General features: G+C 35.2%; 3 protein-coding genes across 4 annotated transcripts; 2 read left to right on the plus strand and 1 right to left on the minus strand.

The window, feature by feature from the left end:
• The first annotated feature begins 6685 nt into the window (after positions 1 to 6685).
• On the plus strand, positions 6686 to 12127 carry LOC110101682 (caffeic acid 3-O-methyltransferase). Its single transcript, XM_020829677.2, has 4 exons — positions 6686 to 7130; positions 9315 to 9628; positions 10033 to 10097; positions 11412 to 12127. Exons 1-4 carry the CDS (start codon positions 6721 to 6723, stop codon positions 11706 to 11708), a joined length of 1086 nt encoding a protein of 361 aa, XP_020685336.1. The 5' UTR covers positions 6686 to 6720; the 3' UTR covers positions 11709 to 12127.
• Positions 12128 to 25042: 12915 nt separating this feature from the next.
• On the plus strand, positions 25043 to 27205 carry LOC110101663 (tricetin 3',4',5'-O-trimethyltransferase). The gene is made up of 4 exons (XM_020829656.2): positions 25043 to 25510; positions 25594 to 25907; positions 26613 to 26677; positions 26781 to 27205. Exons 1-4 carry the CDS (start codon positions 25101 to 25103, stop codon positions 27075 to 27077), a joined length of 1086 nt encoding a protein of 361 aa, XP_020685315.1. The 5' UTR covers positions 25043 to 25100; the 3' UTR covers positions 27078 to 27205.
• Positions 27206 to 29154: 1949 nt separating this feature from the next.
• LOC110101756 (truncated transcription factor CAULIFLOWER A) lies at positions 29155 to 59049 on the minus strand. 2 transcript variants are annotated; one of them, XM_028696583.1, is made up of 8 exons: positions 58868 to 59049; positions 45065 to 45146; positions 40489 to 40491; positions 37355 to 37416; positions 37131 to 37230; positions 36137 to 36178; positions 33596 to 33729; positions 29155 to 29430 (listed from the first exon to the last, which is right to left on the minus strand). In XM_028696583.1, the coding sequence occupies exons 1-8, from the start codon at positions 59047 to 59049 to the stop codon at positions 29346 to 29348; spliced, it is 690 nt and encodes a 229-aa protein (XP_028552416.1). In that variant the 3' UTR covers positions 29155 to 29345. The 2 variants fall into 2 exon arrangements, with proteins under 2 accessions (XP_028552416.1, XP_028552417.1); XM_028696584.1 differs by lacking the exons at positions 40489 to 40491; positions 45065 to 45146; positions 58868 to 59049 and adding an exon at positions 43966 to 44196.
• Between the last annotated feature and the right edge of the window lie 13040 nt (positions 59050 to 72089).

Raw genomic sequence — 72089 nt, forward strand, 5'->3', positions numbered from 1 at the left:
ATATGCCTATAGAATAATAAAAAATTCCTTGCAATATTTATGTCAGGCAGGCTTACCTTTTATAAATTAGTTCTTTGGGTATTTTATATTATTTTTTTGGAGTTTTTTTTTTCTTTATATGACAATGATTGATTTCCACAGCCAATACCTAACTTATGATAATTTTATATCAAAAAAATTTTTTTTTTAATTAGTTGATTGTGATTTCAAAAGATATGAGTATTATATTTCAACACCTATTAAATTAAAAAAAAAAAGGATAGGTAGGTTTTGTGGAATTGATGTATCTCCTAATATTCTTTATTTTATACAAATATTTTTTATGATTATTTTTATTTTCATATGATACGTTAATGGTCATACTGATTGACGTACGTCTAATAAGATTAGAGGTTCCTCCTCTCAATTCTATTTAGGATTTCTCCTTGTTTTTTCATTTATGATTTTTTTCTCCACCCTTGTAGGCCTCTATGGCTTAGATTCTTTGGCTGATCTCAACATGGACCCACTTGAGTTTCCATCGCTTAATGCGTGGAATCCTGACAAAATATGAATTGAAAGGAACTTCTTACTTTGCATGTTCCACAAGCTAAATATCCTTTAACTATATCCATTGTTTGGAAGGGAAATTTTCTTTCTCCAACATTGAAATTTTCTCTATGCGCTAAATTTCTTTTAATTACATCCATTGTTTGAAAGAGAAAATTTCTTTCTCCACAAGTTAAATTTCCTTTAATCAATCTTCATTTACTTTTCCTCGTATTTGTATTAAGACTGACAACTTTGCATCCTTTCCAAATGAAATCATAATCAATGTTAGAGAGAATATATTAAATTATTGGTTATCTATGAATAGAAGCATTTGGCCTGTTCTTCTTGTCACACATTCACGCATGATAATGCCTCATGCCCCAAATCTAGTATTCCTTTTAAAAAACCTACACCCACCCAACCCAGCATATAACATCCTTGTGAAAGGAGTCGCAATCGTTCCCCTTTCCCTCAATAAGTGATGAACCAACCTAAATTAACCTCGTTTAATCCAATCCCTCCACCTACATCCATTGATACTACCAAAAATCACTAGCATGATACAACCCTCCTACTTTCTAAGACCTCAACACCACTATTGATCCATCACCAAAAAATAGCTATTCCTCAACTTTTGATAATCAAGATTTCTACCACAGTCACTAATAATAATTTCTATCACCTTTAGTAGTATCAACTCACATACATATCCAGCATCCTCATCCAACACTAGTGAGAGCAATGCTAATGTATTGTGAGATCTCGTTCCCTTACTGTTCCTCTATGAATTGGATTTTCCTCCCAGGATCGGCTGGGACGATGTTGAGATCGGCCAGGCCGATTAGTGCATTGAAAACGGCTGATTTCTGGAATGATTTATGGAGTGATTTCTGGACTGGATCGTCCAGGATGATTTTGGATCATCCTGGGACGATCAGATACGACAAGAATCCCGAGAGCATCGTCCTGAGAAATCGTCCAGAGCCGATTGGTTTTTTGTTCTGATCGGCCAGGACGATGTGGCGATCGGCCGGGCTGATCAGACTAAGCATATAAGGAAATCAGCTCGTTTTGAGGAGAGATAAAATCATTTTAAATATATCAGATATTTTGAAGAGAGAGAAAGAGAGGAAAAGTAGAGGAAAAGCTGGATTTCGGAGGCCGCGGAGCGCTTTTTGTCCGACGCCGCTGTTGGGAAAAGTGAAGATCTCGTGGTAAGGACTCCGAATCCTATTTCTGTTTTCAGATATCTTGATTTTTGATCGAGTTGTGCACTGTTTTGTGTTTTCGTAGTCGAATTTTGGACCCGGTTTTGTATTGACACAACTTTCACCGCACAACTTTTAGAATGTTATAGATATGAATATTGTACACGATTTGAGTATTTTCTACGATGATTTTACCGGTCGGAATTGATTCTACGCGATTTTAATCGAATAGAAAAATATCAGGACTTGATTTGATATGGATTCAGTAGAGCAATAGTCTTGTATTGATGTCGTGAATATTCTATTGTAATTTGGAGAAATTTGGAATTTGTGATTTTTGCAGGATTTTTGTGTAAATTTGATAGACTGCCGTTACTCTGCCCGATTTTTGTATGATTTCTGATTTTTCTGAATTTGATAGATTGCATTATTATGAATGTGAATATTGATATGATTGCTTTAATATTGATTATTGATTGATTATTGATACTGAAACACAAGTGGAACCTAGTTGAACATTGGTTGGAGATTGAATTGACCTGTACAGGATGGTGGGCCGACGGGCTTTTCTTTAAACATCGATTATGGATAGATGGATGAGAGTCATAAGGATTTCTTATAGATATGCCGACGGGCGGCCGACGGGCAATAGAGTGACGACTCTTTTTATTGAAACCAACGTATGGATATCTACAACAGCAATATGGATTCTACAACAGCAACATAGCCAGTTGATTGTACTTGTTCAGTATTATTGTATTGAATGCATGTTTACTGTATTGGCATACGGATTTACTGCTTTATCGATTTCTGCTTTATTGATTTGATCAGATTTACTGTATTGTGTGATTTCGTACGATTTCATCGATTTCTTTGTTGATCATTGAGCATGGATACTATTGATTATTGACCTTGATATGGTTCTAATGGATATAGATATGGTTAAATTCATTGATGCTTTGGATATGGATATTGATATTGCTTATAGATTTATTGATACTATTGATTCTGCATTGTATTGACTTGCTACATTTGATTTATTGATAGGATAGATTGAGATTTATCGTATTGCCTTTCCGATTGATTTTATTGACCAGATAGCATAGATTTGATTTGATTTGATTGATTGATTCGATACGACTGATTTGACGGATTGATTGATTTTCTTCTGTGTACGGATTTCTTCGAGATTGACGTGTATTGATTGAGCTTGATTTATCGATTTGCCTGCTGCTGCATTGACTGGTTTCATTGACTATGGATTTTCGTATTGCATAGACTCATTGACCATTGACTGATATGGATTTGATTGACTGACATGCATATTGATAGCATCATCGTGCTTTGATTTCAGTTATAGGTATTAGGTGACCTGCTGGGCTTTGTAAAGCTCATTATATGTGGTTGACATTTTCAGGTCAGGGCAAGGGAGCAGAAGATAGAAATTGATCCGGATCTACAGGTTTTAGTTCTTTTGATGATTTTGATTCTTTTGTACTCAGGACAGGATAGATTTCTTTACTTGTGATGGTAGTGTAGTTCCTGAGTTTTGTACATGAACTTTTGAGATATGGATCGACTTATATATTGATGTTTTAAATACTATATATGTTTATAGACTGTTTAATGGTTGTTTAGATAACTCTGGTAAATTGTTTGAGAAATTAATTGAGATTCTTTCCAAGTTAGATCTTGGGGCATGATATGTATTACATGGTATTCTTCTCTTCATTTGTGAGGGTTGAAAACTTAGACAAAAGGGGATATCCCCTCCACCCTCAAACAACAATCAACAACCTTACATAAAATGTTATCTTAGAATGTTAGGGCTTGAATGATGATGGTCATATCACCTAATACAAAAAATTTGTGACTGATCATAAGATCAATGTTCTTTGCCTTCTCAAGACTAAGATGAATCAGATTTCTCTTGATGAAGTGATGAGTAGAAGGAATTTTGATGTTTCCTATAATGAAGTTAACTGCAATAATTCGTGGCCAAATTAGGATCAAATGAATGTAGCTTATGTAACATTTACTTATGTCTCTACTCATTTGTAATTTATTTATGGTAGAATTAACTTTTACTCTTCAATCCACTTCTCGATCACCTTCATTTATGCTGATAATAATGCTAAAGAAAGGAAATTCTTTGGCAAACAATCTTTGATATTTCTTGATTAATTTATGACTTATGGATTATTCTTAATGCTTTTGACTGTGTGACAACTTTGGATGAAAAAACCTGTGAAAATTCCCCTCATTCTTACAAAATGGTGGACTTTGACAATTGCATCTTCAATGTAGGTATGTTGGAATTGCCTCACTCATGTCTCTCTTTTAGTTGGTATCATGAGCAATTGCAAAATCCAATTAGATGGTTATTGAACTATGCTATTAATAACAAGCATTAGCTCATCTCCTACCCCCTCTCCCATTTTAAAATTGTCAGTATATTGTCATTTGATTATTCACCTCTTATATTACATATGGACTCCCATTCCTCTCCTCAAAAAAAATTCATGTACAATAACTTTTGGATGGAATCTTATCCCTAATTTCATGAAGCTTGTTCAAAATGCTCGGTCTATAAATATGACGTTGTCCCACAATTTGAGTTATGCAACAAGCTTAATAATATCAAAGCCGGCGTAAAAACAGAAAACCAAAAATCAAATTTCCATATTTCCAACAAAGTATCTATTATGAAGTAACCTTGAAACTCTATTGTATAGAATCTTAAGACTCAACCTTTGGATCAATTTCTTATTAGGCATGTTTTTAACATCCAAGATTAATTTTGCAAGACACTCTTAGTGTATTGAGATTTGTCTAACTAAACATTCAATTATACCATTAAGTTTGCTAAAAATTCAGTTTGGGTAAATCAAAAACTGGTCCTAAAATTTTCTAATTCAAATAATTAGACCAAGAATTCTTATTTTCTTGAATGAATTAATTTTCATATGATATTTTAATTCTACTTTAAAATGAAATGATAGATCAACTCTAATTTCAACACCCAACAAATTTTAAAAGCAAACATGCAACATTTCTCATGAAAATGATCTACCCATATTAGTCACCTATCATGCATGGAATCTTTCTTTTCAAAAATAGAAATAAGATAAAGTAATTAACTTTAATAATATAAAATGATTGTTTTTTTAAACATAATTTTTTTTGCTTTATATACATAAAATTTATGATTATAATTTTTAATGGTTGGATATAAATTTTAAGATAAGTGCTTTAAAATCATAAGTGCTTTAAAATCATAATTTTGTATAATGATGTGAACCTAATTGTAATAGCTTATAAGCTTATAGTTGAGGACAAGGTCATTATGAGTGGTGGAGTAATGATGTGAACATAATTATGATTACTAACTAATTAAATAAACCTACTAATTAATTGCCTAAGTGTGCCTTGTAAGTCTATAAACACCTTAAATAGGGAGTATGAGGGCCGGGCTTCTTTATACATTTCCTTTGTTCTCTTAGAAATATTGAATGGCTCTAAATATTCAAGATCTCTTCTAGATAAGATTAGGTTACTTTCACCTACCATTAATCCTTTCACTCATGATTGTTTTAATTAATGGTGTCTTATAAAATGATAAAAAAAAATTATCTTTCTATATTATGTCTTACTTTTGGAAAATAAGCACCTTTGTTGATCTAATTATAGCTTTAAATATTATTATCTAACTTTTTTTCTATGAAAATGGCTGAATGTGTCAACCTAACTCATTCAAGAACATCATAAAATAAATAAAATCATCTCATTTATCAAATAGCTCTTAATATAGAGGCACCGATAGAACAAAATCTTATGGATCCTTTACGTTCTCCTCAAATTGATAATGTTATTCGTTCATCCGCTAGCTAGATATTACTCTCAATGACACTGATCGATAATAATTTGAATAATTTCTTAGATCAAATTTCGTTAGTGAGAATATTTTAGATTTGATGATAATACATTCTTTCATTAATAATAACATAAGCAATAGAGATAATAATGTTATTATGTAATTTATAATTGTGTAATAATTATATACATTATACAATTTAATTATTTATTCATTTACACACTTATTTGTTAGAAGTTTAATGTTTTTTTAAATAAACTTAATTATGTGATAAGTTACAAGAAATGATATATTATACTTTTCTTATAATTTTCATTTATATATGCTTCATAAACAATTATTTGTCATATATATATTTTCTAGAATAATATTCAAATTCCTTCTAGTAGGGATACTTATGGAGCTCCAAAGTCCAAGGTAGATTTTCTTCCTGATTGTCTTATAGTTTGAAACTTCAAAATTGACTGATGAAAAAACATACATAACCTTTCATACTAATCTACTTAACATTCAACATATAGAACTATGACAAGAAGATAAAGAAACACTCAATAGCAAAGAAGAATTAGTGACAAAATCTACGATGCACTGCTTTTTGCCGTATTGTCTTTAATTCTTGTGTTGTTCCAATGATGACTCCGTCATCCCACTTTAGGCCTTCGATAACGCCCTTCGTTGGAGAAATTATTACGTGCGAAGTCCGAATAAGCCAGGATGCAAGTTAGGTTCAGACTCCACACATAATAAATTTCCCTTCCTAGTCTTCTTTCCTTCACTAAATCCTGTAGTTGCCGCTGATGACCTCTTCCTTGCCCAAAAATCCTTGTTTATTTTTAAAGGTTATAAATTTTAGATATTAAATTTGAAAAATGATACATTTAAGTGAAAATAAATAATAAATATAATCCAACTTAGTCCATATCTACGGTAATCACGTTGTTCTCAATTGTCTTTGCTTCTCCTTCTCACTTTTGACTCTTGGAATCCAAAATTTTCCCTGTAGCATACCATTTCACCTATAAATACCAGACTGCAACAGAGAAGAAGCTCACATCATAAACAAATCAATTTCCTCAGCTCAGTTCTGATCAGTTCTCAGATCCTTCAATGGATTCAGAATCTCATCAGATTCAAGAAGAAATAGAAGCATGCAATCATGCCTTAAAAATAGGTAGCATGGCTGTTCTTCCCATGACTCTCACTACAGCTATAGAACTCGGCTTGTTCAAGCTTCTCTCTGCTGCTGGGCCTGGAGCACAGCTTTCAGCAGAAGAGTTTGCAGCTAAGCTGATTAATGATTCTACAAGCGATTATACTGCTTTGAAGCTTGAGAGGATTCTTCGTCTTCTTGCTAGCTATTCTGTTTTAACTTGGTCGACTGAGACTGATTCCCATGGCCGCACTGTTCATCGCTTTGGTGCTTCTCCAGTATGCAAGTTTTTAGCTCCTAATGAAGATGGAGTTTCTTTAGCTGCACTCGGTCTTATGAGCACTGATAGGGTCGCCATCGAAAGCTGGTGAGTAATTTTCAGTCCAGTAATTTGGCTGCTCATTTGTTAAATGAGAAATTGTTTCTCTGAACTAGTCAGACTCTTTTTGAAGTAATTATTATTACGTCCGGACACCGAACGCGTTCAAAGATTATTAACCACGCGCCACGTCATCTGGAGCTCAGCACCGAGCACTCGGTATTGCTCGGTATACGTCCGGATTTCCGGTTTTTTGACCGGACATGATAATTTTCCCTCTTTTTGAGGGTGCATGAACATAAGAGGGTTGGAGTGCACATAAGTTTATGGGTGAAATAGAGAAGGATTTGGATTAAATTTCAAAATAGTCCCCTGACTATTTATATATAGTTATTTTAGCCTCATAGTATAATATTGCTTCATTTTAATTCTTGATTATATAAAATTGATTCAAAATGATCTTTCTAGGAGTAAATTCAGCTCAATTTTATATTACAATTATAACACGAGGAATTATTTTGGAACGATTTTGTATAGCGGAATGACTAAATTTGGGCAACGTGATAGTCTAGGATTAAATTAGTCATACGCAAATAATCTGGGACTATTTTGAGTTTTTAATGAGAAGAATATATATCTAAATAGAAGTGTGGTAATTGTGTTAAAATATAATTATAAATAAGCTAAGGATCATAAGAATGTTTTGGGGTTTTAAACCCATCATTAATTTGCTAGATTTGGCCATTTGTAGGATTTGCTATATTTACAAAATTCTTCTCTCATAAATTTTAAATTTTGAAATAAACAATCAAATGGCTAGCTTATTAGGATTTAATAAAATTTAAAAGTTGTTATGAAAATAATTTTTCAAATTTTATTTCTCTTAATATTTAATAAATCTATAATAATAGAATTTACTAAGGATCCATTTGTGGAAGTTGCAATTGTCTATAAAAGATGTTGTTGAAGAATTGTGTGGAAAATATATTTTCTCAAATTTGTGTGTGCATCATAATTTTTTTTTCTTTTGCAAAAACCATTAACTTTCTCATAGCATCTCACTTTAGTAGATCTATTATAAGAAGTTAATCCTCATCATATAAATAGGAGTGTCAATTCGGGTTGACGGGGGTCGGGTTTGGGTTATTTCCGAGTTGACCCAGATCTAAATGGGTCAATCCAAACCTGACTCATTTTTGCAAATGGGTAAGACATTTCAACTCGGACCTAATTCGTGCGGGTTGCCAGGTTGACTCGACCCGACTCGGATTTAGTAGATTTGGTTGAAGAAGCACGAGTTGAGCGCCTGAGCCAGTCTGCGAGTGCGGGCAGTGGAGTCCGAGTCACGAGCCGAGGGAGTTCGCTGGATCGCGAGTGCGGGCAGAGTCTGAGTCTTGAGCATGTGGTAGCTAGCAGATAGAGCCAGCGGGTCCACGAGTGCCGGCAGAGTCGTCCGTGGGAATGTTAGTGTGGGCGGAGTCGCGACTCGCGAGCACGCTGCAGCGACAAAGTCTGCCGGACTATGCAGTGCGGGCGGAAATCAGGAGTTGTCTCTGACTTTCGGGCATTGTCGTGTTGATTTCGGGTTTTCAGGTCAACCCGAATCTGACCTATTTTTGAAACGAGTAAAAAATTTGAACCCAAACCCTACCTGTTTGCTAACCGGGTCAACCCGAACACAGATTTTTCCTGGTCGGGCCCGAATTGAGTTTCGGGTCTTGTCAAAAATTACACTCCTACATATAAATTATAAAGAAACATCTTTTTAGTACAAAAAATATTTAAACTAGAAATTTTTATACTAGAAAGCTATTTTAAAAAGCAGAAAGAAAGTTGTTCTAAACAAAAACTGCATTTGGATTCAAAATATTTACTAAGGCTTCGTGTTGGACAGCTTTCTTACTGCTTCTTAAAACAGTTTTTTAGTATAAAATTTTTTAAACCAGTAAGAAAGTCGTCCCAAAGGAAGCCTAAATCACACTAGTAGCCAAACAATGAATGCCAATACACAAACTTAGGCTTCGTTTTTCTGACTGTTTTTTAAAACAGCTTTCTAATACAAATTTTTTTTGAATCAAGACTTTTTGCACTAAAAAGTTGTTTTAGAAAGCAGTAAGAAAGTTGTCCAAAACGAAGCCTTAATCTATATGAGATTCAAATACAAAATCTTTTCAATAATTTCTAAGATCTTTAATTACCAACTAAACTAATCTCCCTACTTTTCATTTAAAGGTATCACCTAAAGGATGCAATATTGCATGGAGGAGTGGCCTTCAACAGAGCTCATGGTGGACTGAATGAATTTGAATACCATGCTACAGATCCAAGATTCAGCAAAGTTTTCAATGAGGGAATGAGAAGCCATTCTATCATAATCATGAAGAACATTCTGAAAATTTATAAGGGATTTGAGGATATCAATGTGCTTGTTGATGTAGGTGGTGGAACAGGAGGAACACTCAGTATGATCACTGCAAAGCATTCTCATATCAAAGGGATTAACTTTGATCTTCCTCATGTTATTGCTCAAGCACCTTCTTTGCCAGGTGATTAGTTTGCTTGTCTATTATTCATTTTTCTTCTTGATTGAGCTCTTGTAATTGAGCATTTAGCTTAATTATCTTCATTGACATGATGTGTTCTATTACTAAGCCTTCGTTTGGGACATTTTTCGTACTGCTTCCTAAAATAGTTTTCTAGTATAAAATTTTCTTATTCAAGAAATTTTTGTACTAGAAAGCAACAAAAAGCTGTCCCAAACGAAGCCTAAGACTTCTTTTAGAATAACTTTCTTACTTCTTTTTAAAGTAGATTTTTAGTATTTTTCTTTTTTTTTGTGTTAGAAAGCTGCTTTTTGCTGTCCCAAATGAAGCTTAAGTGCATTGAAAATTAATGTTTTTATGGCTTTTTTTTTTTAAAAAAAAAATTGAGTTATATTTTATTGATGTAGGAGTGGAGCATGTTGGTGGAGATGTGTTTGAAAGCATTCCAAGTGGAGAGGCTTTGTTGTTGAAGGTGACATAGAGCTAATATTAACATAATTATAATATAAATTGTGAAATTAATTTTGGTGAATATTTTTCATAAATTTTAGTTTTAAAATTATTATTATTTGTTGAGATTAATATAATTTACTCAAATGAGGTTGTGGTGTAGTAAGGTCACTTGATGCTCAAATTATTGCAAAAGATTATTATAATATGCAAAAATTAATTAAATTTTATATTATATTATGTCAAAATAAACTTAATAATTTTAAGAATGATTTTGATATAAATTTTGATTATTTTTCAATTTAAAGGAAAAAAAGTTAGGGGTTTATTTCCTTCAAAAAACACTTATAATTAGCAATCGAAGTATTATTTATAGATCTAAATTTTCAATATAAATATATACTAAAAGCATTCAAAAATATATTTTTCAAAATATAAAATTTCTTATATAAAATATCAATAGGAATTAGTAATCATTATAGTAATATTTTTGGCTTAGTGTTTGTTTGTGATAGCTTTCTAGCTATTTCTCTTTCAGCACAGCAATCAAAATTTTGTTTGGCCATTGTTGTATTGCTACTTTCTCATTGCATTTTAGAAATTTGTGTGGTGGAAAGTAATATTTTTGCAACTAAAGCTTCGTTTGCGATGACTTTTTTACTGTTTCTTAAAGCAGTTTTTTAATACAAAAATTTTAATTTTTATACTAGAAAGCTGCTTTAAGAAGCAATAAGAAAGCCATCTCAAACGAAACCTAAAGTAATGACTTTTCCCACAACAACTTCACAACTAACTTTATAAAACGCTACAATCATCCCAAACAAACCCTTAGGCTTCGTTTGGGACGGCTTCCTTACTGCTTCTAAAAGCAACTTTTTAGTATAAAAATTAAAATCTTTGTACTAGGAAGCTGCTTTAAGAAGCAGAAAGAAAGCCGTCCCAAACGAAGCCTTAATCTATCTAACTAATAATTAGGTTGGTTCAATATATTGACATAATTAATTAATTTGAGTTAATAGAATGACCCAATTAACCAACTTGGTCCAACTTAAATAACATATAGCTCTTTTTTTCACTAATATTGGTAATATTGAGATAAAAAAGAAATTAGTTAGGAGCATTCTTATACAAACAATATAAGCCGTCAGATTTGCTTTGAGATTAGTACAATTCAAAATATCATATAAATACTAATCTCAATGCAAATCAAACGGCTCAGGACCCCATACTAATGTATTTCACACTTTTTTTTTTCTTTTCAACGGTTCTGTTCATTTTAATCAGATTTATAAAGAAAAACAAGCCTGATAAATGATTTTTCTGATTAATTACCAAGTGGGTTCTTCATGACTGGGGCGACGAGGATAGCCTGAAGATTCTGAAGAACTGCTGGAAATCAGTTCCAGAAAATGGCAAAGTGATAGTTATAGATTCCTTTCTGCCTGAAGCTCCAGACTACACAGATCTGACACATTGCGTCCTGAACACTGACGTGATAATGCTTCTGGAGAGTCCCAGTGGCAAGGAGAGAACAGAGAAAGAGTTCAGAGAGTTGGCCAAACTCTCTGGATTTTCAGGTTTCAATGTTATCTGCAACTTCTCCAATGCTTGGATAATGGAGTTGAGCAAATAGTTCACCGCAGCTTATTATTTTTGTTTGGGACAACTTTTTTATTGCTTCTTAAAATTGTTTTTAGTATAAAAAGTTAATTTTTTTGTACTAAAAAACTGTTTTAAGAAGCAGGAAGAAAGCCGTCCCTTGCGGGAGTCTCTTTTATGTGCTTTCTGTAGCTATCTATATATGTTATGGAATGATAGAATTCTAAATGATTTGTAACAGAAGATTTCTATGAGATTATGGAAGCTAAATAAATGTTTCAGGAAACAGGTTCTGCTTTCTGAATCAGAGAGATTTGAGAAGATGAAGTGATGTTCAGAATGTCTGCAGCATAATTGATTCTGTTAGGTGGTTAGCAGAGCTGGGAAAAGTGATTAATGGAAAGTTGGAAACCAACAATGCTTTGTTTTTTAGTATGAATAAGCAACTTTTTACTATGAGAATGGGAATTGGATCATTGAATCTCATATTTCTCTTTTTCCTCCTTTTTAAGATCTATCCAAAATGAAGACATTAAAGCATGAATGAAGGTTTCGTTTGAGACAGTTTTTACTTCTTTCTAAAAAAAAATTTTAAGTTCAAAATTTGTTTAACTGAAAAAATTTGGTAATAGGAAGCTGCTTTAGAAAAATAAAAAATCATCCCAAATGAAGCCTTAAGACCATCTCCAACCGTTCGGCAAACAGCCGAATGGAGGCCCTAAAAACATCACAAACCGGATGCTTTTCCTCCACCATTTTGATGCGGTAGCGTAATATAGGGATACAATGAAAAGTGCGACGCCAATATTGACGTCGCACTGTTCATCTGCTTGGCGTCGGCACGTTCATCCACCGCTACCCATTTTTTGTCCTGCCGCGAAAGAAGAGAGTGATGGTTATGGGACAAAATGCGTTCGATTGGAGGAGAGAATCATGGCACTTTTTTTTTTGTTTCACTGAACATGTTGGAGTTGAAAATGAGGAGATTTTCGTGCGGTTGGAGATGCCCTAAGTGTATGATGGATGAATGAAGTGAAGAAGTTCAGAATCATTGCAGCAGCAGAACGGTGAAATCAATATTGTATTGAATAAAAGGATGGATTATAATATTACATGTAGCAGAGAATAGAAAGGAAGAAGCTGCGTACAATTGAAGAAATTATTATGTGCGGTCACCGGAAGGTCTGGAGGCGAATCAGAATGCGCCATGTCACCTGGTAGACACTGGTACACAACTCTCATACACAGCTAAAAAGTGATGTGATGCATTCTGATTCCCCTTCGGACGGCGTCTGGTGACCGCACAGAATAATTGTTACTGAAACAGCATGTATCACATAAATTATTTATTAAACTTATTTTTTAATTTTGATTTATATACCTTATCTTCTTTTTTTTGTTATTTATTTTCATAAAGAAATAGTATTTTTTAAATTTGGATTTTTTTGTTTTTTTTTTTATTTTTATTTTTTATTTTTGTATTTTTTAAATTTGGATACATTTATAGTAGTTTTAATTGTTGCAAGAAAAAAAAAAAAAAACTTTGAAAGCCCACAAGAAACACAATCTTGAAAGGCCCATAAACCTTTTTGTTTGTATATAATTTTAGTTAAATACACATGTAGTTAATCTAATCATAATTATTGTAAGAAATTATAATAATAATATATATTTTTTTAATTTATGTTATGTTGTAATTCAACCCAATCATAATTTGTAAAGCATTTGCTTACTTCTCAAAGTGGGATTACATTAATTATATTTTTGTATATTTGTGTTATATGAAACAAAGAGAGTTATATTAATGAATCATAAGTATTTGATTAGAGAGTTTAGATAATTAACATCTTAATTGAATTTTCAATCAATCTTCTTTTGATTTGTTTTGTTAGGTGATGTGTGTTAGCATTTTGACTATATTAAATTAGAAGATAGGGCAACTTAGGACCACTTATGATGCATTAAGAAAGGCGTATAGTTTATAATGTCAATTTATGCTTTATTAAGTGGTCATTACCTTGGCTTAAGCTAAAAATGTTAGAATCTAATTGTGTTGATTAATTGGATTATTTATGTTGCCTCGGACCTCAAGTTTGTCTTGCTTTCTGGGGGGGTGCAGGAGGTTTACCCCTTACTTGGGTTAAGGTGCTTTGCTTCAGGAATTTCTTTTTTTCTATACAATACCCCGAAGTTATGTACATGAGCGCCCTGGCGTTTTTCCTGAGTGCCAACGCGCTAATCAAAAGAGAACAAAGAGTCATAGAGCACTAGATTCGACAAAGTGGCGCTGCAAGTTTGAGCGTCGCATCGTCAGCAGATAGAAGCTTGAGCACCGCTTTGGGGTTATAACTGGCTTTCTCAAAGGATTGCATCCCTTGGTGGTTATAACTGGCTTTCTCTTGTATTTTCTATTATTATAGACATAGAGAATGGTTCATAGTAGATTTCTTGGTGTGATGTGGCTCCGTGTTTTTTTTTCCTAATTTAAAATTTTTCACGTTAAATTCTGATGTCCTTTATTTTTCCGCTGCCTTTACTTTCTTGCTTGTTTCATCACTGCAGTGTTTACTCCTCATCCCCAACAACAAATATTAGTGCGAAGTGAACTAGAGTTTGCATTCAAAGGATTGTGATTCCAATTTTTTCTCTATCATATAAAGACTAATATGAAGTGCCCAAATATTTTACATGATGAAATGTATATTAATATCATTATTTATAAAGCGCATTATTTATAAAATATAGAATTTGTTTGGGAAGGCTATAGCATTTTATAAAGTTGCCTATTTCCTTCACGACTCAGGAGCTCCTCATAGTATTAGTGTAAAAATATTTAATTTTTAATTTCCGTCCGAAATCCGTCGGAACTCCGCCGGAAATTTCTTCTGGAAAAATTCGTCGGAAAACCAATAAAAAATTATGTCAGAAATTCGTTGAAAAAAATCCGCCGGAAGTCCGCCGGAAATTTGTGACGAATTTACTTCCGCCGGAAATTCTGTCGGAAATGAGTTGTTTTCCTGTAGTGTATGCATTTCATTTTCATATCAAACTAATCAAATAATATAAATATGACATCAATGAAGTTTATAACAAATAAGCAAATAAGTAAATAACATACATTTTGTTGAGCTCTATTGTGTGTTGGAAGTTGATGAATGCAAACATCTTCAATTCTTCTTCTCTATCATGTGAAATTGTTAAAAAATGAAATGAGCAAAAGAAAATGAAGTAAAATATATAACAAAATAGACATTAAAAAATATTAAATTGGCAACATATAATATACATCTTCATATCTTATAGCAAAATTATGACACTTTATTGATAAGACAAACTCAAAATTCATAAATATAAAAAAGCTTTAACTTAATACCATAGAGACAAAAAAAGTAATCAGTTTATATCAATTTACATATAAAAAATGCAAAACACTCATAGTAAATCTACTAATCATCCACTAAATTTGTGTGATTGAATGATGGATTCTCAAACTCTCATTCACCAAAATCTTGCATCTCAAATACTTCTGCATCCTCACATGATATGTCATCTTCATCACATATATTAGATAAGTTGTCTTCATCTGCAAATTATTAATATGAAATAATAAGTTTATATTTAATATTATACTCAAAAGATATAAGTTAATCAACAATCTTACTTGGGGTTGGTGTAGATGATGTTAAGTTTGATTCTATATTTATAGGAATTGCATCATCTTTGTAAATTTTCGACTCCAAGTCTTCTAAATGCAATTCTGGAGTTGGTTCATCTTCAAGGATCCAGAAATCAACAAGTTCAAAACTTGTATAGTCCAAAGGATCATAACTTCTTTTTCTAAGCTACAACCTACATAATTGTTATAAAAAATTAATAATAAAATGTGCATCATTATTTAAAAAATATTTAAAGAAGTTTCAAATAGTACATATTTCTTAAATTGAGATTGTAACGAACATAGACAAGATCATTTAGCCTTTGGTGCTCAAGATGATTCCTTCTTTTTGTATGAATCTACTCAAACACACTCCAGTTCCTCTCACAACCTAATGAAGGTGATGTCTGACTAAGAATTCTAATAGCCATTTTCTATAAGTTTGGTACACTAGAGCCGAACATCTTCCACCATTCATTTATAAATTAATAAACATACATTAATTTGTTCAAATATATACTAAAATGAAATCTCAAAATTTTGTCATCTTACCTGGTTGCATTTCTTTTGTTAATGTTGATGCAATTGGCTTACCAAAACTTTCTAAATTATCACGGAAAAGCCTCACCTCATTTATTGCCAAAGATGGTTTTGGACATATTTCTTTATTGCCAATCAATTCTATTAGACCTTGCAAAACTCCAGGCTTGTTGCAATAATTTTCCCTGTCATACTGAAAATGAGGGTTGAGAAAATAAGCTGTTGAATGTATCCCTTGTCTTAATTGATTATCCCATCTTCTCTTGATGATACTAGTGAAAGGCTTGTACATTATTTTATTATTTCTAAACATAGCCTTCATTGCTTTTCTAGCTCTATACATACCATCATAAAGGTATCCAAGATATAGCTTTTAATCTGCATCAATAATTCTTAACAACCTAATTAGGGGCCCTAATAATTTAGAAATTATAAAGTTATCATTCCAAAATCTTGCATCCAAAATAATTGAGGCTGCCTCTTTCCCCTTCATTGTCTTACTTAACTTTGAATCAATGTAAGCCTTGCTGGTGACGAATGCTTGAAAATCATGTTTATGATCATGAACACTTCTTAAGGTAATGAACGTTGTTGCAAATCTCGTTACTCCTGGCCTTACAATTTCAGTCTAACCTTTCCTTTTCCTTAACCAAGCCAATATAAAAGCATGGTTATAAATAAAAATTGTAACATTTGAAGCTTTTCTAGCAAGTTTTGTAATATAAGACATGCTTCCAATATCTTTCAGAATGAGATTAATGCTATGAGTTGCACAAGGTGACCAATATATATTTTCATATTTTTCATGCAATAACTCACCAGCTTTCTTATAATTTGCTGCATTATCTGTTATAAAATGAACTATATTCTCATAACCAACCCATTCAACGATATCAGTGAATAATGAGCACAATGTTGTGGCATCGTTAATGACATCAGATGCATTTACTGATTTTAAAAATGATACTCCTCGAGGACAATAAACAAGAAAATTTATTAATGTCATATTTCTTGTATCTGTCCAACCATCAGCCATCAATGTACAACCAGTTTCTTTCCATGTTCTTCTATAAGATTCAATTAACAATTTACATTCCTCTTTCACATCCCATAACAGATTCACTCTTAATTTGTAGTAAGATAGTAATTTGTATCCAGGTCATATTGCAGCAATTGCATCAATAGCCTTTTGTGCAAAAGGTGAGTTGATGGCATTGAATGGAATACAACTATCATAAAACAATCTAGCAATTGCTAAATCTGCACGGTGCACTGTCTCCTTAGATTCCATCACACTTTTTAAGGAAGGTTGAGATCCCGGTTTTGTTCTAGGTGCAAAAAATTTATCAATTTTTCTCTTTCCTTTATCAATTCCTTTACCATGTATATCTGAACTTTTGATTTTGTGACTGAATATGAGCCCCTCTCTTCTTCACGTGGATCTTCACTAAGTAAATCATCAATATGCGATAAGTCTTGTTGTGCTTGTTGTTTTTTCTTTGATATCTCATTCAAATTTTGCTGCATCTGATGTTGTATGTCATATATGTGGCAAATTCTTACAATAAGCAATGTTTCCTTTAATCCCCGTTAGATGTTGCTTCATCCTATGAATGCCTCCTCCCTTATAAATTATTCCACAATAAACACATTTGTATTGCTTCTTACCATCAGTGATTTTACACTCAGTAAAATGGTTCCAAGCGATATCTACTTTCTCACGAACGCTTTGAGTTGAATGTGCAGATTGATTGTTTTGTTGATCCATTGGTAATATTAAACAATAATGGATCAATATTAGCCTGAAAAATAAACTCTTTGTTGTTAATATTAAACAACAATGGAACAAACTAAACACCAACATGTTATTTAACCCTCCCTTACTCTCTACGTTCTTAATTTTTAATCTTGATTTTGGTTAAACACAAAATGACTTCCTAACATTTCTGCTATAATACCACACTACAAACAGAATAAGGTTAGTTCAACCTAATAAATGTTCATATTTGAGACAAGAAACTGGCTAATAGAGACAAACAAACTGCTTTATATACTAATCAAAAGCTTGGGCTTACTAGTCTTTATATTAAATTTTCTCCCTTTCTATAGTAAACACGATCATTTTGATCACATTTACCTTCCACTTTAAAAGATGTTGTTGCCAAATTTACATCTTTACAATGCCTACAAAATAATCGCCTAACGTTCACTTTTCATTAACTCTTTTACAAACATCCTCTCTCACTCCAGCCAAGCAGCCTCTAATCAACCCAAGACAATAAACTCAACAGATTAACTAAGCATTCATAAGAAAAAAAAAAACTTTTCACGCATAACAGTAATGAAATTAAGAAAAAGCGATGAATTGGGTCCTGTTACCTTTTTCCTTAATATACTTTTTCTGGCAGCTTCACGGTTCTGAGCAAGCCGCCTAAGAGTCTGCAAATAAAAAATTTTATTATTAAGAATAAGTATTAGTTATGAAGGAATAAATACAACATGATGTTTGAATAAAGCTGATTTTGTTTTTTTACTTTCTGATCCACTACTTTTTCTTTTGATCTGCCGCTAGAATCAGAAGCTATTACAGCAATACCATGTCCATTATCAAACTGTGAAGTGGAATTAGCGAGGGTTAACAAGAAAATTTAAAAAAAAAAACATCTAAAATCAAACGAAACTCCCATTCCCAACAAGGATAATCATCTTCTATAACTAGATATTATTACAATCTTCAACTCTTCATTCTCAAACTGTGAAGTGGAATTTTTTGTTTGCAGTTTGCACAGGTAAGAATAAAACACAGGTTCAATGCATACAATCTCCTCACCTTACAAGGATTCAAGCACCGACGAAGAGGAGGTGCAGCGACGAAGGAGGAGCTGCAACGTTGATTAACTGGGCTGGCAGGGAGAAAATCGGAGGAGACTGGCAGCTTCGGGAGTTACGGGAGGTAGAAAATGAAACTAGGATTACACTTCCTGTTTTACACTTTTACATGTTTTACTAATGCCTCAAATACCGCATGATTTCAATCAAACGGCTGGAATTTGTGTTTAAGCTTAAGTGGCCGGTTCTCTCCCGGTTTTCGGTTCGCCGGGTTCGCGGTCCCATCGCCGGTCGGACCGGTTCAAAGCCGGTCCTTTGCTTACCCAGTTTCATTGGAAAACCGAACCGGCCGGCCGGCCGGGTGCCGGTTCAACCGGTTCAACCGGCCGGTCCAATCCGATTTTCAAAACGTTTTGTTACTCGTTGCCTATTTCCTTCTCGACTCAGGAGCTCCTCATAGTATTAGTGTAAAATAGAATTTTAATTTTAATTTATAAGCTATAATAATTCCCTCCCCACTAGGTACCAAATACCAAATACTCATGCCTTCCTACCCTTCCCATCTCTCTCTCTCTCTCTCTCTGAAAAAATTTCTATTTATGGTAAGGGCATAAGTGAGACGAGTAGAGTTATTAGCTCGCTCGAGCTCATCTCAAAAAATGGCTCATAAACCGAGTTTAATGAGCTAACTAGTCAAATTTGAGTCAGCCTTAACACGACATGTTAAGTCACAAGCTAGCTCTTTTAAAAAATATTAATATAAAATATGCTTAATATGTATTAGAGTTCAAGTATTAAATTATGAAAAATATTTAAAAATTGATATATTACTTTCTTATTCAAGTAATTTTGTATCATTTATATTCTAATTTCTTATTCTTGTTATATTTTTATTATAATTATTATTTGAATCATAATCCTTTTCTATCTTTCTTTATAGATAAGTTAGCTTGTAAGCAAGCTCAAAATCTCATAATTAAGCTCAAGCTGGAGCTCAAACTTGATTAATTAATCAAATTCAAGTTAGACTCAACTCAAACTCGATTTGATTCGATTCAACTCAACTCAAACTCAAACTCGACTCGCCTCGAGTCGACTCCACCCATTTTGGCTTTGTTGCTTCCAGGAAACTGCAATTTGTAAATTGAGAAGACCTGACGAGTCAACACAGAGAAACTATTAAACTTTGACTTCTCAGTAGCGTTGAAAATCTGACTCTCTTCTTCAGAATCACTTTTTTGAGAACTTTGAATCAAAATGGCCAAATTTTTTAATAGTAAAATTTTACAAAATTGAAAGTGATCCATACCTTTCGTTTGGCACGACTTTCTTACTACTTTTTAAAATAATTTTTTAGTATAAAAAATTTAATTTTTACACTAAAAAACTGCTTGAAGTAGTAAGAAAGTCGTCCCAAATAAAATCATAATCGCCATATATTATTAGTAGAAAATTTTAAAATTGATTTGAGTAGTTGCAGACTTTAAATATTTTTTTTTTTTTAGATAGAATGATATTTATCTTAATTTTTGATAAAAATTCAACACCAACAAAAATAGTTATTGGAGATCAAAAAAAAATTATGTGCAAAATCTAGGAAGGAAAAAATGAAGGGCCTGACCCAATTGTAAGTTTGTAACAATCCGCTATAAAATACGAGATACAAGAATCATCCTTTTCACATAGTTGAAGAAAATAAAATTATATACAATTGAGAATAATCGTTTGATTTCTCTTGTAGGAATTATAGAAGTTTGGTGTCCACAACGAGACAGTAAAACACAGCGTTAGTATTTAATGTTGATAGAAGTTTAGTGATTGTTGAATAGTTTCTAGTCTTGGCTATGGTTGCTTTCGCTTAGCCTCTCTTGTGTGGGCTGATCTTGGCACTGGTTGAAATCTTGTTGGGTCTTCTCTGCTTTTCGCACTAGTTGCTTCCTTGGGTGGCTCTTCTTTTGATCTTGGCTTTTGTTTTTTGTCTTTTCTTTTGCTTTTTTTTTTTATTAATCAAAATAAAAAAGCGGTTACAACAGCAAAAGGAAGGAAATAAAAACAAAAAAAAAAAAGACAGTCTCTCAAAACAAAAAACCCCGGGAACAAGCAACAAGAAATCCAAAAAACCCCGGGGGCTCAGTAGTCGACCGAGGCTACAAGCAACCTCGAAACCACACAAGGACCATCCAATAGAGGTTGCCACAAGTAGGCGACGAGGAAACGAGCCCCGGCCACATCATTGCCCTGCAACCAACATTCGAACCGAAAAACAATCCGATCAACTGTAAATACCGAATCATCTTCTTCGACCACCTCTTCCCCAAAATTTACCACGGCAATTACCAGAAATAGGTCTATCACGAACCATTTTAAAATCATTTCCAGGATCAGAATCAGAATCAGAATCAGAACCACACTCCGACGAATTGTGCAACCAATCACCATGTGATCTAACATCCACACCAGTCGTACCACCCACCTGAAGCATTAACGAATGGGAAGCAATTTCATTCACGGGAACTTCCACCAACTAATGAGAAACAACCAAATTTCCTTCATCAACCGGACGCTCAGAGAGAACAGAAACCCGAATCGGTTCAACGTGCTCAACTAGCACAGGGCTAGACAAAACACAACAATTATCAATCAAAACACCAGCCTGCACAGCCTCACCACACATCAACTGAGTCGAAGTCATCAGAACCAACCCATAATCCACCACATGATTTACAGAAGAGTTTACAATATCAGTTTCTATCGGATTAGCAGAAATTAACGAAGGATTACCCGGCAAACCCTCCAAACAAGCACTCTCCAAACCAGAGGGTAAGAAAGGCATAGCGTTAGGAGAAAGGTCCTTAGAAACCATTTCAGAAATAGCAACGCAAGCATTAGGAATGACCGTTTCATCCCTAGCTAAAACAGAGTTCACCAAATTAGGCACAATCAATTCATCTTGAATCCCAACATTCGATTCCAGAATAATCGGGGAGACAGTTTTAGCATTATGTTATACAGTTTTGGTTAAAACAGACGAATCTAAAGCAGCATTTTTAGAACGACATTCACCCACTGCATGACCGAAGCAACGACATTCACCACAAAAAATAGGAAATTCCTCCATTACAACATTTTGCACATATCCAAGCTTTTCGGAACCCAACCAAATACGATTAGGATAGGACTTATTGATATCCAGTTCAACTAAAATCCTAGCTACAGACGGTCTAGAACCCAAAGACGTAGCCTAATCAATTTTAAGAGGCTTACCAAAAATGGAAGCCAATCCATGTAGAATTTTAGGGGAAAAAAGATGCGGCTGTAAAGAAGGGAAAGATACCTAGATCGGGATTTCAGAAGATTCAACCCCTATATCAACAGAAGGAGACCATTTCGTAATTTTCATAAAGCAATTGAAAACCAGGTAGGATCTATGACAAAAGACACGGCAATAATCCAGGTCTTGTTCTAATTTGATAAGCACATGAGACGAATCCAGCAAAGTAACCGAAACATCACCATTAAGCTTAAGATTAAAGAAAAATTTTCTAATCGAGTCAAGAGATTGCCGTTTCGTAGGAAAGAATCCAACAAGAGCAAATTGAAAAGGAACATCCAAAGCCAAGATTTCTTCATCCGAAATCCACAGAGAAGGCATACCGCGAAAAGACGACACCTTAATTTTAGGGAAATCATTACAAGAGGAAGATCCCGAAAGAGCTTGAAGAAAAAAACGAGAAGAATTCGAAACCCCTAAAAATCCCGGATCAACCAATTTCGGGGCCATCCAGCGCGCGCCGGAAAGAAAAACACCCACAAAATCTCAGAGAAGAAACAAAAACCAGAAGAAAGTAAACTTCCCTGGAGACAAGCTTTAAACCCCCCACCGGAGACCTGAGAGCGGCACGCCGCCGCGAGGGTGAAAACCCTAGCAGAGCAAAAAAGGGGAAAGTAGTGGTATCATGTCTTTTCTTTTGCTTGATTGTGTATTTAGACTGAATCAAAGGCTTGTATGTTTTGCTTTAAATGTTGTATTTTAGAGGTTTTGGATTATGTTAGGAATTGTATCATTTCTTTTATTCAACCCATAAGGCTCTACAGTGGGTTCTAACCAACAAAAGAAATGGGTGATTGCTAGTGATGATAGCCGAAAAAAATTCAAGAGAATTTTTTAGTTCTATTAACTCTACAATCTCTTTTTTGCAGAGAACAATACCCTATTTATAATCTTTTTAATATAGAAATTTTACTAAATTTGATCAAAATCCAAAGCACTTTCACATATGATCTATATTATTTCCCTCGATCGTAAATTGTTCATAAAACATAAGTGTTTTAACTGTGACAGAATCAAGAGATTTTGGGCTCGATAGATTTGTCTTTGTCGAGTTGCACAACTTGACTATAAGCATACTATAATTGAAGCCCTTTGGACCATCAATTTATGTTCAGAAGTTTTCAAATATAATTTAAGTGTTTGATTTGAGCTTATTTGAAATTAGATTGAATCATTTGTAGCTACTGGATTTGCATTAAGATTAGTGCGTAATATTTTTTGGACAAAGAGTGCGCATTCTCTACGCCGCTTGAGAGGAAAGAACATTCAATGGCGATCTCTGTCATCCTTTGACGGTTCAAACAACAAGCAGACATTAGATAAAATGTTTCTCTCAGCTTAATATAACGCTCGTGCGTAGCTACCAAATACCAAATCCACCATCGTGCCTTCCTACCTCCCTTTCTCTCTCTAAATAATTAAATAAACATATGGGATTTCATGAAATTTTTTATTTTACAAATTTAATGGTTAGGGGCTAAAATTGAAATATGAGTTATTTGGGACCATATTGAGCTAAAAGTCATAATTGGTATATCTTATATGATCATATAATTTCTCGAAGTCGAATATGTTAGGGTATAGTTCTCTCATTGTTTTGTTCTTTAGTTTGCAATCACAATTTCGTTTGACTACTGCTTTGTTGTTGTTTTCTCGTTATTTTTTTGAAAATTTTTGTGATGAAAAGTTGCTTTTTTACAATCGTAGTTGCTCACGTATGGTACGTAGCTTTAAGAAAGCTACTGCACAATTTTTTGAAGAATATTATACTTATAATAATTTAAGAGATTATTTGCTTGTTTGGTTGATTGTACTCCTTTAAGTAGAGGAGACCAGTGACTAGAACTCTAGAAGTCCAACATAAATTCTCGTACTGATGTTGGGAGTCAGAATTAAAGCATGACGGCATGCATTGATATTATTAGCAGTGGTAACTGCAGAAGTTAGTTTGCATTGGTATATCTAGATGACAACGATCAGAAGATTGTATGAAAGACGATTGTATATGCAGGGGTGTCAATTTTCGGGTTCGGGTCGAACCCGAAAATGACCTGGCACTATTCGGGTTCGGGTCGACTTGACCTGTTTTTGCAAACGGGTTGATTTTCTAGACCCGAACTCGACCCACTTCGGGTCAACCTGACCCGACTCGCGGACTGAAGCGGGACGGGGACTGATGCGAGACGCGGACTGACGCGGGACATAAGCTGACGCCGGACGCATGACATGGACTGACGCGGGATGCAGATTGGCGCGAGTGACGCCGGATGCGGGCAGACGCCGGACGCAGGCAAATGCCGGATTGCGGGACGCGGGATGCGGTCTGACGCCGGATGCGGGCATACCCGTTTATGTGTCATTTCGGGTCATTCCTGGGTTCTCGGGTCAACCCGAACCCGACCCGATTTTTCAAACGGGACAGTTTTCTAGACCTGAACCAGACCTGCTTCAGGTTCGGATCAACCAAACCAGAAATTTTTAGGTCAGGTTCGGATCGGGTTCAATATTGACAGCTCGAGTATATGGGCGATGGTCTTCAGCAAATCGAGGCCGGACCACAATTGGGTGACAATGATGAATGGTCAAAGGATATCATAATACGTAGATAGTGTTTGATCTTAGCTCATTTAAACTTAAGTTGGACTACACTCAATATCATTAAGGTCATCTTGTTGTCAAGACACTCCGTTCAACTATAAATCGTTAAAATCAAAGTTTGGATAATCCTAAGTTTAATTTCAAAATTTTATAATTCAAATATGCATCAAAATTTGTGCTCAATTAAGATGACTTTTTTTATGAAATATCAATAAAAAACAAACAAATTCCCATCCTAAAAAATCAACTCCATAACAAAAGATAGAGATCATTCCTATTATAATTTTTTTGCCCAAACATCTGCCATAAGCACGTGGTCTTCAATTAATCAAGCCGTCACTTTTTTTGACTAATCAAAACCTTACCTCCAACTTATATTATTTCATCTATATTCTATCTATAAATACCACTCTTGCATCAAAGAAGAACTCACAAATCTCCTCAGCTCAACAAATTCACAGTTTCTGCACAAAATGGGTTCAGAATCTCATCAACTTCAAGCAGAAATCGACGCCTGCAACTACGCCATAACGCTCTGTAGCTTCTCTGTTCTTCCCATGACTCTCGCTACCGCCATAGAACTCGGCCTGTTCAAGCTTCTCTCTGCTGCTGGTCCTGGAGCTCAGCTTTCCGCTGAAGACTTTGTAGCTAAGCTGGCCAAAGATTCTACAAGCGACCATGCCGCTTCTAAGCTGGAGAGGCTTCTTCGTGTTCTTGCCAGCCACTCTGTCTTCACCTGCTCCACTGCAACAGACTCCCATGGCCGCACTGTTCATCGCTATGGAGCTTCTCCTGTTTGCAAGTACTTCACTCCAAACGAAGATGGAGTCTCTTTAGCCTCTCTTGCTATGATGAGCAATGATTTGGTCACCATTGAAAGCTGGTACTTAAGCAACTCATCATCTTTCAAGCCTGATTATGTTGAGCTTTTCTCTCTTGTCTAATCTTTCAACTTTTTGTTTGAAGGTATCATCTAAAGGATGCAATATTGCATGGGGGAGTGGCCTTTAACAGAGCTCATGGTGGACTGAATGAATTTGAGTACCATGCTACAGATCCAAGATTCAGCAAAGTTTTCAATGAGGGAATGAGAAGCCATTCTATAATAATCATGAAGAACATTCTGAAAATTTATGAGGGATTTGGGGATGTCAATGTGCTTGTTGATGTGTGTGGTGGAACTGGAGGAACACTCAGTATGATCACTGCAAAGCATCCTCATATCAAAGGGATTAACTTTGATCTCCCTCATGTTATTGCTCAAGCACCTCCTTTGCCAGGTAATTAATTTGCTAATCTATTCATTTTTGTTCCTGTTTAAGCTCTTGTAATTGAAACTTTTTTTTATTATTCTATGAGGCTTTAGTCTTAGCTCTTCTGATTGAGCGTATAGCTTGGTTATCTTCATTGATATGATATGTTATATTACTAAGATTTCTTTTGGAATAACTTTTTTACTGCTTTTTAAAGTAGTTTTTTAGTATAAAAATATTTGTGTTAGAAAGCTATTTTAAAATGCAGTAAAAAAGTTGTCTCAAATGAAGCCTAAGGGGTTGTTTGGTAGCATCCCGGATTTGATTTATGTACAATTTCGTAAATCCTCTAAATCCGGATTTTGAAAATCCTGAGAGGCTTAAATCCTGAAAAATGTTTGGTAACATTCATGATAAATCCTCTTAAATCTCATGCGACTGTTTGGCTATAGAGCAGGATTTACCGAGCGGATTCTTCCTCTAGTGCCATGCATTTCATAAATACATCAAAATACAGGATTTAGGAAATCCGGGATTTAGAGCAAATCGGTGGAATTTTGTTTTCCGCGAGATTTGGTTTTTTATTTTAGGCCGTGTGGCTGGATTTCGCTCAAATCCGCCTCAAATCCAGCCTAAATCCTGCTACCAAATAGCCCCTAAGTGTTTGAAAGCATTATTTTAATGGCTTTTTTTCTTCTTTTTTTGAAAGTGAGTTTTATTTTATTGATGTAGGAGTGGAGCATGTTGGAGGAGATGTGTTTGAAAGCATTCCCAGTGGAGATGCTTTGTTCTTGAAGGTGAGTTAGAGAATTAATTCATATGAAAACTCAAAATATTATTTATAAAGCTCTAAAAAGAAGGATAAATGAATGATTTTGATGATTAATTACCTGTAAGCAGTGGGTTCTCCATGACTGGAATGATGAAGACAGCTTGAGAATTCTGAAGAATTGCTGGAAAGCAGTTTCAGAGAATGGAAAGCTGATAATTGTAGATTCCATTCTGCCTGAAAGTCCAAACTCCACAGCTGCGACACATTGTATCTTGCATGCCGACATGTTTATGCTTCTGGAGAGCCCAAGTGGAAGAGAGAGGACAGAGAAAGAGTTCAGAGCTTTGGCCAAACAGTCTGGATTTTCTGGATTCAAAGTTCTCTGCAACTTCTCCAATGCTTGGATAATGGAGTTTAGCAAATAGTTAAGACATAAAGATAGTATGGTTGTTGAGTTTCTTCAAGTGGTTTTTTATTTTGGATTTTGTTGATGTTCCTCTTAAGCTATATATGCTATGAAATAAGAAAATTCAAGATGTTTTGTGATGACATAGTTTTATTTTGTTCAAAGAGATGTTAGATTATATAGAGGTTAAGGAAAATATGTACTTGTGCATATTCATGTGGGTATTTCATTGGTATCTAAGAGCATCTCCAACCGAACGCCAAACGAACGTATGGTGTCATTCGGTTGCTCTAGCCGAATCTTCCGCCATTTACTTGCGGGTGAACAGTGCCACGACAATATTGGCATGGCACTGTTCACCTACGCTATTTTGCTCTCTCAACTGAAAAAACACGCGAAAGGGAGAAGGGCGTTCGATTGGAGCAGCACCACGGCATTTTGGAGTTTTGTTGTATTTTGCCGTGAAAAATAGAGTTCTCCGTTGGAGATGCCCTAAAGGTTTTTATTGGAGAAATCAGCCTACTTGACATGAGGAGATTCATTATTCGGTTCTAAATGGAGATGTTGGAAGTGAAAGATTTGAAACCCGCAATCGTGCAAACTATCTTGACGCATTTTTTTATCTTAATAATATCGATAAATAAAATTACCATGAAGTATGATTCCACCATACTACATTGTAATATTTGCAGCATTCTACATGAAACTTGTTCTTCCAAATTATTTGGAGATTTTGATTCAAAATTTCGAAGGCATGAAAGCTACCTTCTCAAAGATAAATATTTCTAAAAATAAAAAATTCTAGCTGTGCTACTCAAGCCATATTATTAGAAATATTAAATATTAATTTATAAAGTATATATATATATATGACTGAAAAGAAGTTAGAAAAAATCTTTAAGGAAAAAAACTTTATATTCCCTAAATATTTAACTTCAAAGGGATTTACACTCACATCACACAACTTTTATATATTTACATATTCAACATTTAAATTTTAATATTTTAATATAATATTTAAACATCTCAATTACATGAAAATATTTCACTTAAAAATAATATTTCTAATATATTTACATAATTTAAAATTTAAAATATTATGTATATATGCAAAATCCCCCCTAAATTTTGAAGATATTTAATTGAGCCCTCTCCAATTGTTGCAGATGACGGTGCTTGAAAACTGCTGTACTGAATTTTGAGTCAAAGCATCATAAAAATCAAATTTATCCACAAAAAAAAAAGACTTCTCATTAATATTAAAAGTAGTCTTCAAATAACAATTAATTATGCCGTCGCCATTTTTGACTATTTAAAACCAAAATTTCACTTTAAGATTACGAACAAATCAAATCTCCTCAGCTTGTGCGGTCACCTGATGGTGTCCGAAGACGAATGGGAGCGCGTCATGTCACTTTTTTGCAGTGTACCGGTGCTGTGCACTGCTGTGTACCGGGTGACATGATGCGCTCTGATTCATCTCCAGATGATTCAGAATGACTGCACAGAATAATTTCCCCCCTCTCCACATAAATGGCGTTCAGAATCTCATCAAATTTAGGCTTGCAACAAAAATACATGAGAGTAAAATTTTAGCGAATGCTTACAACAAAATGACTTAACTAATTTGTAATTAAGAATCTCCACATAATATTTTATATGGAGGAGAACAGACTACCTTGTGAACTTGTAGGGATTCCTAGCTATAGATTTTGGTGGTTTATTTTAGTCATTATTAAAAATATTTTTTATATGATGAACATAGCCTCTCTCACAATCAAATTTCATATGGATAACTAAGAAGTATTTTGAGATAAGGGTTTGTTGGAGCTAAGTAAATTCCCCCTCTCCACATAATGGCTTCTCTCACCTCATTTAAAAACCAGAGAAGCTAAAAAAAGACCCTGTATTTGAATTACTTAGGCTTCATTTGAGGCGACTTTCTTACTGCTTCTTAAAGCAGCTTTTTTAAAATTTTGAACTAAAAAGCTGCTTTAAAAAGCAGTAAAAAACCCGTCCCAAATGAAGCCTTAGTCATAAGATAAATAGCACGCCCTCTGTATCTTCACTGGTAAAGATATAATACTCCAGTTTAGTCCTTTTTAAGAGCTAAATGTAATCAACAGTAGAGAATTATAACTAAAAGACTAACAACTTTCAGATTCAAACCAGTCATTGGGTGGGTTAGCCAAATAACAAAATGTATTTGGACTCAAGAACAAACAAGTCATTACAGGAGTAATAGCAACTGAGGAATCAAACCGTTTAAGTCTGGAGGCCATATATATCAAAGAGTCCAGCCCTGCATGAAATTGTTCTGAGCTCCAACGTTCCTTGGAATAGTTGCTTCAGATGATTCATAGTGAGGGTACCTGACGAACAGAAGTGTGTTAATTTATAAATGGCACAAAAATAAGGGATAGCTGGAAGTAATTACTTAGTAAGAGTTTTCAACCTTTCCAAAACTATATGGTGGTGCAACATAAAATCAAAGAGGAGATGCTTGCTGCCAAGGGAGATGTCCAAAATCTTCTTATTTGCAGAGGTCAAATATTTTGGGAATAGGTTTATAACTTAATTCATATCACCAAGAAAGGCGTCGTTGTTCTGCTCCATCAGATCCGCCATGAAGATTCCTCCTCCGCCTTCAAGCCCTCCGTCGATCCCACAAACTTCCACTCCAAGCCCGGCCCACGTGCGATCGCCTGCGACTGCTCACTCCACACGCTCCCGCACCCGCACAACTCTCGCAACCACACAGCTCCTGATCACTGCGCCGGCCTCCAGCGTGCATGTAGGGGTGTCAATTCGGGTCAACGGGTCGGGTTCGGGTCGAACCCGAAACTGACCCGGCACTGTTCGGGTCAACCCGAACCCGACCCGTTTTTAAAAACGGGTCAGGTTTCTGGACCCGAACCCGACCCGATTCGGGTCCGGGTCAACCCGACCCGACCCGAATGACCCGGAATTGACCCAAAATTGCTAATTTTCGGGTCAAAAATCGGGTCAATCTCGGGTTTTCGGGTCAAAATCGGGTCAAAAACAGGTCAATCTCGGGTTTTCGGGTCAAAAATGAGTTTTCGTGTCACTTTCGGGTCAATTTCGGGTTGGCGGGTCAACCCGAACCCGACCCGATTTTTAAAACGGGTTGATTTCATGAACCCGAACCCGACCCGTTTCGGGTTTGGGTTGACCCGAACCCGGATTTTTCCGGGTCGGGTTCGGGTCGTGTTTCGTGTCGTGTCAAAAATTGACACCCCTACGTGCATGTCTCCATGCTAAGAACTTTCCTCCTTGTTTCGCCCGATCAGCTCCACCAGGCCCTGATACCACTTGTTAGACCATTTTTTGGAGGAAGATCGATCTTGAACTTCTTGGGAGAGAGAGGCGAGGAAGAAAGAGATAACATATTTTAAGAGGAAAACTATCTAAAGTTTTATTTTATTTTCCCCAATCTTTACATAAACCTATACCATCTATATATAGGTATTGAAAATTGGTGTGGTGTATTGCATAGCAACCTAATCTAAAACTGGGCCAATTCTGACTAATAGTACTTGTAGAAATTTAGGAAAAGCCTTGGCTGAAATCTAATTTCAGTAATTTCAGAAAAACCAACAACAAGAAAATTAAGAATATAACACACAAAAACACTTTTTTAATGAAAATTTTATGAAAGAAAATACAAGACACAAGTGGATCCTCAATTGGAGAGGAAGATTCGGCTCTCCCAAATCTCTAGCGCTGCTAGAGCCCAAAACCTAAGAGATCTCAAATTTCAGCCAAATTCTAGATGTCCTAACCCTTGAAAAAAAAATACTATTTAATACATAAAATTTAAAAGGAAATATCTAACCAACCCCTATTGTGAAATTTCCCTACTAAATCCCTTCAAAAACCTTCCTAAATAGCTAAGTCGGACCTAGGCAGTCAGAACGTGCATACAGGAGGCGGAGAAGTTCCACTTGTTTCGCACGATTCGGTCACGTAGGACCGGCTGGACCGGTCTAAAAATACTCCCCTCCCAAAGACCCACATTGTCCTCAAGGTGGAAAGATGGCATCCTCCATTCCATCTTCATCACAAACGGTAAGAATCTGAAGAGTTTGGTCCTTATACCTGTATCCCGGCGTATACCTCTCGTCACATCTTAAACAGAGCCCCTTCACCCTTTTCTCCTATAATTTCATTTATGTGAGCTTCTTGGAGTTGTCCCCATGCCTTCCTCTTACTACAGTCTTCACTTTCAAAGTCTTCCTAAAAGAATCCGATGTTGGCTCCGTGGGTGCCAAAAAGATGGTGATCATCCTATATGAGCCTCCTGAGCTGCTACCTCCCATTCCTCTCTCCAAGTGCCTCTGATCCTCCACCAACTGAGCTAGCTCCATAGACTCTCCTAAGTCACGAGGCTACATCACTATAATCGTTGCGCAGATCTTTGGTTTCAGTCCCTTCATAAAGTTCTCCTCCAATATAGTCTCTGGAAACCAATCCAGTCGACTAGCAAGTTACTCGAATTGCTCACGGTACTCCATTGTCCTCTCCTGCATCAAAGCGAAGAACTGCTCATAGAAGTCCCCTCCTCCGCTAGTTTGGAAACATTCCAACAAGCAATACTTAAACTCCCTCCAGGTCCTTATCGGTTGCCTCGTATCTCTCCACTGGTACCATGATAAAGCTTTCCCTTCCAAGCACATCCCGATTGCCGTCAATCTCTCCCCCTCCGTCAACATGTTGACGGTAAAGTACCTTTTCACCTTGTAGATCGACTCATTGGGACCCTCTCCCTCAAAAATAGGCATCTTCAGCTTCCTCATCATCAGATCGCCTCCATTCCCTTCATAATTTCCCCTTTCCCAAGGGGGAGGTTCCCCTCAAGTGTCCTAATCATCCCTTATACATTCATATCCAAGCATTTCATTAAATTTCCACATTCTCCTTTCAAATTCAGCCCCCTTGGATCATAACAAACCCCTCCCCTTTCAAATCCATCCCCCTCCCCCTCAAACATATTGACGGTAAAGTACCTTTCCACCTTGTAGATCCACTCATAGGCATCCTCTCCCTCAAAAATAGGCATCTTCAGCTTCCTCACCATCAAATCACCTCCATTCCCTCTGTTCCCTTCATAATTTCCCCTTTCCCAAGAGGGAGGTTCCCCCCAAGTGTCCTAATTATCTTTTCTACGTTCATATCCAAGCATTTCATTAAATTCTCACATTCTCCTTTCAAATTCAACCCTCCTTGGATCATAACAAACCCCTCCCCTTTCAAATTCATCCCCCTGGTTATAATTATCACTTTCCCTTTCAAATCCCCCGCCCCTCTCATCTACAAAGCACATCTTCATTCTTGCCCTACCTCCTCATGCCTCTCCCCATACCCTCTACCCGACTCCTCCCTAGTAATAGTATATAGGAGAAGTATTATATCTTCTTTCTTTCAAGTCTCCAACTCCTGATCTTTCCTTTGCCTTATTGAATTAGAGTTTTCCCCGCATACTAGGTTGTTGGAGGCGTCCCTCTCCTCTGACGATGCCGTTTTGGATTGGCCCTCGAGCAACTCCTTCAACATCTCCCCCAAGTAGGAAAAAATCTCATACATCTTCTCGTAGGTGGCTAAAATTTGATTTTTGACATCTAAAAGTTGAGTGTGGAGATCTGAAATTTTAATTTTCAATTATCTGATCTCCCATTCAAACACTTCTACCTCTCTTCCTGCCATGGGAACTTGGATTAAGCTCCAATAGCAAAGAGCAACAAATTTGAGAAGAATTCTGGCCTCCAATCAGCAAAAACAATAAGATAAGATCGGATACAGAACGCAGCAAAATTCAGTGAGGAAGGCTTCTATTTCAGCCCAGGAAATTGCTTTGATACCAATTTGATAGGTAGTGCTTGTAGAAACTTAAGAAAAGCCTTGGCAGAAATCTAATTTCAGTAATTTCATAAAACCAACGACAAGAAAATCAGGAATAAAACACACAAACACTTTGTTATTGAAAGTTTTCAATTGGAGAAGAAGATCCTGCTCTCCCAAATCTTTAGATGCCGCTAGAGCCCAAAACCTAAGAGATCTCAAATTTCAATCAAATTCAAGATGTCCAAACCCTAGTATAACATACTACTTAATACATAAAATTCAAAAGAAAATCTCTAAACAGCCCCTACTTTGAAATTTCCCTCCCAACTCCCTTCAAAAATCTTCCTAAATAGCTCTGTTAGACCTGGATAGTCAGATCGTGCATATAGGAGGCGGGAGAAGTTCCGCCTGTTTCACACGATCTGGTCCCGTAGGACCGGCTAACCGGTCTAACAAATTCCTAACAATAAGCATAGGAAAATAACTTTTAATCTGAGAACTAATCTAGTTATATGCCAGAAAATCTACTTTGGAGGTAATTATTTTATAACAATAAGCCCTGAAAAAGTATATAAAAAAACAAAATGGTTTACATATAACTTTAATGATATCAATAAGTTAAATAATTGTGTAAAGCATGAATAAATTAGGTGAGCATTGGAAATATGTTCTTACCCAATTTGAAGTGTGGGTTCAGTGTCCATGACAATGGGATGAGTAGGATGATCAGGTAAAGCACCAGTTGCGACTACAGCATCAGGCCTCCAGGATCTGTGGATTGATCTCATAGGTTTATATTCTGCCGCGAGCTGCAGTTCAAGGATAGTTAGATTATACACAATATGCTGATGATTAAAATAAGAACTTGAATAGAAATTTCAGTGCTTCGCAAGTCTACTTCTAACATCACCAACATTACACTTCTGACAACATAACCTAAAAACATGCAATTTCTATTAAAGCATGATACAAGTAACAAAATAGAATTAGTCCAGTTTGAGAATTAAGAGTAAATTTGAGAATTTCTTCAGAAAATGTGTTCTAAATATTTCCAGCTTTCTTCATAAAGGCGTTTTCTTAAGGAACTGATAAAATCACTATAGATGCCAAAAGACTTGCATTGATAAGGAGAAGCAGCAGCAAATGTGTTCACCTTATTTTAGACCACAAAACAACTGTGCAAAGTGATCATTAGCGAATGTATTATTTGAAATAAGTAAATAAAATTTTATTAGTGATGCTAGAGCATGTGCAAACCGCACTTTTTTTTCCCTCAATAATATAGAAGTTTCATTGATTAAAAGAGATAATACTCCAAAAGGCACCTAATGTTTCTGCTTACATGATAGGAATCAAAAAATAAAAATTACAAAAACTAGTGTAGTGTATTTGTACGGTTTTAGATTAGGCTGTTCTTGCAAGATACCACACCATGTATATATCCCTATAAATAGGTTATACGTTGATGTATTGAGTCAACCCCTGTAAGCTCCAAGATGAATTAATAAATCCCATCCCTCTCCCTTTCCCTGCCTCTCTCTCCCTCGCTCTTGCATTCAAGAATTCCTCCAAGTTTTAACAATTAGTCATCAGATCCACGAAGCTATAGAAAAAACATCATCTGAAAGAGAAGTAGAACAAGGAGCTTAGTGAGTAGCCAACAATAAAAGAGCCTTTAGAATGAGGTATTGGCATCCTTCATAAGCACGATGCACCTTCCAATTAAACTTTTGTAGTTGTAAACATCATGAGTTGAAGACCTAATAAATCTAAACATTTTAATTTATATCTATTTAACACTACCGTTGTCAGGTCTCAAGTCCTGGATGAGAAAAGCGGAGGGTTGCGCTAGGTAGTTGACAGCCAGCGTAAAACTTATCGAAAAGACACAATGGAGAAAAATGATTCATGTAGCCGACCCCACATAGTGGGATAAAGGCTTGATGTTGTTGTTGTTGTTGTGAACCTTACAAAAAAATAAAATTAAAAAAAAAAAAAAATCTATTTGTGAACCCATTGCTTTCTTAGAGGAAAAACTCTATAAGAAGCATACATCACAGAAGAATAGTCCTCATCTGATCTTATCAAGATAAGACTTCTTACTCATCCCCATATCTGAACAACAAGAATTTGAAGTTCGAAGCTCAACTAGTTGAACAGCAGGGGGAGAGGAGAGGACTCGTGAGTGGAAAGAACAATCCCAAGGGTAAAATATACACCAAAAAAGGTTTCCCAGGAAACATCTCTCCGTTCGGGTTCAACAATTTGAGGGAACTAGGGTAGGCTCCATGTCAATATGATTAGCAAGCGTATCATTTCCTGAATGTTGGGAAGACTTAGAGATTGTTATGAAGGTCGCAGAGTTGAAAACTAGAGCGTTAGAAGAAATTGCAGGCTTTCAGTAGACTCTTATTATCTGGTGATGGCTATGGACAAGAATCGTTTGGTTTGATTTGTCCTGTTGAAGAGCAGTGGAGAGGTGTGCCAATTCAATTGGAAGGAAACTTGATTAGTTGGCTAATAACATCAACAATTTGAGTTTTTTCCTTGCTAATATTGCGAGCTTGATCTTTACAATTGGCAGATCTTTTTAAGTTCTGGATGAAGAATGAAGCAATATGTATTTGAGTGATCATAAATTTCACAATTTACACTGGCGAAGGATTGTGGGACCCACAAGTCAACTAATCGTGATAGTGATCTTTGAGTACATAGATTAAGGATTCTAACCATTTGATCAATTCTCTTATAGCCCTTAAATTGCAATCCATGTGCCTCTTCTTATTCTAGCCGTTACCTCCATCTGAGAAATTTTTTTTCCTTTTTTTATAAGTAATTTTGATTTATTTTTATTGTTGGCTTTTTGAAAAAAAGTCTATAAATCATTTCATATATTATACAGAATCAAGCAATACAACTTGAAGTTGTTTTATCTACTTTTCTACATAGTATCAAAAAGAGATTAGGATTTTCATTTTAAAACTTCTGTTTTTTTTTTTTCTCTTTTTCTTGTTTCTGATTTATTTGACTTCTCTTTGAAGGAATCAACTATCATGAATGGTGAACTCCAAGGGATATAAACGTTGCAGATGAATGTTTTTAATGGTGGATAACGGTAAAAACTTTGGAAAAGATAGTAATGATTTCAAGACATAAGTTTAACAATGCAAAAGTTCATTTTAAATTGATTACACATAAGTTTAACAATACACTTACTTTTTTCTTTAGCTCTTCCATCTGGTTCAGCATTATCTCTGTCTGCATTTTAATCAAATAAGAAAAAAAAATTAGACATTGATTTCTAATGATTAAGATTGAATTATATGATAAAAATCAAGCCAAGAGAATTCAGTCAGCTATGATGTTCCAGAAAGCGAGGAATTTTATCTAAAAAGTACAAGATGAACCATAATCAAGAATAAAAACTAACATTAGATTTGGGAAATTTTGACCACTGAGCATAAATATTTTGTAGCCGAATCAGCAAAAGGTAAAATGGATGACTTCAAACATATTTGAGAATTCTATTAAGGTATTAAAATTTTTACACATGCACTTATGATGTGATTTCCCAATATATAAAAAAATTCATGTAATCAAAATCCTTTCGAAGATTGTGGTAGCTTTCTGTGAAATGAATTTTGAGCGTTTTCAAGGAATAGAGTTTTTCTGCCCATAACAAAGTTTAAAAATACATGAAGAGTATAGATGCCCAAAGTTACATTTTATGATGCAATATGCAAATATATTATAAGAGAAGAATAAGAATTTATATAAGAACAATAGCCTCTAAAGTTAAAACTGAGTAGTTAAATAGAGAAGTGCCTAAGAAGTTATATATGATAAGAAAATATACTGAAAATTAGATAATATGACATGAATCCAAGTGTTGGAAAACAAAAAATTTACTAATAACCAAATTGAGTGATAAAGGACAAAATGGGAATGCATGAGTAAAAAATGAAATAATGGCAAGAAGCCTAACATAATTTGCTGCTCATCTTATCTAGCTTTTGAATCCATATTATCTAATTAAGCCCATACAAAACACCAGAACGCCATACTTCATTATAGATTTGAATATTTAGCAACAATGATGAAAATAATTCAATCACAGAATCACCAAATGAAATTACAAAAACATTTATCAAATACATTTTAATGGTACCAAATGATCTTAATATAATGACATATAGTATCATTTAAATACCCTTCTTTGCCTGCCTAGTGACAGTGCTGATTCTAGTTGCTGCTCCAAGTGCTCCAAATCCTTCAAAGTAAGTGCATCTAGATCTTCCCCGAGCAGATGCCTTCGTAAAAAGTTTTAATTAGTATCTCACGCATGCAGTTATGAGTTCCTTACGCCCTTATAAAAATTTACCCATATTTACTGAAAAGAGCACTGAAGGTACATGACTAATAAAGAAAAAGAACCTCTGGGATTGCTGCAGTGATTCATATTTTGCCTTTAACTTCGACAATTCCATAAACCACTTCTGCATTTGTGCAAAGACCAAAACTTTTGTCAGAATTCCAATTCACCGAAGCAAACAAAACTAAGCAAATCAAACCTGAATAAAAGTTCAAGAATAGTGTAAAATTGAGGTGTGAATCTTCCAGAAAATAGAAGTGTTAAAATGGTTGCTCTCTATGATTTGCAAGATTTCACACATTATCCCTATTACTCTGGTCCATGAATAATAAAATATAAATGGCTATAACATCCACTAAAGTTACTACATTTTACATAACATTTCTATATTGTATGTCATGAAAACTTGTAGCATTGGCCCACAAACTCCTTAAGGAAAAAAAATAAATAAATAAAAATAAAATGTTGAAATTTTGTTAGTTTTTGTGAATATAAGGTTTGAGAAGTGAAAAAACTAAAATTAAAATTACAAATAATGTGTTAGCCAATAATACAAAATAGGAACGAACTGCGCATGACACACCCGACATACGGTTAAAAGCCAGCCTGGACTGTACGGACTGTACAAACTTAAATGATGTAACGTAGTATATATTGTATAAATAGATGTCATTGGTCAGGAAATAAGGAAAGAAAACACTTTCTCCTTTCTCTGGTTTTTCTGTATGTTCTCTGTTATATGTATTCACCAGTTAACATGGTATCAGAGCACAATTGATGAGGACATCGTCAGTGATTTCGACATGTGTACCATCGGAGACAACGGAGATCGACGGCCACGATCAGGAGTTTATATTTTGAGTCATTTTATGTAGTAGTTTATTTTATTTTTCAGTTTTTACTATTTTACCCTTATGGATGGTCATTTGATATTGTAGCCCCGAGGGCATTTATGTCTTTTAATTTTTGTTTCATTTTGGCCTATTTATAGGAAGCCTCATGCATTGTACTAGATGATGAATTATTGAATGAAAAGTTTATTCTACTTGGTGATCTCTTAGTGAGTTCATGAGAGGAGAAAGATCTCTTTGTGAGTTCTAAGTTTTTCCAAGATTTCTTTGTGAGATTTGGGGTGGAAGTACTTGAGGTGAGTAAATCCCTAGCTCTTCAAATTTCTATTCTTTTCTCCTTGAAGTGATCTTCCCCTCCCCATAAGCCCCTTGCCGCCACCCCCCATTGGGCCGTCCAAGCCGCCTGCCCCATCCGCCGGCCACCCACCGCCGGCCTCCCTCCCCATCTCCCTTTCCCCACCTCTTTAACCGCCATCCTCCCTCCTTGGGATTTCAAATTTTCCCAAGCAACATTGAAGACTTTCCTAAAATAACTCCATGATTTTAGGCAATCCTCTTAATTGAATTTCAATTCAAATTTGAAATTCAAATAAATTCCAATTAATTGTCTTAGATTATGAAACTTCCCCTTAAAAGAAAATATGAAATTTAATTCAGATTTTTCTTAAAAGCTTTGATTAGTATGTGGGCCCTATTTAATTAAAATCCAAACATCTCTCTCCAATGCATGTGGTCGCCCCCCCCCCCCCCCCCCCCCCCCAAACCCCCAAAAAAAAAGAAAAAAAGCCAAACGTTGGGACGGCTTTCTTATTGCTCCTTAAAGCGGCTTATCTTCAAATAAATTCCAATTAATTGCCTTAGATTATGAAACTTCCCCTTAAAAGAAAATATGAAATTTAATTCAAATTTTTCTTAAAAGCTTTGATTAGAATGTGAGCCCCATTTAATTAAAATCCAAACCTCTCTCTCCAATGCATGTGGCCAGCCCCCCCTTCCTTGAGCTTCTCTCTTTCATATTACATTAATTTCTCCTCTTTAACTCCCCTTAATCCCACCCAAAACCGCCAGCCCTATTATGGCATTAAATGCATTTTCAATTTAATTCCCCCCATCACCACATGATATTTGAATTTCAAATCAAATATTTTTCCCACCAATTTCCCTTAAGTTGAAATTAATTTCAGTTTTTCTTTTCCTTGATTCCACCCCACATCTAATTAGACTTAGCCTTCACGGCTACCTCCTCCCTTCCCCTCTAGCTCACGGCCAAGACCTCCTCTCCCTCTTGCCTCCACCGGTGTTCCATCTTTTCTTGGCAAGAATGCATGGCGGATCCGGAGCGTGATCACGGCTTTGCATACGATCATCAAGGCGACATCGACGTCATCCGATCGCTGTTCTTTGACGTCTGATTCGGCTTCGACCACACCGTCGAGGATTACTTGAACCGTATTCTTCCCACCCTGGTGGACGTCATCGACAAGCAACTTCCGGCCGACGATTGGATCATCAACGGGCATCCACCATCTTCCCCAAATCCGGCTTGTTCCCCGGTGATTAGTCCTCTCGGCATCACTTGTGCGATAGTGGCATCTTTAAGCGTGCTTGCAATCCTCCTCCGCTAACCTCCACTTTCGAGAGATTGAGCGAAGGACCACGAGGTGAAGGATCTAGATTTTAAATGTGAGGCTTTGTTATAGTTGGCTATTTGCATTACCTAAATTTTTTGTTATTATTTTGCAAGTTCTAGTAATCTCATAGTGTAATATATTGCTTTTGCTTAATCTCTCATGTCATCTTCTTAAACTCTCATTTGAGTAAACTAAGAGTTTGTTGGTAGCAAAGCAACATTTATCACTTCTATTAATATCTTAATTGCAATTCTTGTCTTTCGCATTTAGTTCCACATGAACAATTGATCTTCTTTTTTCTTGTTCTCTTTTCTTCGTATCCTCTCATGGCTGGATCCACCTCCTCCCCACCATTTATTGATAGCATTTCTTCTATCAACTCAACTCAGTTCAAATCCCTCAACAACTAAAATTCTTAATTAGCAATATCAAAAATCTTGTGTCGTCATCGTTAACTTCCGACAACTTCCCTGTATGGTGATCTCAGGTTGAAAAGGCCTTCGCGGCAAAAGGATTCAAGGGATTTCTTGATGGATCGAGTCCATGTCCGTCACAACAAGCTTCTAACTCCAGTGGTGCTCAATTGCCACATGATAATTGGGTTCTTATTGATCAGAATCTTGCTGCGGCACTACTGCAGTTATTTCTAATTCCATATTGCCATATGTCCTCTCTTTAGCCCATTGTGCTGACATTTGGGCTACTCTCACCCACTGTCTTCAAGCGTCGACAAAATCACTCATCATGCAACTGAAAATGAGCTTCACTTTCTCTCAAAAGGAGATCAAACCATGACTCGGTACCTACTTCTTGTGAAATCCAAAGTCGATGCGATTGCCACTGCGAAATATCAAGTTTGATTCGAAAGATGTCATACTGTACACATTAAATAGGTTGCCAGCGACCTATCAGGCATTTAAGACTGTCATTCGCACAAGCCGTGAACCTTTAAGTCTTGATGAGCTTTATACTCCTCTATGCAGTGAAGAACTAACTCTCGCTCAAGAAGCAGCTCGAGATCTGCAGTCACTGTGAATTTCGGATAAAAGCATGGCGTTAGACGCACCTCGAGGGCGAGGTCGTGGTCGCTACAGCAACAATCGCGGACGCTCTCCGAATAACAGCAATCCTCGAAATCCTACGGGACGAGGAGACAAATCATCAAACCGAAATATTGTTTGTCAAATTTGCACAAAATAGGGTCATTCTGCTCTTAAATGATGGTACAGACATGATACTACGTATCAAGAAACATTATCTAAATCTACTCTCTTTAGCCCGACAAATGAAAATCAATCAAATGACTGGTACTTAGACAGTGGTGTGTCAATGCATCTCACTGCGGATTCTTCTCATTTCAGTTCAGCTGAACCTTATACGAGAAACTCACAAGTTATGCTAGGAAATGACCAGCAATTACCTATTCAAAATACCGGTAAAGGCCTACACCCAACACCCACATGTAATCTCAAATTAAACCATATTCATCATGTTCCAAATCTATCATTCAATTTGTTATCTGTGCATCAACTAACACGAGACAATGATTGCAAGGTATCTTTTTTCTTCCTCTGGCAACCAAATCAAGGACTCGCGGACTCAACGTCTTTTTGTTTCAGGGACCTAGTCACAATGGTATTTACTCCATCAATCCATCTCACACCGCTTATTGGTTAGCTCTATCCTCGGCTCAGACTATTCCAAATTTATGGCACAGTCGTCTCGGTCATCCTCACTCTCACAAATTCAAAATACTAGCTAATCTTTATCATAATATATGTACCACCTTACCTACTCAACATTGTAATACCTGTAATCTCGCCAAAAGTAGGCGATTACATTTTTCTGCTTCGGTTTCATATACCACCTCTATATTTGAGCTTATACACTCAGATGTATGGGGACCTTCACCTTCTACTTTGATTCATGGCTACCGTTGTTATGTGTCATTCATTGATGACTACACTAGATTTTGTTGGGTGTTTCCTTTACATCAAAAATCTGAGATTGTTCATAAATTCATTGAGTTTCATAATTGGATTAAATGTCAATTCAACAAAGGTATTAAAATCATTAGAATAGATGGAGGTGGTGAATACATCAATCATCACTTTTAACATGTATGCAAATAGTGGGGAATCATATATCAATATACTTGTCCTTATACACCGGCTCAAAATGGTGTAGTTGAACGCAAGCATAGGCATATACTGAAAACAACTCGCAGCCTTCTTATTCATGCTCAAGCTCCGCCCGAGTTATGGGTTGAAGCTCTTCAAACGGCTGTTCATCTTATTAACATTCTCCAAGTTCCCAAACTTCACAACAAAACTACCTATGGAACTCTTTACAACAAATCACCGACTTATGATCATCTAAAGACTTTTGGATGCTTGTGCTACCCATGGCTTAGGCCCTACACCAAATCCAAACTAACATCCCTATCGATACCTTGTGTATTTGTTGGCTATGCCGGTTCTCATAAAGGATATTACTGCCTCGATCCTATCAATCACAAAATATACACATCAAGACATGTTGTGTTCAATGAAAAAGAATTTCCTTATCGCAAACAATCCATCCCAGCAAATGCTTCATCCTCACCAACTAATTTGCCTCCTCTACTATTGGTTCTGTCTTCAGCTATGATCAAAACTGCTCCTCCACAGCCACATTCCTATCCTAAAGCTCCACAAAATTCTCACCAAATAATACCAACTGCTACCATATCACATTCCCCTTAAGCTAGCTAGCCTGAAATTCCTTTGACCGCATCACAGATAGAACATGTCCCCACCAAGTCTCAGATGCAGTCCATACATCCCATGAAAACTCGCTACCAAACCGGTCATCTCAAGCCCAAACAAATTTTAAATCTTACTCACCAAATAGTTTCCCAAGATCCTACATCTTATACCCAAGCTTTCAAACACAAACATTGGCGCCTCGCCATGTCAGGAGAGTTTCAAGCCCTTCAATTACAGGCCACGTGGGATCTTGTCCCACGTTGCCCAAGTCAAAATTTACTTGGCTGCAAATGGATGTTTCGCACAAAATACAACTCAGATGGATCTATAGCCAGATATAAGGCTCGTTTGGTAGCACTGGGCTACAAACAGGAATTTGGATTGGATTACAACGAGACATTTAGTCCCGTTGCAAAAATACCAACGGTGCGAGTTCTCATTGTCTTTGTTCTTCATTACAAATGGCATATACATCAATTAGATGTATCAAATGCATTCTTGCATGGCAAACTAATAGATCAAGTCTATATGAAGTAGCCGCCGGGATTTCTAGATGCCATTCACCCGAATTATGTGTGTAAACTCAAGAAGGCCCTATACGGCTTAAAGCAATCCCCTCGCCAATGATTTGATACGTTATCAGAATTTTTACACACACTAGGATTTCATACAATTGCGCATGACACACAGCACATATGGTTAAAAGCTAACCTAGACTGTACAGATTGTACAAACTTAAATGATGTACCGTAGTATCTTTTGTATAAATAGATGTCATTGGTCAGGAAATAAGGCAAGAAAACACTTTCTCCTTTCTCTGGTTTTTTTCTGTATGTTCTTATCTGTATTCACCAATTAACATAATGAAGTGATGAGGGAGTAAACGCAGAATGAATGAGAACTAATGGAAAAATAAAAAATATTTTTGCATTAATCTTATGAACCCGGTACGAATCCCCTTCTTGAGTGATCATTTTCGTCAGTAACCAATTTGAACGACCCATGGCTATTGATTTCTAAGCTATCTAGTATCTACCAAGGCCATCAAATGAAAAATATTAAGAATTATCAAATAATTCTGCAGAATTTTCCAATTAGGGTTTGCTTGGCTTCATAAATTTTGGCAATGAAAGATAGTTTTTAATAATCAGATATGCTTAGAGTTGTTCACAATTTAAAAAAAAAAAATTGGAGCAATTAAAAAAAATTATTTTCTTCTCCAGCAAAAGCTACCCCAAACGAATCCAAAGCTAATCTTGATTAAAAAAAAAGAAATTTAACTAACAAAAAAATTGAGATCAAGCTGTCTGATTGGAGTTTTCACTTGAGAGAGTTAAACAAGGAAAAAAAGGTCAGGATATCCTTGCCAAAATTGAACGAGATGGATCAAAAAGTCTTCGAAATGCATACATCCTTTATTTATTTATTTGAATGAGAGACAACCTGCAAAGAAGGAAGAGACGTCTTCCTTTGCCTCCTTCCTCTTCCCCTTAGCTCGGCTCTCACCTGAAATCCTTTCGTCGACCTCCAGCAACCCGACATAGTTCCCTTCACCTCTCCTCCTTCGCCCGAATCCCGCATTTCCCATTGATTCCACTTCTTCCCCCATGCCTATACGCAGCGGCGGCCACCCCACGACTTGTCGCCGCCACGGCCGGATCCCGCCGCTTCATTTCGTCTCCGTATTTTTTTTTTTTTTTTTTTTTTTTTTTTTTTTTTTTTTTTTTTTTTTTTTTGACAGAATAGACTCCTTTGAGATAATTTAGACGAACTAAGGTAATAAATAAATTCGGAAAATAAAATTTTTATTTTTATAAAATATTTTAATATAAAAAATCATTTTTTAAAAGAATGTTGAGGACATAATTATTTTCAAATTAATTTGAATTAAGCTTATAATTAAGAAATATTTTAAATTTTAATTCTAAAAATATCACTTCTTAACATCAAAAAAAATTATCAAAAAATATACTAACCATCTAAATAAATTCAATCATTCTCCCGTCGTGCCCTATGGCACTGGAAATTATTTTATGTGGCCACGAGACGGTCCGGAGGCGACCAGAATGCAACATGTCACTCAGTACATAGCAAAAAAATGACGTGGTGCATCCCGATTCGCCTCCGAACGTCATCCAGTGATGGCATAGAATAATTTCTCCTATGGCACCCATCTTTCTCCCCTCCATTAGAAACTTGCTTGCCAACTCGTTTCTCTTCATTATTTTGACATGCGGTTGCCCTACCAATCGACATCACTTGATTCGAAACCTGAGCAAACCACTACGCACCAAATTTACCTCTCCCTCACTCGACTGCAGTCTCCTCGGCTTTTTTATCTCCGATCTCCTCTTCTTCGAGCAAACCGATCAAATAAATCACAAAGGATTTATTATCCTAAACCCTAAACCTCAAGCCATTTTCTTTTGTTGTTTTTATCATTCATAACATTGAATAGAAATCTAAAGATGTAACTTGTAAATTCTGCACTCATAACATTGAATGTTGTGAAGTATGTCAACATAAATGATAAAAATACAAACCTGAGCTTCAATATCAGCTGGATCCATTTCTTGAGGTGTAAAATTGTACCGTTGATATCGTCCAAGTGTTTTTGCTATGCTGCTACAATGAAATGAATGCCATCAACATTAGTATTTTTCTAAACTTGTGTACTGTTTTTTAAAGCAACTTTTCAGCTAATACAAAAATGTTTTGAGCTGGACGTTTTATGCTAGAAAGTTACTTTAGAAAAGCAGTAAGAATGCATTGATGCAATTGTATGTTGCACATAATTTTCTTTTGTCAATTTGATTAATTTATTTCTTAGCTATGAATTGATCGTCTTTAGCTTTTCTTCATGTCATCTTTCTCTTTCACGGCAAATTATTAGGTGCGGACATCGGACAGATAGAATCATTCGGATTCATATATGTCTATAGTAAAAGCGCAGTCAAAGCACAGTTACTGTAGCAACTGCACTTTTACTGTAAACAGAGAGAAAACTGGACGATTCTCTCCGTCCGGTATCCGCACCTAATAATTCCTCTTCCACACCATAATTGCATGCACTTGTCCTTCACCTACTTCGTATATTTTTGTTCAGCCCTCCCCATAATTTCCATGCATGGTTTAGAGGTTCATTATTGTTAACAAACTGAATATTTTCCTTGCTGATTACTGTTTCCCTAAGCTTGTTATATCAACCAAACAGTTCTATTTCAAGTAATGAAGTAGCAGTAAAGGTAAACAATAAAGTTTCAGCTTCATGAAACTGAGTTATCACATCTATCCATCTTGCATGAATTGAAAGTTCAGAAATAGCTGTGAATCTATTTGCAATGCATGGCTCAACTCAAAAGCCGGAATAAAGCACAGAAAAGCCTATTACGCGGTGTTGTTATAGATGCAAAAAGAAGAACAGAAAGACAAAACGTACAAAGAAGTGAGCATCGTACCCATTATAAATGCCGTTAACATTAGTATTTTTCTACATTAACTAACAGTATTATTAACTAACAAATAGTTTTTGAAATCTTGCTTAAGAACGACGAACCCTTTGAAACATTCATGAGCACGTTAAGGTTTCATTTATGACAACTTTCTAATTAATGCTTTTTAAAGCAGCTTTCTAGCAAGTAGACAAAATTTTCACTAGAAAGCAGCTTTAAAAAAAGTAGTATGAAAGTTATCACAAATATTATCCCAAATGAAACCTATATAAAGCCTAAGATGAGAATATTTCTATGTTGCAATTGAGATTTGAAAGATTTAAATATTTGACAAATGAGACAAAATTAACCATAATGAAATGATCCAACATTGAAGATCGATATTTAAACAAATAAACTTCTTACAGAGAATGATATTTCACATGCAACTCTTTCATTAATTTCTTAGGCTAAACTTTAAGGAGAAGGAGACATCAGTACTGTATAAACTATATATATCTTCGGATAAATATTAAGGTATTAAAAGTTGGTCCTAAACATCTATAATTAAGATTAAGTTTTCTTAATGCTTAATTAGCATTTTTGTAGTAAAAATCTTCACATTTAGAAAGTCCTATAATACATGCCTACGTAGGAATTTTGACAGTCTAACAAACTCGAGCGCAATTCCTGGTCGACATATCACAACATGCAAGTACAGTTCTCCATGAAACCTAGTGGAAAAATATTGAAAAGAAATAACAAGGACCCCATTATATCAAATTACTCTTTAAATTTTCAGAAATGGTTACGCTCTCAAATCAAAATTTTTTAAAAAAAAATCAGAGAGAGAGAGAGAGTATAATGCAATATTGATGTAATTGTATGTTGCACATAATTTTCTTTTGTCAATTTGATTAATTAATTTATTTCTTAGCTATGAATTGATCAATAACATAACATTACTCTTTATCTTTTCTTCTTGTCATCTCTCTCTTTCACGACAAATTATTAGCTAGGTGCAGACACCGGACAGAGAGAATCATTCGGATTCTCTCTGTCTATAGTAAAATCATAGTTACTGTAGCAGCTGCGTTTTGACTGCGCTTTTACTATAGACAGAGAAAAAATCGGACGTTTCTCTCCATCTGATATCCACACCTAATAATTCCTCTTCCACACCATGATTGCATGCACTTGTCCTTCACTTCGTATATTTTTCTTCAGCCCTTCCCCATAATTTCCATGCATGGTTTAGGTTCATTATTGTTAACAAACTAAATATTTTCCTTGCTGATTACTGCTCCCCTAAGCTTGTTATATTAACCAAACAGTTCTATTTCAAGTTATATGCACATAAAACTAAATCTGCAATGAATTTTGTATCTTCCTTATACACCTCTAGCTACTTAGTCTCATAATAATAATTTGATACACCAATTAATACTTTTGTGAACTTAATAAGTAATGAAGTAGCAGTAAAAGTAAGCAATAAAGCTTCAGCTTCATGAAACTGAGTTATCACATCTATCCATCTTGCATGAATTGAAAGTTCAGAAATAGCTGGGAATCTATTTACAATGCATGGCTCAACTCAAAAACCGGAATAAAGTACAGAAGCCTATTACGTGGTGTTGATATAGATGCAAAAAAGAAGAACAGAAAGACAACACGTACAAAGAAGCGAACATCGTACCCATTTTACCAGGAGAAAAGCCATTTGCTATTTACTTGTTTACTATAGCTTTAGCTGGTGCTATATATCTCACAGCTCACAGCTACATATGCTACGGTAATATTTTTCTTAGATGAGCTTAAGGCAAATTATATAAGATTAAAAGGCTAATTATTATAGATATTAAGACTAAGTAATTCAGCATAATTGTGCTTAACACAAATAATGCTGTCTTAGACAAATTTTAAGATTAAAGTTGATATCTCATTAAATGATTATATAAAGACATCTGAAACAAACAAAGGATTCGATCAAATTTGGATTGAACTGGAGTGGGGTCAAGGAATAGTTAGCTGGCTGGCTGGTTCTCTTATCTTTTCTGCATGGAGGTTTCTTGTACTTCAAACGAATATAACTTTTTTCTTTTGTGCTTGTATGGTGGAGTAGATTTCTTGCAAGATTCTTGTTGCAGAGTTATGCTCTTGAGTTCCAGAATCTTTTTTTTAAGAGGTAAGTTGGTCTCTGTACAAAGTAATATGTACTAATTTTGTATGCTGGCTCTATATATTAGTCATTTAGTTCTAAAACAATTGCATGCAATGGAAGTTACCACCTTATAAGAAAATAAAAAATAAATAAATTTATTTATTTATAAATAAAACATGAGAATATACAAGTTTATATCCTTTGTTTTACATGGTGTAGACATTTTTGTAATGTGTTTTCAGAATTGCTTGCTGATATGTTCAAAATCCTGGTTAAGCAATGGAAGCAGCAGAAAATTTTGAAGGGTTTCAGGAAATACTCTATCGCAGATCGATCAGAAGATGGAGCTAGTAAAATAAGAATAGGAGTAGCTCACTTAGACGGAAAAGAAGTAATGGACAGTTCCTTAAAAAAACTATTCAGAATCCAAAAAATTATATTTTCTGCTACGTACATGAAAATCAAATAGCACAAATCAGATAGGAACAAAATAACTGTTACAAAATTCTACCCTTCCCCTTAAAAATCTGACACTTTTTCACTTGATATTGGGAAGAATTTCATATTAGTTGCATCTGCTCAGATGGAAGCTTAAGACCTGTAAGCTCAAACTAAAGAAATATATTGCATGAAAAATGAAACCATGATAGGATAATGATAATTGGAGTACTTTTGCTTAGCTTTTAGAATGTGACATATTTATATGTATTGGTTTCAAATTTTGATCATATGAAAAGTAGCCATGTAATAGCCTATTGTCTCCTATTGTTGTTGGCATCTATAAATCAATAAATCTACACCTAAGAGAAACATCACAGTGTATGAATGATCAAGGACATTATCTTTATCTACATAGGAGTAGAAAAGGCTCATATGTTAAAATTGTTGAATTGAACTCCGATGAAGAAGTATATATTGGAAGCTTTTAGATTCACAATATTACTAAGGGAGTTAAAGGAGTGAAGTGAGTTTGACACCAAACTTACTGAGTTGAATTTGATAGACTTCATAAGGATGATAAAAATTTTGCATATATATTAGTTTTTCCAAGTATTTATAATTGAATTTTTATGAAACAAAATGGTGAAAATATTAAAGATATGCAAGTGATTATGAAAGTGCATTAGTCTTGAATATATATGCATGTTTTCATCACTATATGTTGATTCTAATGATTTATATGACTTGGAATGCAATGAATTGATGTAACCACTTCAAATCCCTTCGTAACACATTTAAGAAAAAAATAAGTTGCTCTAAAATGGACCAAAAAACTAATGGTAAAACTATTTTAGACATAAAAGTTAAGATGAAGCATATGAGAATTCGTGGTGGAGGTGGGGTCATAGGTCAAGGAGGTTAACAAGTCAAGTGAACATTGATAAAAATAATCTTACAAATAGGAGAGAGATCGAGGGTGATCAAGACATTGTTTTGGCAAAAGTTATAAAGCAATGTGAAATGCTGCAATGATAGCATGTATGGCCATTTTGCTTAAAAATGCTTAGTATTCCAACTGTTTAAGGAATTGAAAAGATAATGAAAGAAGAACACTTAATAATGAAATAAAATAGTATTTAATTATAGGAGTTTTTCATGGAGCTATCAAAAAACATGAATGATAATATTAACATAGGGTTTCCAAAATCATAATATATACATTGTGAAGGAATTATAAACTTTATCAAAAAGATGGAAAACTTTAATACATTTTTAATGAGAAATGAGGCCACTTCAAAAAAAAATTGTTTTTGCTTGCCATAATATCTATTTGAATATTGCATAAAGAAATTAGAGTTCTTCAAAGGTTTGTAATCCTCGCATCTTTTTTCACTGTTAATACAATTAGATTGGGAATAGTGACCTCTTGGGTTTGATGAAGAGGTGAGTGAGGTTATCAATATGAGAAAAATTAGGACCAATATTTAACAAAATATAATCAACAACAAGCATAGATAATTCTAATAAACTCCAGCAACCATGTGCATATTCTAATGTGAATAATCTTGTAGAGAATTTTGGTGGAGCACATTTGGATCATCCTGGATATTGAGTTCTTCATCTATGTGTCTAGATAAGAGATTGGCAATCAATGTGGAAGAGTTTAAAGGTGGCATAATATTAAAATGAACCTAAGGAATGGCATATGTATGTAATAAGGAAGCGACTTTAGAAATAATTTAATTTGGTTATTAACAATGGGTTCTCTACTTATAATATTTTCTAATTATATACTTGAATATTTTTCCCTACAAGTGATAATGAGAGCGAAAGATTAGCCTTCTTTCAAAAACTATTATTTGTCAGAACCCTTATGTCAATCCAAATGACATCAAATTTTTTTTAACAAATATTAATCTTTATAATTAAGAATTTAGCTAGAGGTTATCAATCAAGAATTAGTAGGTGATTCCATACACTAAGGGTTGTCAAATAAAAATCTCATTGATTAATAAATGAAATCTTAAAGATGGGAATACTTTCAAATGGGAGAAATGGGCAATTCATTTAAAAATTCAAAAGTTTAATGTCCATTTTGATATCCTCAGTAATGCATGAGCTAACAACCAATATTAATTTCTTCACAAAAGAGATGTATATTCCTCAATAGGTAGAATTTTAATAGAATGTGTTTTGGGTTGAGAAAAAAATACAAAGAATCTTCCAATAAACTGCATAGATAATTAAATATATGGTTCTAATATAATGATGAGGAGATTTACCAAGGTCAATTTTAATTGATCCAATAAACTTGAAAATAAGCATTCAAGGGTCATAAGAAAATATTTATATATCTTGATATGAAGATGATGAGAGAATCTGTTAATGGGGGATGGAAAGAAATAAGTTGAAAATATATTTTAATTTCTTAATTGAACCAATATGAGAAGGAGAATGGCATCAAACAACATCAGTAAATGAGTTATCAATGATAATAAATGCAATAGGATGAGACAAAGATGTTGGATAACCAATGATGGAAGGACAAAAATGGGGTAGGAGTGCCTTATCCATAGGGCAACATTAATGAAAGGCCACAAGAACCCCGACCCTATGCACACTAAATGGAGGAGGGTGATATCTAAATCACTCATGAAAAACTTTACTGGAGGATGCTAGCACCCAAGAGTGCCAGCAATTGAAGAGACTAAGAATGGGAAGAGGAGTATAATGGGTAAACTTAGACTAGGATAATAAGAACGAATGATGGGAGCAGCACTGACTATGAAAAACTAGAAAAAGGAGGCTATGTGATAGAGATCTAAAGTCAACATAATTTTTCTATACTAAGTTAGATTAATTGTGAAATTATTGGCAAAGAACAAATAAGCATAAATATAAGGATAAGCTGGCACCCCGCTAGGGATGGCCAAAAGGATGTGCCATGAGGATTAAATATTAAGGAAGACATTCATGAGATTAGTAACTTTCATAGAAAAATTGAGTTTGACATTAGAAAAAGCCTAAATAATAACTTTTTTAAGAAAGAAAATATGTAGAAATGCAAATTTGGTATAAGATTAAGAATTTTATAAGTATAATCATATCCCAAAAAGTTATAATTTCCTACACCACATTAGCATGGCTTTCAAGAATAAAGAATTATGGTGTCCTTCACATTATGAGGTGTATGCCAAAGGGGATTGAAAAAGAATATTTTTATAAAGTTTATGGCATGCATAACCTATTTACTCAATTTTTTTTAGGATAAAACCCACAGAGGATCCTATGCATTGATTAAAAAAATACATTACAAGTCCATAAAGGATAATATACTCGCTAAAGCCCAAAAATAATAATAAAGTTCAAAATAAAACCTAAAGAGCTAAAGGTCCTATATAATTATAATGAGTAAAAAAAAGCTCACTCAATAAATGAAATCAAATACAATACAACTTTAAAATACATGCACCTACTAGCAAATATCGAAGAATAGGATCAAGCTTAATAAGCCAACTATGGAGCCCAAAGAGAAAGCAGTAACAATGCCACAAAAGTACAAGAGAACCACCAATAAATGATCAAACCAACATCCACACCACTATCCCCAGCATACAAAGACCATGCTTGAAGCACCAAATATCATACTAAGCAACACACCAAACCACTAGTAGATGACCAATCAGCAAATTAGGCAAAATATCAATCCAAAAATATCAACCCTCCTTGAAAATTATCCACCAGCAAACCCAAAGATTACAGCTAGCAAGTAGAATTAAACCAAACCAAATTAAAGTAATCAAATTAAAAGGATGAAGGTAGCACAACATCTTCACAAATGTTTGACAATTGTATGCAATCAAAGCTAATATAACCCATCTCCAACCACTAGAAAAATAAGGAGGGTCAGACAAAACCACATAGAAAAAATCAACCACTGAAGACCAGCAAGTCCAACCATTAGCAAGATATAGCTAAGCATTAGAATTAATTTAAATGTATTAAAATATCTATATATTGGTTCTGACATCAGCTGGAGATGTTATTCATACTTTTCTTTTCTTTTTTCTCCTCTTTTTCTTACTAGAGATTAGAAAACTATCATCTTTGATAACATGTATAACATTTAAATCAAATAATCATGGAAGACACCATCTTCAATAGACTTAATTTCTCTCTCTCTCTTCCTATATATAATCAAAATATTCAAAAGAGCAAACTCGAATAGAGGGGCCATGATCTCAAACCACATCCAATTGTAAATCCACCAGAGGCAAAACCCTCTAAAAAATTTTGAGACACACCAACAAAAGAAGAATAAGAAGAAATAGGGATTGAAATTATAGGAACAAAAGATGGAGACATCAATACTGTTAATAAAAGGAGACGGTTTTAGATTATTCTCCATGCAAAAAAGCTATTAGCCTTATCCAAATTAGCCAAATCTCAATTATTACTCTCCAAAGAATGCAAAAGGGTATAGTATTGAAGGAAGCCTTTTCTAAAAAAACCCCATATATAGGTGATCTATTAATCTTTAGGTACATCATTTATGTATGTGTGGCATAAGACAAAAAAAGAAAGTTAAATGATCATGATGAGAAGTACTTGTTTTCAAGTATAGTGAATAATCAAAGTCATACAATGTCTAATTACACTAAAAAGTTATTGTTTTTTTAGTATATTAAATTATTCATACAAAATCAAATCCAACAACAAAGAAATGGTGTTTAAAAGATATTTCTTTTTATGAGGGTAAAGCAAAAACGTAGGTTAATAATAAAGATTGATTTCTATTATTGGTTTTTGTTCTATATACAATGGCATGAGCCCTCCTAACCCTTTCTATTATTCAGAATAGGCTTTCTTCATGGGATTCGAATTTTTTAAGCTTTGGTGGCCATCTTATACTTATTAAAAGTGTTTTCTCTTCTATTTCAGTATATAGCTTTCAAACTCTTTTTCCTACCAAGTTGGTGTGCAATCGTATTGATAGAATTTTTAATAAATTCTTTTGGAGAGGTACTGGTAATTCTTCTAAGATTCATTGGACGTCTTGGACTAATTATTGTGGGACCTTGCAAGAAGGGGCCCTTGGGTGTAAGACAATGTTTGATTTTGCCTCTTCATTTTCTTTTAAATTGATGTACACCTTTAGATATAATGTGAGTCTTTGATAAATTCAAATCTCTTTCATCTTATTTGGGTTTGAATGTGTTAGTTTATTGACTCTTAGAAATGGTGATGTAATTAAGAACCTTTTAACTTTGCACTCATTAGCAAATTTCCTATAGGCATACATTATATGGATAAGCTCAAGTAATTCTTTAATTTCGGTCCTAGGTTTAAGAACTATAATGGTACGTACTAATTTTACATGCATCATATACATGATTTTTATGATGATTTATTCTTCATAATGATCTTTCTATGTCAATATTGGTTCTCACTTTTTTCTTTAAAAAAGAAATAAATATATCACGTATATTTTAATTTAGATAAGGTGGTCATAATGCTATTTCTAGATTTTAACCCCACAGATAGTGCAGGAAAATTCCATTATTTCTTGATTTTGATGATAAGAGAATTAAGTGGTATAATAATTAATTAAAATATTAATTATATTTTTTAATTATAAGAAAATAAATAAAAAGGACAAATTAAAATATAAGTACATTGGGGAAGATTATAATTTATTATATACTAAAAATTTTAGCAATAGTAAAAAGGTTTGTATGGTAATAAATAAAATTTTAAATACAAAATTATAATGATGAACATAATTATATTTAATTTGCTATGAGAGAAGAATTAAAGTTCTTTAGTTAAATTAATCATAATATAATATATTGAGTGATTTTTTTTTTTAATTAAAACCCACGGAGGGGCCTACGTGTTAATATCCAAAAAGCGGTTTACAAAGTCCTTAAAAGGAACCTCCAATCCCAGTAATAATATATTGAGTGATTGTTTCATTGTGAAGATCATCATAGAGGTTTCAATAAAAATCTCTAAAAATTTATCATACACTTGTAAGAAACCTTAGTAGAAGAGATAATCACAAAAACTTTTAAGAAAAAAAAAAAGATATCTTTAAAGGTTGGAAAAAAATTAAATGCAATATAGATTAGAATAATTTTTTTATAAGGTGGATATATGGCCAATTACATATTTAAATACATATTAGGAAATATGAAAATCCTTTGCCCCATGATCATTGGATCCCGGCCAAACCCTATACCAATACATTGACAACTAAAAAGAATATTGCTTGAGCTAAGACCCTTTGGTTTAGCCTCATCATAAGTATTATTAGAAAGCTAAAAGTCTTGCAAAGAATATAAAGAGCATAGTAAAAGCGTTAAGTTTTAGTTATTTATATAGTATGATGAATACAAAGAAAAAAAATGAAAATATAAAGAATAACTTATCAAGTCATAAGGAATCTATAGACTCTATTAACTATATATGCCTTACAAGCAATAATAACAAAATCTTAGTTAAAATGAAGCCACCAATGAAAATATTACTTTGTAAAATTATCAAATAAAGGCTTTATTGAAGAAATTAATTATTTAAGAAGAATATAATCAATAGAACACTTATGGATATCATAGATTTTTTATTTTTTAAGAAAAGGGAAAATTTAATTTCATCAAAATAAAAGGTACAAAGTCCAAAAAAGGACCAAAACTTGCATATCATAGATTGATTAAAAACATGAAGCAAAACTTGTTCTTAAAAAGAGGCATAAAGTATAACTTTAGGTTCATGTGAGATCGATGTTTAGTGATATTTAAGAGTTATAGGGATATTATGATGATTTGATTAACAAATTAATATTTTTAAATACAATTTCAAGGACTTATAAGATGATGCCAAATGTTGGAGAAGAATCATTTGGGCGTCATTATTTAAGAATAAAGGAAATTAAAATTTGAGATCCCAATAAATGTACATAAATTAAATTTATGAGTAATGCAATCAATTTTATGGGATGGAGAAATTGAACATGGAAAAAAAAGATGTATTCATTTTTTAGAATTAATTATATTTCATACTAGAAATGTCTTATATTGAATGTTTTTTTTATCATGAAATAATTAGTATAAACATATAGAGTAGAGAAGGCCTTTTTTTATGATTATTATAGAGATTGTAAAGGCATATGGTTGAGTATTGAGAATTAATTTACACATTAAGAACTAATAACTATAAGTATATTGAAATCATTGAAGGTGTGTGAGTGTGTGTGTGTAGCGGTCTAAGAGATTTTAATTATAAGATTATATCAAAATAATATATTAACATTGAGTTTGTATCTTTTTATATTAGTTCTAAAGATGCTTATAATTGATGTTTTATGTAAGGTGTTTTGTTGTATATTTTTATGGAGAAATTAATATTTAGAAGATAAAGTGAGTTAAGTCAATATGACAAATACTAAGTATATGATATTCAATTTTAATAGATGTGATAATATTTCTTAATAATATATTAAAAGTGAAAAACTAGCACCTATTTATAATATTTATAAGTACCTTAGATACTAATAATAATATTAATGTCCCCTATGTTTCTAATGTGGAAGAGGTGGTTGGTGAGCTTTTGGGGGGTTTTGATGTTTTGAACTTTGTCTTGATTATTCACATTCTCATTTCATCAATCTCTAATAATAACCTTGTGGATAATGTACGTGGATGGGCTCTATATGGGAGTTCTGTAGCCTAATGATCTTTCTGATGGCCGGTTGAGCCCTACAGCCCACTCAATTTCCATTTAGGATGATGGGGAATTTTGCATGGATCGATGATCGATGTGGTTTTGGATCATATGGATTCTCTTGATTTGACTGATCTAAATGTTATTAAACTTTCCAAATTAAAGATGATTCGATATTGGAAATCAACTTTAATAATATTTAGACCAAACAAATCAAGAGAATCAATATAGATGGTCCAAGCAATGCTAAAAAAAAAAAAGAATTCCAAATATATATAGTTGTGATAAGTCTTCTCCCAATGTATGTTCAAACTGCAATTCAGCTTCAATGCAACATATATAACATCTATAATTTTAATAATCTTTGCAAAAGAGAAGAGTTTTGGCCTTTGCAAATTAGTTATTCCAAGTTAATTATTTCCTAGACATCAAATATGCTAGCTAGTTTGTCAGCAATTAACCTTCCCTCTCTTCTTCTGGAAAAATTAGAAATATGATGCCCATGTCTTCTTTTTCCTTTGTTTAATAGTCTCATTTTAAGGCATAAAGAAAAATGTCTGTCCATCCATCTATAGAGAAAATGTGCAGAGAAAACATAAATTCAATATATTCCATCATGCAATTTATTGGAAGTTGTTTGAAATAAAAAAACTATTATGAACACTTTATTGTTTATTCCAATCATCTTTCTATTATGATAAGTCACAGGACTCCATATATTTCCTTGTTTGTGAATGCTTGTAAGTAAATTTTACTTTCTGTCAATGGTGATCTTTAGTTTCAAGTTATAAAAACTGCAACTCTTCTTGTGAGCTTCAAATGTGATCTTGTAATTGGCAAATCTGATTTCATGTTGAAGCATTAAGCTGCATTTTCAATGTACCAGCTTTGTTAAGAGGATCATTAGGCGCTAGTGATGATATTTTTTTTAAATCTACTAAGGCTTTGTATGGGACGGCTTTCTTACTGCTTCTAATTAAAACAACTTTCTAGTATATATATATATATATATATATATATATATATATATATTAACTTAAAATTATTTTAAGAAGCAATAAAAAAGCCATCCCAGATGAAGCCTTGTACTGATAGTTTCTTAATTCTTGTATTCACAATTTATGTGGCTCAACCAAAATGAATGGGTCCTTATCTTATGAAATGTGATCAATTTCTTTGGAGAAGAAAGAATCACTCTTTCATATTATAAGGATGCAAAAGACCAATGATGTTAGTGGAATATATAGATATTTTGTAATTATATGTTTTAGATTCTTAATCCAATAACACTTAATGCTTCTCTCTTCAAATAAATTTACATTTAACATGAAATTCTCTCTTGTTAATTGGATCCAATTTGCTTCCTATTTAAGAAAATTGAGAGTTATATTTCACCTAAGTAGGTTTCTTAAGAGATTAATTAGTGTATACAATTGTGAATACTTAATTCTGCTGCTTTCATTTCCAACTATCTCTTAATTAATAGTGACCTGCATCAACAGAATATAGCTAGCAGAAGATTTATTCATTTCAGTTCAATTTTACAATAACAGTAATCCATCTGTTCTTTGTTATTTCACAATTGCTGATATATAGTAAATTAGCAGGTCTTGTATATCAACTGTAATTGACCATAACAAGTTTTTTGTTTTGAAGAACATAAACACTTTGAGTTGTATAAATTACCTTGAGAAGAACATGCAGAAATAACGAAAATTAATCCAAGAATTAAAAAAAAATTAGACCTTTCATGTGATCCATATGCTTGCTGTTCAGAATGCGAAAAGAAGAAAGAAAAGCTTCAAATGTAAATCATGGGACGCATTCATAGTAAGCCCATTACAAATCATGATCAAAATAAGAACAAGAATTGATCAGTTTGAAAACTGAAACGAAAATCTAGCTAGTTAAAGCTTTTTTAAACAATTTGGCCAGAATCGACTCTTTTGTTGGGATCAATGCAGTTTTGGACTTCATAGCATGATTTTTTTGAAGAAGTTTTAGTATTTCTGGCGTGAAAATGTTCTAGTTACACTAACAGCAGCTACAAACCATAAAAAAAATGACTAAAACATCAGAAGTTTCAGAAAAGATTGGATTTTTGTCGCAAATCTAAAAAAATGCTGATATTTGGTCATTTTTCACAAAAAAAAATTGAACAAAGCTTAAATCTTAGCTAAAAAAGAAGGAAAATTTAACTTATTCTGGTCAGTTTAAACCAAAATGTATTCAAATCTCATAAAAATAGAACAAAGATTGACTGTTTAAAAAATTGAATATAGCTATTTTTCTAAATAATCAAGGAAAAAAAAACCTCCATTCTTCCTGACCAAGAGCAAGTAAGGAGAGAGAAACATAAAGGGAAGCAGCGGGAAACCCAGCAGCCATTTCTCGGGCTTTGAAATTTACTGAAACAATAACTTCGAAAGAATAAGAACCGATGGAAAAAGCAGTGAAACGACGTTGGAATCAGTAAAAAAAAGCGGACAGAAAAACAATAATTAATAACTGAGATGACATCATAGAAAAAAATTTGTATTTGCAATGTAAACGAATAAAAAAAACAAGAGATAGAGAGAGAGAGGGTGTACTCAGGGCTGCCAAATTCAAAGAGCTTTCCACTGCTGGAGAAGATGATCAGAGCGACCTCAGCGTCACAGAGAACAGAGAGCTCAAAAGCCTTCTTCATAAGCCCATTTCTACGCTTGGAGAAGGTCACCTGTCGATTAATCTTGTTCTCTATTAGCTTCAACTCTACTCGGCCTCTCCCCATCTCTTCTACTTCTCTCTCTCTCTCAACTCTTCTTCTTCTTCCTCTTCTTCTCTTCTTGGCTATCTCTGATATAAGAATATCTGTAATATTTATGGACAGGCTAATTTTCTAAATGTATTTATGCCTTATTTATATTACTTTTCACTTCCTTCATATAAGTTCTACTCTTAGATTGCGACAAGATAAATATTTTCAATTTGGATAACTATGTACATGAAGAAGGCTACAGGTTTAGCTCTCTACAAGACCTACTAAAAGTGTCAACTTGTGTCTAAATATCCACACCTCCTCCTATAGCTCCTTAAGCTTCTCCTGTCTTATTCTCACCTTTTCTCCTTTTATCCCATAGCCAACACATCTTTCTGCTTCTCTACCTAAATTTCCCTCTCTTTCTCTCTCTTTCTCTCATGAAAATGGACCATGCCTTTATTGAAGACGCTCAGTGTTTATAGAATTAAAAACTTGTTTGTGTTAAAGGTGGTTGAAATTAATAGGAGTTTTTGCCTGTGGTTCAAATTTTAGCTATTTACATATTTGAAATCCTTTTTTTTTTTTTTTCATAAAAAAAAAAAACTAAGCTTCCCACTTTTATAATAAAGAAAAAAAATTTAATAGCTTAGCAATGAAAAAATAATAAGAAGAAGAGATTAAAAATTTTATGTGATGGATTTATGGAAATATTTTTTTCCAGTAATGCTTGAAAAGAAAAGATTATCATATGCGAATAAAAAGGGAAATCTTTGACACAAAAATAAGAGGAATATAATTAAGTCAAGAAAATAATGAGCCAACAATATCAAGAAAAAAACTTGCAACCACAATAATAAGGCCAGCATTAATTATAAGCATTTACTCATTCATAAGGATCGATCACTACTGTCAAAAATTGAGTAAATTCATTATGATGTTAATTAGAATTATGAAGAGACTCTCACATTGTCTCTTTTTGCCTCTATCATGCCATTTTGATAAAAGTAAACTAGAGGACACTCATGATGACTTTTTTTTTTGTTAAAATTCATAAAAGAGCTTACATGTTAATATAAAAAAATTATTAAAGTCTTTACATTGATCTAACGCTCACTAATTGCTCATCGAGATACAATAAAAAAAGTGAAAATAAACCCTACGAGCAAAAAATCCCAACTACAATACATAGAAAAGAACAAAAGAAGATAGGCAAGCAGTCATAACTCAAAAAATAATCCATAACTTGGATAATCTTTAAAAACCAGGTGCAAATCAAATATTTGCAAAAAAGACCCACACCTGCAAATAACAATCACAAAAAGCAAGGCATAAGCAGCAATATGAAATCAAAATGATTGAACGCAGACACAAGGATACAACCAAAAAGATATAGCAGAGGAGCTCAACAAAACTCAGACCTTTTTTTTTTTGTTAAAACCCACATATATAGGGGCCTACGCGTTAATTCAAAAAAACGGTTTCAAAGTCCTTAAAAGGATCCTCCAGCTCGCTACTGCTCCAAAGAGCTACAAGAAAAAAAGCAAAAGAACCTAAGAGCCGATGGATCCTTTTCCTAAGATTACAAAAAAAAATACAAGTAAAGGCACGGGCTGCAAGGAGGCAGCACCCAAAAAAGGAAGCTCAAATGTAACCCGTTCAGCTCAAACTTCCTACAAAAAAGAAGGGAACAAATAGAAACAAACTGTAAAAAATGAAAGAGCTAACCTGATGATCGTTTATAAGCTCCGAAAAACATAAGATAAAAGTATCATCGGCAAAATTTTAGTCTTCAACAACTGAAAATTCTTATTCCCCGCATCAGCAGCATATGTATCATACTGGCTACAAACCCACAAAACACAAAGCCTCCAAAACCACAAAAATCTATTAAAAAACCCAAAGCTCTTATAATAAACAGAAAGGAAGAAACTGCAAGACCTACTATCGAAGATCACAACCAAATGACTGCACCCAACCAAAAGAGTGACAAAATGATCATTGAAACAGTAAACCAACCAGTAGACCCTAAACCTGCTAACAACCCAATAATGATTTGATGAGATTTTATATAAAATAAACTGCTAACAACCCAATAATGACCAGCTAGTTGGTAGGCTGCAGGTGCGTGTAGCATTGGTTGACTTGAGTACGGAAGCCGGGGCTAGGAAGGAGCACACAGAACCAGGTTAGGTCGCACGGGATCTGGGTTAGCCGGGTTGACCTGCATGTTTTCTGAACCCGACCCGTTCGAAACCCATTTTTCAAACGGGTCAGAATTATCCGAACCTTGGCCCGACCCATTTCACAAATAAGTCGATCCGAATCCGGATTTTTCTGGGTCACTTTTCAAGTTGTGTCTAAAATTGACACCCCAAGATAGCCTTGAAAATATATTAACTTTAAATAAATGTTGGAATTTTATAGTTGGAATGATGATCAGAATCTCCAATTACTTAAGCTCTTTTCTTCAGGAAGGTAGAAACAAGCATACAAACAAGCAACAAGTAAATTCCAAAGCCATATACCCAAGCTTTGGCTCCGGGGTCGGTTCATCTGGATTTTTTGGGCTTGGCTTCTTGCCTGTCGTAGCTTTTTGCTATGTTTCTTTTCCTTCTTCTGTTTTATCATATATTGTAGTAGGGATCATTGGTTCTTTAGATTTCTTTTTTATTTTAAATGTACACGTAGCTCATTGAGCATTAGCGAGCATTTTTTTTTTTTGGTTAAAACCCGCAGTGGGGCCTACGCGTTAATCTAAAAAAGATCGGTTACAAAGTCCTTAGAAGGATCCACTAGCTCGCTACTGCTCAAAAGAGCTACAAGAAAAAGAGAAAAAAATCCGACAACAGCAAGAACAAATCAACCATGTCGCAGGTAAGGGAGAGCAATTTTGTCCAGATTAATGAGACCTTTAAGGAGAAGAGAAAGATTATACACATTGAACTCATGATACATCTCACTATGAGACCCATGCTTGGCTAACCAATCAGCACACACATTGCCTTCACGATAAATATGAGAAATAGAAAAAATGAGATTCGACAGAGACATTCTAATTTGACGAATAGTGTAAAAATCATTAGGATTACCAACATTACCCTCCTTAATAATGCTAATTAAATGTAAAGCATCTACCTCAATCATCACATGCTGAATGCCAAGCCTAACACAAATATTTAAGCCATAAGAAAGGCCCTGAAGCTCAGCCGTGATAACAGAACACCGATTTAAAGGTCCAGAAAAAGCAGCAATAGGAACACCCATATAGTTCCTAATAATACCTCCCATGCCAGCATTATTAGAAGAAATAGAACCATCCGAATTAAGCTTAACATAAGGTAAAGAGGGTTTAATTAAGCCATCGCACCAAACGATCAACCTTAATAATGTCAGAACCGATGTTATGAATCCCAAAGTAATTAGCTAAATTAGTACAGGTTCTGAAATTTTTAGCAGAGATAAGATTAGAATATAAAAGATGAATGATTTTGTTTCTAACATTGTTAATAATATGCAAAGCAACCATCTTAATATCCTTGTGCTTAGAATCGTTTCTGGCTTTCCACAGATACCATAAGATCAGAATAGGAGGTACGAGAGTCAAAATATGACCTCTAGGCTTGGTAAACCAAACTTTAAGAATATCCACAACATAGCAGTTAGCATTAATCAAAACAATATCTACAAGATTACAGTAGTGCAACCAAACTTCGATTCTTGCTTGGAGGTGCATTAAAGGTTATCTTCCTGTGGATGAAAATTTGTGGAAAAAAGGTTTTTTATTTCCTTATAAATGCTAGTGCTGCTTTAGTATTGAAAATATCAAGCATTAGCGAGCATTTGATCACTTTAAAGACTTGTATTTTTTTTTATGATTTAACATGTACGCCCGTTGATGCATGATTGTTAACTTAATATACAATGAACATAGCAATTACACATATGATAATATAAACCATGCACCATATCCACACAGATATACATATAAGCTTACATTATACAATACTTGCAGACAGAGTATTTCAACTAATGATACTGAAATCAAGGAGAGTAATCTGTAAGGATATACTGAGATGTCTTCTCATATCTGAAACCATTACTCTTTGAATCATCTGCAGACCATACAAAAATACCCTGCAACTTTCCCTGCTTCTTTTTTTTTTTTTTTTGGTTAAAACCCACCGACGGGCTTACGCGTTAATAAGGGTAAAAATTACAGAAGTCCAAAAAGGGAATTCTAGCCCGCTACCGCTCAAAGAGCTACAATCAAAAAAAGTAAAGAAAACCTAAGGGCCCGAATTCCCTGCAACACAAATTACAAAGATCACTAGAAACAATCTAATAACCCAAAAAATAAACAGCTTAATCTACCAATCAGGATACGAACCCTGCCACAAAACGAGCGCGATGCTCCAAAAACCTGCACACCAGGCATGCAGAGATACAAAAAACAGGATTAAGCCATCCAAACAATAAAGCAAATAAAAATAGAACACACAAAGCAATAGAGGAAAAAGGAACTCCCTGAACGAAAGGCACAGCCAACCGAGGATTGCTCCAGCCAACCACACCCAGCAAAGCCCCACACTAGCCAGATCAGAAAGACAGCAAATACAGTAGCTAAAAGGAGAACACAGCAGGCCAACCACGAAGAAGAATGCAACAGAGAACCGCCAGCCAAAAACCGAAACCAACAACCAGAGGAAGAGCCACCACAACAGGAAAAAGAAAAAAAAAATCGATAATTAACCCAAAACGTAGGGAACTTTCCTCTTATCTAAATTGATCAAGCCTTGAATATGCACCGGAAGCTTAGCATAATTAAGATCAATAATTTCAGGAAACCGGATACCAAAGCTAGCCATGGCACTGGCAACAGCATTAATATCATTCTTAACCACATTATAAGAACATTCCAAAGAATTAGTTAATACCATAACCTTCCTACGAATATAAAAGAGAGCATGCCCACAAGTAGTACCATCCACACCCAACAAAACCGTTTGATCAATGCTAATATTACTCTCAACAACCACATTGTAAACATCCAAGCCTACAAAGAGAAAGCCCGTAAAGCACAGCCAACAAAATACTTTCCAGGTAGTCATCAGCCCCAGACAACCCAGCAAAGCCAACAATGAACACCCCTTCAGAGTTCCTTATTAAACCACCACTGCACCACTTGGTCTCAACCAACACAGAATTAATATTCAGCTTAAAACAATTAGCATTAGGAGGAGACCAAGAAGAGAACCTAATAACCTGAGCAACATTACCAGTAATCCCAAAAAACTCAACAGAAGAAGAATTTTTGCCAAAACTTTTAAAGGATAAAAGGTTAGCCGAATAAAGAGCAAAAATTTTATCCTTAATTCTCGCAATGATAGTAAGATGATCCATCCCAACATTATTATACCGAGAATCATTACGAGCTAACCAAATAAACCAAATGATAAGAAGGGGAATAACATTACGGATGTGCCCCTTCACTCTCACCATCCAAACCTCCAGCAAGGAAAATACAGAACAAAGAGGGCCACCACCATTAACATGAAAAATCTCCCCAAAGTAATTCCAAACCTTAACCGCAATAGGAGAAGAAACAAACACATGATGAATCGTCTCTAAGTTAGCACAACATTGACATTTAGAGGTAATAAATAAACCTTTTTTCCTCAGCATATCATCAGTAGGAACATAATGCTTAAGAACTCTCCAAATAAAGACAGAGTTATAAACTCTCCCTTATGCTCATTAATGAAGCTCAAGTTTGACTCGATTAACTCGTTAGCTCGAGCTCGATTGATACTTTGACTCGCTTAATATTAGTGATCTTAATGAGTCATATGGAAAAACAGTGTCATGCTCGACTGTAAACTTCTCATCTGTCATACGAACTTTAGCTTATATGTTCGAACTCGCGCTCTTAACTCGGTAACTTGAGAGCTCATAGAAGGGTTCGTGTTGTCTCAAAAAGACTCACTTAGAATTATATTTTTGAGCTGTTTTATATAATGATCATTTGAATTCGGCCCATTAAAATTCTCAAAAGTTTTTTTGAGTTGTTTTCGACAAATTTGTAATGGTCATTACGACGGATTATTTTTTTGTCGAAAATGACGACATAAGTCGCAAATTCACCACAAGTTAAGTTATGATATAAATAAATAAAAGCTGCTTTCTGTTGTATTTTGTCTCCACGGTGGAGTGGAAAAAGGGGGTTGGTTTGCAAGAGCAGCAGTTTCAAACCCCAGGAAGGTCATGTGCGCGCGGGCAGTCTGGTCAGGCAGGAGCAGCCAGCCGGTCAAAATCGGGAAGTCGGTCAGAAGGGATGTCAGGCACGGGCAACCGATCAGGCGCGGGCAGTGGGTAAAAGGAACAATAGAGCAAAGAATAGAAGCCCAACAACACCAACCGGCCACAACCAACAAAAAAACACCAACCCACAAACCAACAAAAAAAAAACAACAACACCACAAGCACCACCAAAGATCTAATCAAAGGAATTAGTTCTAGTAGAACAACCAACTAAATAATTAAAATTTTGCTCCACAATATTTAAAATCAGTACCCATAATTGGGCTTTACCAAAAAAAAAAAAAAACTCAAACGTTAGAAACAAGATGCAAAATGAATGAATAGCAAGTATAAATGAGTTGTATGATATCCATAATAAATAGCTAATTTGCTTATTTTGGATTGAGTTCGTCTGAAATATTGACCTAATTTAATTTTGGTACAGGTTTGATTTGGCTCAAAATCCTTTGAATAGTACTGATCGTTCATTGCTAGAGTTTTTGTAAAGATTGATTCAAAAGAAAATCATGTCACGTATTGAAGCCCAAGGTAACTTAAAAAATGCTGCGTTTGATGATCTTTTTGCTCTCATTGTCGTCTTCATGAGTTTGATTAAGATTTCGTATGGGATGATTTTCTTATTACTTTTTAAAGTAGTTTTTCAGTACAAATTTTTTTAACTAAAAAATATTATACTAGAAAGCTGGTTCATAAAATAATAAGAAAGTCATCCCAAACGAAGCCTTCTTAAAGCAAATTTTTAGTACAAATATTAAAAATTTGTACTAAAATGCTGCTTTAAGACGTGGTAAAAAAGTTGTCTACAACGAAGTCTGGGATGGCTTTCTTACTGCTTCTCAAAGCAGCTTTCGAGTTTAAAAATTTTAATTTTTAAACTAGAAAGTTATTTGTTATGGGTAGTTCTCATACCAATGCATGGATCCCAAGATACCTCTAATGATTTATTTGTTAACGATAGTGTTCCTCAGTAAGGTTCAAAAGCAAATAGTGATTGCTTAGGCTGTAGTTTGTGAGGATTTAGTTTCAGAGCAAAGCGTATGATGGGAATTCCACTTTTGAAGTTGTTCTTCCCATTGTTAAATGACCTCCCACTATAAGATTTTAATTTGGATATGGCTCTTGTAAGGGCTCATGAATCCCAAACTTATCGTTCTCTCCAAATCTCTTCCTTCTTTTCCTGTAATGCCATAGCAGCCACTTTCAATACAATGTCTACGTTTGGCTCTGCGGCTGCCAGTGGCCTCACAACAGACAAGAAACTCTTAGCTTTTTTCTGTAGCACTAACACAAGGTTTAATTGATGAACGTGTTGAGTTGGTTGCAATGCAAATCATGCTCAAATCACTAGAAAGATAAAAGGCTTCAATAGCTTTTTGAAGATTTGCCAGAGTTCAAAAACTCTTGAACATGAAGAGAAAAGGTTGGAGCAGGTATTGTTAAGATAGCCTTAGGGGTGTCAATTTAGGTCAATGGGCCGGGTTCATATTAAACCTGAGTTGATCCAGGCACTACTAAAAAGAAGGCATAAAGACAGCATTAATTAGCAGCGGTTTTTAAACTGCTGCTATATGTCACCTATAGCAGCGGCTATAAACGCAGGTACAAAAATCAAAAAAATTTATCATATTTTTAACTGCGGGTTAAACCGCTGGCTTTAAACCCGGTTTAATCTTCTAGTTGCCTACTCCATTTAACCGGGTTGACCAGAATTTGACTCGTTTAGCTAAATGGGCCAAGATTTCTATCCCGAGCCCGACCTGCACGAGTTGCCGGTTTGACCCGACCTGACCCACAAACCTGCGGGCATAGTTGCTTGGGCAGTTGGGTGTCGACGCGTCTTGGGAGAATCCACAAATGGTAAGGTCGGATGAGGTGGAGTGAGGTGAGGCAAGTTCGGAAACTTGGAGTTGATGTAGGTATCGGTGGAAGAAAACCAGGAACAGTAAGCGAATGAAACAGGGAAACAACAGCAAGCCGAATTGGCTCTGTTTAATAACTTTGTATATTCTTTTCTGCCTTTCTCCTTCTCCTTACAACTATATATATCATCTTCTTCTATAGCCGAAAAGGCCACTATAAAAGTAAAAAGGTGCTGACAGCTCTGACAGCTAACGGAAGGTAAAACAAGTAGTGGAAAGCAAATTACTACAGCAGAAAATAAAAAGGTAATAAGGTAGTTATTATAGCTAATGCATAAGGTGTACTAGAGAACTTCCTGTGTTACGATGTTCCGCATCAGTCCTCCCCGGCATCCGAGAGTTCTACTGTCTCAGTAGAAGATGAAGTAATTGCGTCGTCAGCTGGGAAATATGGGTATATATCAGCAACATTAAAAGTTGATGCAGTGCCTAACTCCGGAGGTAGATCAATGACATAAACATTGTCATTAATCTTCTTCAAGATCGAAAAAGGACCCATTTTTCTTCGAGTGAGCTTGGAATACATCCCCGGCGGTGCTCTTTCTTTACGGATGCGAATCATAACCAATTCACCTGGCTTAAAAAGTCGTTCCCTCCTATGGCAATCGGCAGCGGCTTTATAGTGTTCATTGGACGCTGTGAGCTTCAGGCGGACATCCTGTAACATTTTGGTAAAATGTTCGGCAGTTTGGGCAGCATTACGGTTGGTACATTTAGGCAAAACTGCTACAACCACCGTGTGGTTCGGTGCTTTTGTATAAACAACATGGAATGGTGATAGACCAGTGGACCGATTAGGCATGCTATTGTAAGCAAATTCGGCCTGGCTTAATAATTCATCCCAACGCTTCGAATTTTCCTGCACCAAACATCTCAACATGTTTCCCAATGTTCGATTTACCACCTCCGTTTGGCCATCAGATTGTGGGTGGTATGCTGAACTCAAATTGATATCAGTTTGGAGTCGTTTCCACAACTCACGCCAGAAATGGCTAACAAATTTGACATCGCGATCGGATGTCAAACTTCGTGGGATGCCATGCAATCGAACAATTTCATTGAAAAATAAACGGGCAATGTTGAGAGCATCAAACGTTTTTTTACAAGCAACAAAATGCGCCATTTTAGAAAAGCGGTCTACAACCACCATGATAGAGTCATTACCTCTTTTAGTCCGCGGCAATCCGAGAATGAAATCCAAGCTAAGATCCTCCCATATTGTAGCAGGTACGGGCAAGGGCATATATAACCCTGTGTTTTGTCCACCCCCTTTGTAGGATTGACAAACGGAGCAACGTTCGATGAACTTCGTAACATCCCTCCGTAGGTGCGGCCAAAAGAAACGCAGCTAGAGTTGTTCTATGGTTTTGTCTCGGCCTACATGAGCGGCCAAACCACCGCAATGTATTTCCCGGATCAATTGCTGTCTCCATGAAGAATCCGGTATACACAGAGCGTGTTGCTTGAATAAGAACCCATGCCGCACCGAAAATTGATCTACAGTTGGCTTATCCGCACAATCTGCCCAGATTTGTTGAAAATCCTTATCCGTTGCATACAATTCCTTAAGATATTGGAGACCCGTGATTTCGGTATTCAATTGCAACAATAATGTGGACTGCCGGCTTAGAGCATCTGCTACTCTATTTTGAGAACCAGATTTATGTTTAAGAACAAAAGAGAAGCGTTGTAAGAATAATACCCAACGAGCGTGCATGCGATTGAGTGATTTCTGATTGTTTATATATTGGAGAGCCTTATGATCACTATGAAGCACAAAATCTTGATGTAGTAGGTAATGTTCCCACTGCTTGAGAGCACGAAAGACGGCGTAAAGTTCTTGTTCATACACGCTCCATTTCTGCCTCGCCGGACACAGTTTCTCGCTGAAATATTCAATGGGCTTCTCGAGCTGCATGAGAACGGCTCCTACACCTGTTGCCGAGGCATCAGTTTCAACAACGAAGGGTTGTTCAAAGTCAGGTAATGCTAAGACTGGAGCCGAAGCTAGTGCAGATTTCACAGTTTCAAAACTCTCCTGTTGAGCTTCGGTCCACTGAAATTGTTTGAATTTTAAGCAGTCAGTCAATGGTGCTGCCAATACACTGAACCCACGAATGAATCTGCGATAAAAATTTGCGAGTCCGTGAAAACTGCGCACTTCAAAAAATGAGTTAGGCACTGGCCAGTCAGTTATGGCTTTAACTTTCTGCGGATCGACCCTTACACCATCTGCCGAAATAATAAACCCAAGGAAATATGTGCTTCCTGTAGCAAATTCACACTTGGATATGTTGAGGTAGAGCTTATTTGACTGTAACAGCTGAAAAATTTGCTCTAAATGCTGCCAATGGTCCGGTAGTGTTTTACTGAAAATTAAAATGTCGTCAAAGTAGACAACACAGAATTTGTTTAAGAAAGGTTTTAAGATCTCATTCATGAGTCTCATGAATGTGTCCGGAGCATTGCAAAGCCCAAAGGGCATGACTCTCCATTCATATAATCCTTGACGAGTCTTAAAAGCCATCTTCCACTCATCACCGGGCCGTATGCGAATCTGATGATAACCACTGCGAAGGTCCAGTTTGGAGAAAACAGTCGATCCGGCTAATTTTTCTAGAAGCTCGTCAAGTCTAGGAATGGGAAAACGATATTTAATTGTAATTTTGTTAATGGCTCGGCTGTCCATACACATCCGCCACGTTCCATCCTTCTTCGGCACTAGTAACGCCGGGACGGCACAAGGGCTCAAGCTCGGTTGAATTAATTGTTTCCCTAGCAATTCATCAACTAATTGTTGTAGTGTTTCATGTTCTTTTGGGCTCAACCGGTAATGAGGCAAATTAGGTAAGTTCGATCCTAGAACAAAATCAATCTGGTGTTGAAGCGCGCGCAAAGGTGGCAAAGTGGCTGGTAACGACTCTGGAGCAATGTCTAAAAACTTAGACAATAGGCGTTGGACCTCTGCGACGTGTATGGATTTACTTGCAAAATTCTGTTCCTTAAGGACAAGAGCCAGAATAACAGAACTTTCTTTGCCTACTTGTAGTAAAGTTGATCCGGAAACCATATGCATAACAGCCGCCTTGTTTTTCTGGGACATATTACTGTCAGATTGGTATGGAATTAGCTTGAGCTGTCTACCCTTCCAATCAAAAGAGTATGAATTAGACCTCCCATCATAAAGAGCTCCAACATCAAATTACCATGGCCGGCCAAGAATAATATGGCAAACATCCATGTCCAAAACATCACAAAGGACATCACAAACGTAATGTTTTCCGATTGAAAATGTTACCCGGCACATTTCAGTCACCGCGATATCCATTCCTTTTTTAACCCAACTGATTTTGTAAGGATGGGAGCTTTTAGTAGTCTTGAGTTGTAGTGCTTGAACCACGGACCGTGCGATAACATTTTCGGTACAACCACTATCGATGAGTAAATCACATACTTTACCATTGATAGTGCATCTTGTCTTGAAGACTGCATTTCGTTGAGAATTTTGCTGCTGCCGTGGTTCTAACAAAATTTTCTCCATAACACAAACAAGTGGCTCTCCTGAATCGGGTATGATTTCTTCTTCTATTTCAGCATTTTGATCCTCATCTCCCCCATCGAGCTCTTCAAGTTCAGCTGCAGTTAATTGCAATTGCGATCGGCTTGGACATTCATTGGATTTATGTCCAATTTGAAAACACATAAAGCATTTTACGGTACTTGGTCTGGCATAGGGATTTTCACGAACAGGAGGTCTTCCTTTTGGCTGCAATTTTGAATCAACAGCAGTTCCAGCCAAGTTAGGAGTAGTTGCCGCCACTACGGGAGAGCTTTGTGAACCTGCAGTCATGGTTTTGCCCACTGAATTGTTGTTCCTCCCGTTGTCCACGTGATGGTCTATTGACAGCCGCCGTCCCGAATATGATTTATAAGCCCGGGCCAACTGGATTTCAGCTTTTAAGGCAAAATTTATGGCCTGGGATAGAGACCAGACTGTATTCATCTCTAATTTATCTTGTATGGCCTCTTTCAATCCTCCTATGTACCGAGCAACCAAATGATTAGCACTCTCATTCAGATTGTTTCGAGCACTAAGGCGATGGAATTCTTCCGTATATTCACTAACGGATCTGCTGCCTTGGTTGCAATGCTGATACTTATGATAGAGGATCTGCTCATAATCTGTGGGCAAGTACTGAGAACGCAGCATCTGTTTCATTCGGGACCAATTACGAACCGCTCCACGACATTCCCGCCGACGAGTTTGTAAGAGTTGCAACCACCACACACTTGCTCCTCCTTTTAAACGACAGGCTACATATTTCACCTGTTTGTCTGGCGAAATGTCCATGTATTCAAAAAAAGTTTCTACGGATCGTTCCCAATCGAGGTAGTCTTCTATGTGTAGACGGCCATCAAAAAAAGGAATGTCGAGCTTCACTCGAAATTCACCTTGATTCCTGCCATAGTGATTTCCTCGATGTCGTCTTACATAATGATCTGGTAGCGGTTCTTCCTCCGACTCTGATGGCGAATTCGCAACATTAGGCTCTATTTCCTCCTCTTTCGAATCCGTTAGCTCCGAACTAGGATGCGCACGTCGTCGTTCTGGAATACGATTCTGATGACGTCTCCCTTGAACTGCATTTCCTTGCGCCGGTGTCCGATGACGCCGATTCCCCTCCATCTCCGTTCGGATGGCCTGAAATTCCCTGCGCATGTCCATAGACAACCGAAAAAGATCAGTCGAAATCTCGTCTAACCTCCGATTGATGTTGTCGTGTTTATCCCAGAGTGCATCAAGGCTGCGAGCGTCGTCGCCAGCCCCTCGCC

This window comes from Dendrobium catenatum, unplaced genomic scaffold (genome assembly GCF_001605985.2).
Source record: "Dendrobium catenatum unplaced genomic scaffold, ASM160598v2 fragScaff_scaffold_772, whole genome shotgun sequence".
NCBI classification, from domain to species: Eukaryota; Viridiplantae; Streptophyta; class Magnoliopsida; order Asparagales; family Orchidaceae; genus Dendrobium; species Dendrobium catenatum.

Coding starts and splice junctions, on each gene's coding strand:
- LOC110101682 (XM_020829677.2), top strand. CDS start 6,721: ATGGATTCAGAATCTCATCAGATTCAAGAAGAAATAGAAGCATGCAAT. Junction 7,131..9,314: donor AGGGTCGCCATCGAAAGCTG/GTGAGTAATTTT, acceptor TTTCATTTAAAG/GTATCACCTAAAGGATGCAA. Junction 10,098..11,411: donor GAGAGGCTTTGTTGTTGAAG/GTGACATAGAGC, acceptor TTAATTACCAAG/TGGGTTCTTCATGACTGGGG.
- LOC110101663 (XM_020829656.2), top strand. CDS start 25,101: ATGGGTTCAGAATCTCATCAACTTCAAGCAGAAATCGACGCCTGCAAC. Junction 25,908..26,612: donor TCAAGCACCTCCTTTGCCAG/GTAATTAATTTG, acceptor TTATTGATGTAG/GAGTGGAGCATGTTGGAGGA. Junction 26,678..26,780: donor GAGATGCTTTGTTCTTGAAG/GTGAGTTAGAGA, acceptor ACCTGTAAGCAG/TGGGTTCTCCATGACTGGAA.
- LOC110101756 (XM_028696583.1), bottom strand. CDS start 59,049: ATGGGGAGAGGCCGAGTAGAGTTGAAGCTAATAGAGAACAAGATTAAT. Junction 45,147..58,867: donor TTTGAATTTGGCAGCCCTGA/GTACACCCTCTC, acceptor ATTTCATTGTAG/CAGCATAGCAAAAACACTTG. Junction 33,730..36,136: donor TGGAAGAGCTAAAGAAAAAA/GTAAGTGTATTG, acceptor CTTGAACTGCAG/CTCGCGGCAGAATATAAACC.